General features: G+C 42.1%; 2 protein-coding genes and 1 long non-coding RNA gene across 5 annotated transcripts; 1 reads left to right on the forward strand and 2 right to left on the reverse strand.

Moving 5' to 3' along the window:
- Positions 1-1,341: 1,341 nt before the first annotated feature.
- On the reverse strand, positions 1,342-16,151 carry LOC147018430 (flavin reductase (NADPH)-like). Of its 2 annotated transcripts, XM_085898065.1 has the most exons (6): positions 15,913-16,151; positions 15,012-15,097; positions 14,584-14,729; positions 9,478-9,679; positions 8,428-8,595; positions 1,342-4,891 (listed from the first exon to the last, which is right to left on the reverse strand). In XM_085898065.1, the coding sequence occupies exons 1-6, from the start codon at positions 16,071-16,073 to the stop codon at positions 4,722-4,724; spliced, it is 933 nt and encodes a 310-aa protein (XP_085754191.1). In that variant the 5' UTR covers positions 16,074-16,151; the 3' UTR covers positions 1,342-4,721. The 2 variants fall into 2 exon arrangements, with proteins under 2 accessions (XP_085754191.1, XP_085754192.1); XM_085898066.1 differs by lacking the exon at positions 15,012-15,097 and having other exon boundaries at positions 15,913-16,056.
- Positions 9,692-23,180, forward strand: LOC147018431 (uncharacterized). Of its 2 annotated transcripts, none has more exons than XR_015062384.1 (3): positions 9,692-9,865; positions 22,008-22,185; positions 22,602-23,180. It is a non-coding gene; the product is annotated as an uncharacterized LOC147018431 (long non-coding RNA). The 2 variants fall into 2 exon arrangements; XR_015062383.1 differs by lacking the exon at positions 9,692-9,865 and adding an exon at positions 16,284-16,477.
- A 9,571-nt stretch (positions 23,181-32,751) lies between these two features.
- Positions 32,752-46,726, reverse strand: TMED6 (transmembrane p24 trafficking protein 6). The gene is made up of 4 exons (XM_085900039.1): positions 46,348-46,726; positions 43,965-44,091; positions 40,593-40,729; positions 32,752-33,081 (listed from the first exon to the last, which is right to left on the reverse strand). The coding sequence occupies exons 1-4, from the start codon at positions 46,540-46,542 to the stop codon at positions 32,848-32,850; spliced, it is 693 nt and encodes a 230-aa protein (XP_085756165.1). The 5' UTR covers positions 46,543-46,726; the 3' UTR covers positions 32,752-32,847.
- Between the last annotated feature and the right edge of the window lie 25,363 nt (positions 46,727-72,089).

Genomic DNA, 72,089 nt, shown 5'->3' on the forward strand with positions numbered 1-72,089 from the left:
TAAGTGATTTCCAACCACCGAAACTGATCGATCTGATGTCTGAACTCTACTCTGGTACTGAGAGTGCTGTGAAGTGTGGTGGTACCATCTCTGACTTATTTCCAGTTGTTACTGGAGTTCGTCAGGGATGTGTACTTGCCCCCACACTTTTCAGCACTTGTATGGACTGGATTTTTGGGAGGATGTCGGAGAGATCAAGTTGCGGTGCATCGTTTGGCAATGTCAAGATCTCAGACCTTGATTTTGCAGATGATGCAGTCATCTTTGCGGAGACTTTAGACATCCTCTTGGGGGCCCTCGAGGTGCTGAATGAGGAGTCGGAGCCGTTGGGATTACGGGTTTCTTGGGTCAAAACTAAGATCCAGGCTTTCGGTGACATCTTGGATGCTGCTGTCCTGTCTGTGTCTGTTTGTGGTGAGTATGTTGAGGTCGTGGATAGATTCACTTACCTTGGCAGTGATATTCATGTCTCCGCAGGTTGTGAGCCGGAGGTCAATAGACGTCTGGGTCGGGCCTGGGGAGTCATGGATTCATTGGATCATGGGGTGTGGCGCTGCCGGTACCTGTGCGGGAGAACGAAAGTCCGAGTCTTCAGGTCCTTGGTACTTCCAGTCTTGCTCTATGGGTGCGAGACTCGGACTTTGACCAAGGATCTGAGACGGAGACTTAATTCCTTTGGTACCAGGTCTCTTCGGAGAATCCTTGGCTATCGCTGGTCGGATTTTGTGTCCAACGAGCGGTTGCTGAGAGAGACTCGGATGAGATTTGTTACCTGCATAGTCCGTGAGCGTCAGCTGCAGCTGTATGGACATGTGGCTCGTTTTCCTGACGCTGATCCTGCTCACCAGATTCTCTCAGCGAGGGAGTCTCATGAGTGGAGGAGGCCAGTGGGCCGACCACGTGCCTCATGGTTGCAGCAGGTTGACCATCATCTCAAGGGGATTGGCCTGGCATCTGCCTGGGGGATGGCCAGACGGAGGCCCCTGGAGTACCGGCGGAAAGTGGACGCAGCGATGCGCTGTTCTGGCACATGCTCCCATACCTGACCTCACCAAATCCCCCCCCCCCCCACAAAAAAAATTGCTTGAGAAATTTTTTTTTGCATTTTTACATGTTTTAAGTGATTTCCAACCCCCCCCCAAAAAATATATATTTTTTTGCATTTCTACATGTTTTAAGTGATTTCCAACCCCCCCAAAAAATTTGTTAGAGAAAAAAAATTTTGCAACTTTTTTTTCAACAAAATTTCGATTTTTTTTTTTGCAGTTTTACATGTTTTAAGTGATTTCCAACCCCCCCCCCCCCAAAAAAAAAAAATGGAGAAAAGAACTATAACTCAGCCCTGTTGACATCATATTTAATGAATAAGATACAAGGTTCACGAGTGACCCAGCAGTATTGGCGGTGGAGGTTTTGCACTCTCCCGAGTGCTCCCCCTTTAGTTGGGGATGTAATGCAGGGAAAGATGAGAGAGGTGTGGGGTGTGGCAATTTTACAAGCAACTTACAAAGCAGACACAGTGCAGACTTGACACGAGATTAATAAAAGCAACAATCACAACAATGAAGATCATATACAGGCTTATCTTATGGACAGGCGCCAACACACTCAGACAAAATAAACCCAATGAAAGGCAAAGGACTTTTGCAGCCACGGAGGGAGGGAGTTGAGGTCACGTTTTTTGGTACTTGAGTGTTTTGGGGGAAGGGATGCTCCGTGGTGTGGCACCTGACAAAAGCTGTGCAGGTCGGTCCACAGCCGCACGTGTGGTCCACAGCAGCAGGAGCTTGAGTGGAGGAGGGTGGTGTCCAAAATGGCGAGAGTTGAGCAGTAGCAGGACCAGACAAGAGGTTTGGTCGAGGTCGTGTCAGTGGGGACCAGTCGGCTGGCCGTCGAGGTGAGACGTCAGCGGAGCCAAACAGCCGGAACACCTTCGCAACAACTCCTTCAATTCCCTTTTTCACTTCTCCTTCCAACGGCCTCCCATAACAACAACCTTCCCATCTAACGCCAACCTTCCCATTCAACTCAATACCTTCGCATCCAACAAGTCCGACAGACTTCCTTTCCATCCACCCCAACTCTGAGGATTGCTCCGTACTTTATAAATCACGGAGCTTGGGGAGGAGCCATGGTGAAACCGACGTCATTGTCCGATCCGAGCATCCTGATTGGACCAGCCCTTCTTGTGGTCCGCCTTTCTGGGCGATGTTTCGGCCAGACGCTAGTTTGGCCCACCCATGCCGCGAGTGTCTGGCTTTGGGAAGGTGGATGTCGATGCGGCTTCCATAGCGAACGTCAGGATTTTGCCTCTGAAAACGAGTCATTGGATAGAAGGTGGTACACTGTAGCTAGTGAAACGAGGTCAGCAAGCGAGACAATTTCACCTCAGAAAATAAAATAAAATAAAAGGGGAATAATGGTCTAATAACCTAACGAGAGCCCATCGCAACGCACTCCCTTGTCTTCCCACTAAACACAAGGAAGGGATGTATGCATATGGTTCCGAGAACCGTAACTATATATATATATATTTTTTTTTAACTATGCCGGGTGTTGGCTTAATGTTGAGGGTGGTGGGCTTGGGATCCTCGGCTCCTGAGTTCAAATCCCACTTTGCTGTTGAATTAATACCAGGTGGGGTTGACTCTGCCTGTCATCCTCCTGAGGTTGTCCAAATGAGTGCCAGCATGCTGGTGTCCTGTGTTGGAGTGGTGACCCATCCAGGATTGTGCCCAATAGCCAAGGAGACTGCTTAAGCAGCACCAACGTTCTGCACAGAGTGTGGTCCCAATGGATGGATGGATGGGTTTTAAACTGACCCTGTACATTGACAAACCTCAGATATGATCTTCCCATCAGTGTTAAGAAGTACCCACAGATAAGGTATCTCCCTTTGGGAAGTCTGCCTGATGCGGGTAATGACGACACCATCTTTCCAATAGTAGACGGCCATTATATAAATAACCAAGCCCATCATGTTCACACAAGGTAATAGTTCAAGGTTCAAAGTCCACTCACTGATGGGAATGATTGACGGTTGGGGTAGTATGCACCCATCCACAGTCCGGGCCTTGCACCGACCCGTCCATGTGGTTGGGAGTTTGCAGTACAGGCTGAAAATCTCAACTTTTTGGGGGACTTGAGAAAGTTCTCCAACTCTTTTGTTGTGCAGAGACATACCCCTTTCTCACTGGTACTTTTCCAAGCCTTCTTGGCTTCGCTTGGAACAGTGTTTCTCAAGTTGGGGGGTGGCAATATTTTGGTGGGGCATGAGGATTCAGAATTAATGAATCAATATATGATTGCTTTCATATTTTTGCACTTTCAAATCTTCAAAAGTTTGAAGCTGCGACTGATGCCTCATAACGAAAAACTGCTTCACCGCGCCCTTATTAGCCAATCCGCCGGTAAGGCGTGCCCTTGATCAATTCAATGCTGTTACATCACTGTGACTCGCTTTTCATCAATGGGAATTCCTTGTATGTAGTATATACTGTCGTGTCTCCAATCATGGTGGGGCGTACGATTTTCCATGGAAGAATCCTTGTCATTCCATTCCATGGAATGGAATGAGCCATTCCATGGAAGAATCCTTGTCTCGCACACACAATTCACCTTAACATGTCCGAATAAACATTGTTGTTGAGCATTCTGGCGCATGCTGGGGTGGATTATGTAATTTTGAAAGTCCCGTATTACGGTGGAACTACTTAAGAGGTGAAGGGTATGAAATCAAATTAGATAGCAGTGGGGAAATACAATATCTAGAGAGGTATTGCTCGTTCCGATGGCAGCTCATATGAAAACCCAATCGTGAACAAAGCTCGTCCTTCGCTACCTTCAAGATGGAATGAAACTTTGTAAGTGCATAAAGAGGTTATGTGCAAGGAATGATCATGCTTTCTTCCACTTCATTCAAAGTACATAACACCCTGAGATATCTCAATCAAAATATAACATCTAATTTTAGGAAAGGCATCATAAAGCTCTATCAATAAATGTAATGGCACTATGGGTATCAAAACTTCTGTTGCAAGATCCATGTGTTGCGTTTTGATGTGTGTGGAAGCATACGGGTTGGAAAAGGGTTGCATGCAAAAGGGAGGGAAGGGGTGCAGTGTTGTCAGGAAATCGGGTCAGATACGCAAGGTGTCAACAAGCAAGCGCTAGACGTATACTCATCAGGGTCATGTTCACGTTTCCGTGCATTTACACAGCTCTTTCCTAGTATTGTACACTGGGGGATTCAGAAACACAGCTGGGAGTCACTCATCCACACTGTTAAATGGTTACCCTGCTCAGCAAGCACAAGGCTGATCTTTGTGAAACTCGGGATGGCAGATGCTCCCTTGTGCATTTTTTTTTTAAACGAAGTCTGAAACTCATCAATTACCATCACCTTAATTTTCAAACAGAAATGATCAATAAAAAACAAACAAACACCTATGTATACAAGTGTGCCATTATTTATACGATTGTTTATCAACCAATGAAGATTAGGGAAGTATAAAAGCAGTGACGAGGCACACAGTGGTGATGGCAGTTGTGGAACAGACGAGGTGGTAGCACCAATAAGAAAAGGCACAAAAATAGTCTCCTCGTATACAATCCCAGTGGTGTGATAAAGGAATTGCCCATTATTTGCTGCACCAAAGACTACGCCACCATGTGACACAAGGGAACTTGGGTTGGAAACGGTGGCCAATTCGTTTCGATCCTCAAATCAGAGCAATAGCCACAGCTTTTTTGTCCCACTTATCTGTGCTTAGAACATTCAACATGAAACGGGCGACGTCTGCCCGACTGACATGAAAGCCAGATAATCCAATGTCACAGTTGTCTGGCAGCGTGACAGAAAAGGCATCCAATGTTGTTCGGAATTCCTTGTCTGCACGCACACATGCACAAACACATTTTTCACAACAATTGTAATCATTTAACTTGAACAGCAAAGACTCTTTGTAAGGCATTACATTAACATTATGTTATAAATTATACAAATTCCCTAACACCCTTCACTTCACTCCATTTGAATAACAAGCCTCAAAATCATTGGACAGCGAAAGGAAGAACGTCAGTGATTATTAGCCGATCGACCACCGAAGGCACTGAGGTTATGTTTTCACCTGTCTGTCTGTCTGTCTGTCAGTCAGTCTGTGAGCAAGATATCTCAAAAAGTTGTCGACTGATTCAGACGAAATTTGGTGGAGAGATTGGGTGTGTGACGAGGACGAATTGGTTAGATTTTGGTGAAGATCCAGACACTAGAATTAAAAAAAATCTCTCAAGTGATTCTTCACCATTGAGAGATTGATCGAAAAACGATATATTAAAAGATATTTCCAAAAGTTGTGGATGAGTTATGACAAAACTAGGTGGAGGAGTTGGTTAGGTGATAAGAACAAGCAGATTTGACTTAGGTTCAGGTCCAGATCTGGTCTATCAGTGGGATACAAAATGTAAACTGTTCAGCCTGATGGAGGTATGCGCACTACCGAGTGCCCGTTCTAGTTTTCTGACTGTCCTGAGCATGAGCTGTACTCCATATTTCATCAAGGTTTCGACCCTTTATGCTGAAAACCTCTAAACAGTGGGTCCACATAAGTATATCCACAACCTCAGTTGTGTCCATGTAGTTTTTTTTTTTTAATCTGGCAATGCACCTCACTATGAATAGTGTTTACCCAGAGTTGCTAACCTGCTTTGCGCACGCACGCTTGTTAATAACATGCAACTATAAGAGGGCATTCAAAAAGTTCGCAGATCGAGATACAATAGTCAAAGACATGCAAACTTTATTTATTTATTTTTCTTTCACGTATGTGTAGCTTCAATTTTCCACACAATACCAAGGCTCATGGAAGAGCGAGGTGACAGAGGGTAAAAAGGCAATGAACTGGTAGTGGGGCAGTGCAGCAACAGGTGGACACATGAAACATGAGAATGAATGAAAAGGAAAATAGGAGACAGAGGAGGGGAGGGAGCACAGTAAATTGTGTGTAAGAGTGTTGGATTAGATAGGGTTGGATTAGGTAGGGTTGGGCTGGCAGGACAGCCTGGAGGTACACACACACACACACACACACACACACACACACACACACACACACACACACACACACACACACACACACACACACACACACACCTCTGAGCTGTCTAAAACTGGGTTCAAATATTGGCCCAGAAATAAAGTCATCCTGGTTTTTCACAGGCAGGTGTTTTACAGAATAAAAAATACGAAATGTGAAGAAAGGGCTAACCAGTCACAAATATCAACATTGTATTCCCCAATTTCGACCTCAGAGTTCAGAGAAATGGAATCAGCAGCAGAAATAGGTGAAACAAAAACTTCTACAATGGCACTTGGTTGAGCGCATACCTCTGCCAGGCTGAACAGTTTACATGTTTTGTCCCACTGAGAGGCTGGATCTGCATCCGGACCTGCATCCAAATCTAATCAATGTGTCCTTGTCACACACACCCAACCTTTCCATCAAGTTTTTTTTTGTCGAATCTGTCTATCTTTTTGAGATATCGTCCTATATATTGTTTTTGGCCCCATCTCTCAATGGTGAAGACACTTAAAAAAATGTTTTTTTATAGTGTCAGGATCCGGATAGTCACCAAAATATAATCGCTTGGTCCTTGTTAAACAGCCAACGAGTCCACGAAGTTTTGTCGAAATACGTTCACAACTTTTTGAGATATCCTGTTCACAGACATACAGACAGGCAGAGGGGTGTAAACATAACCTCCATCCACCTTCGATTGCAGAGGTAACAATATTTACCAGACATAAAACATATTGACCAATTTTATTGATTAAATGCAAACAAATAAATGGGATACCTTCCAGGGTAGAGTTGTCACTAACAATTTAGCTGATCACTGGATGTGAATCACATTAACGCGTAACAGTGCATCATGTTACCAGTCATTGGACATTTCATGTCGAGCAGTCCTTGAGGAAAATCCAAGGTCACAAAATTCTGCAGATGTTTGTCCACAGTCTTCAAAAAAAACAAAAACAAAAAAAACCTCCCAAAAAACACCACAATCCTCGATTGTCAACAGATTGAACATTGAAGGAAATAATTCACAGAATATGTCCACACCAGGGAAACACAAGAGACTCCCTTTTCCCACAGCCTGGTGTAATGCCTCGCTTCAGGCGAAGACAAAATTGGTCCACCAAAAACGGCTCTTCAGGGAATCCTGAATAACCACCGGAAATTGACGAGGAGTTCAACATGCTTGTCTCACTTAGGTCAACCCATTGGCACAGTGAGCTATTACCAAGTCCTTCCCAGTCAAGGTTCGATATCCTCCTTATTAAGATATTTCCTCTTATATACTAATCAGCTCATACCTTTTGGAAAAGCCACCATTTTGCAGAAAAATAAATAAAGACATCATGTGACCTTTTACTCACCTGGCTACAGTCACGAATTATATTTAGGTTCATGACTCACAAATTATATTTAGGTTCTTGATTGGCTGACCAATCTTGATAGGTCAGCCAATCAAGATTATCCTAACTGTAAACATGACAAGTTTAGTGAAACTCTGGGAGGAGAACAACAAGAAGGATGTGTATATAAACACAAGGCGATTCATCAATGTGTGCGCCGTCCCTGGGATGGATATTAAACTGTTGTGCCATCTACTGGCATTAGGTGGTGGATGTTTAAAAAAAAAAAATCCCATGATGTCCTTCACAAAGAGTAGACAAGCTATCGCCGGCACCTTGGCCAAATTACAAATTCCTAACCAAACCTACAGGAGCACTGCATCAGTGGCACAGCTGTGCCCCCAGCCAATGCTGCATATGATAAAAGTATGGTTAATGAGAGTTGAAAAGATTGTGGGTATGGACGGAGGATGATGAGATGGTGTTGCATCACCTGCTTGGAGTCCAAGATGGAACAGTGCGATTGAACAGTGTCAGGACGGTGGTTCCACAAACGGGAGAAAAAAACGACCAAAAAGCATGTGCTAAGCCTGGAATTGGGGAGTTTAACCAGGAGGAGGTTAGTGAAAGAACGAGTGTGGCCTGGAGGAGGTTAGTGAAAGAACGAGTGTGGCCTGGAGGAGATGAAAAAGGTCAGAGGGCTGAAGGAGCAGAGGGAGCTAGAGCAGAGAAGAGGCGGTATAAAAAGAACAAGAACACAAAGAGGTCACGGCCTGCCTGCGATGTGCAAGCAACAGACATTGTGTGTCGGCCTGAACACAGGAGATTCTAATGTTAAGGGCTTTAGATTCCACTCATTTTAGGAAACTTTTCCATAATAATAGTAATGATATACAGTTTACTTAATTATGAGGAGGGGGAGGGGAAGCTAGCCATCAGCATGGCAAATGCCAAAAAGCAGGACAGTTCACACACAGCGAATAAAGAACAAGAAGTAAAGCGAGAGAGACCTGTGCAAGAGCCGTTGACCAGACCAGGTGGTCGAACAATAGTGTAGTTTATGTCGCCACAATCGTTGGTGAGGAAGTGCTCCATCTCTTGCATGTTTAACAGAACACTTTTAATCATGGGTAGCAGAACCCAACGAATGGTCCAAGGACACTGTGGAGAAGCTTCGCCTGGAAAACAAACCGTCATCGTTAACCCCATATGTTCTGAGCACATCTTGGAGAGAATTACAGTACTTGGAAGGGAAACAAAACTTTCCCAAAGTTTAGACTTCAAGTTTCGGCCTTTCCTTCCATCAAAAGGAAACATGATCACCACCTTGTCCAAAAAATGTGAACCTTCCATAAAAATAACAACATGATCAATACCTCATCTGAGTCAAACAGGCCAGGGAAACAATACACATAATCAAGATACAGTGCTTGCAGCATAAGCTTGTATCCGCAGAACTATGCTCCTTCATATCCACAACTGCATTCAGCCATAAAAAAAAAACACAACAACATGTATTCCAAGTGCAGCAAAGAAAAAAAAGGGGGGGGGGGAGGAACAAACTTTGTGAAAATATATTTTCAAAACGTAGAAACTGCCATGCAGCAGAAGATGCAAGAATTTCCCTATACTAGTACAAGTACACAACACATTTTTACCTTTCAGCAAACATTCATGGCAATGTTTTTGAGTTCATTCATTCACATCACAGTTATACTTCTATTAAACTAGGATTAATCAACTTGGATATTCTTTGCGTCATAGATTGGATGACGCTTGCATCATCAAACCTGCTGGTTATTGCATCGACTTTGTGCAAGGTTCTTGTCGCGATGCATGCATGCAAATTCACAGGACAATGCAGAATGTACAAACCGAGTCGAACCTCATTCAGAAGCTATAGGAGACCTCACACATCTACCCGAGTCATGGTGATAATACAGCATGTTAATAAGAGGCCTCATGACATGCATGAGGAGGAATAAAAACAATCAGAGGGAACATTGTGTCACATTGACAGACATGAACAGAAGAGAAGCATTTTAGCAAGACACATTTACCATTTGTGTACCATGAGGTCATGGTAACCAGGCGAGTAACGCCCACTTTTTGCATCGTATCCACGATTGCCTTCATAGAGTCCAAGTAGCCGGTGACTGGCGATAAAAAGCTGATGGAAAACCCAAGGCAGGAAATAATAGCGTCCTGCCCTTCCAGGTGACTAACCAGTTCTTCTGATGAAAATATGTTCACTTTCACAACCTGGTTAAAAAAAGGAAATAAAAGAATATATCATCATCACAATCTGGCTTTATCGAATCTTGTTTCTCATTGCAAGCTCACCATTTGTCAAGCCGGTATAGTTTATAGATAAGCGGGATCATCAACCTTACGCTTGGACAACAGCAAAACTTTCTAAAGATGCTGTGACAATTCTGACTTCCACAGGTGAGTGCAAATATAGTTTCTGTGCAATAGACATCGCTTCCATTGTGATAACCAGGAGACAAAACTGCCGCCATGCTGGGAGACAAAACAAGGTGTTTACAATGGGAAGTATATACGAGCTGGTGTGATTTCAAAGTGAACATGCCATGGTTTTGTGCGGTCTTAGAGTGCTCAAATCGTGCCAACAGAGAAAAGGATAGATAGTTTAATTGTGTCCCAGGAATTGTAACAAATTGAGGAACTCAAACTGAGGAATTAGCAAGAAAGTGGCAGGAAAATGGCCACCACCATTTCACACACCGACCTCGTTGATGACGGCAAGAAGGAAATTTGCGTGTAGCGACCATTTCATCAGTGGGAAGTATTTTCCCATGCTGGACTCAGTATATTAACTAATATATTTTAATATTGATCTGCACTTTGCTGCAAGAGAAACGTCCATCGTCGATTTCAAAAGCAAGTTACGATGCTGGTCGCTCATTACGATATACCATAGTTTAAGCCATAAATGTAATCAGCAATAACTAGAATCTACCATGGACTCTTGTACCTTATGCAATGCTAAACATAGCAGAATCTTTTCAATCTACTTTGTTCATTCAGGTTGTAAAGGTAAAATTTTATACAAGCCTTGAGAGGTTTTAGACCATGATGCTGTTTTATAACTTGGTTGGATTATTAATGTAGATAGTGCAATGAATGAATTACCTTCAATTGAAGGTAAATTAATTGTTATTACTTTCTATCTAGCACTTATAACATATTCATCACTTTTTTTCTTTGTACATATATATATATATATATATATATATATATATATATATATATATATATATATATATATATATATATATATATATGTTTCTTTTTTATATTTTCATCTGACTTTTTACATAATCATCTAATTTCATTTCGTCGTTTTGTACCAATTCTTCATTTTATATTCTGTTCAAGATACTTTGGCAAGATATTCTGTTCAAGATACATTCAAGTAAGAAACAACAACAAAAATCATAAGAACAACAAAAACTACAGAGTTCATCAAACGCAATACCCCACGCAGTGTTACTTAAATTTTAATAAAATAATTATTTTAACCATTGTTTAAAAAAAAAAACATTCGAAAGTTTAAGTGCTATGGAAGCTGGCCAGAAGCAGTCCCGAACACCACACTTATATATACACCACCAATTGAACCTTTATTTAAATTGAAGTATATAGTACTTCGAAACTGGAGGTTCTTGGAAGTATTGTATAAGAAGGCAATATTGTGTTCTCCAGTCTTCAAGTATATATATCAATTTAAATAAAATAAGGATTGTAAAAGTCATACAAATAAATTAATTCCAGGTTTTACCATCATTTCCCACAGTGTCTATTTCATCACCTTATCCAACATGTTACATTAGTTATGTGTGCCTATCGTTTGTGTCCATTATGACGTCCTTAAAAACAGTAAGTTTCCTGTTTGGAATGATTTTCAATTTTGTTTGACTGCCAGGCAGACAGGGTAAAAATATTATCTCACTCCTCTCTGTGCATGTGTGATCGGGACAAATTCAGAGCCAATATACGGTAAAACGGCAAACTTGTCTTTCTATTCACGTTTCAATTTGTGTTCGAAAATATAACATTCAATTTAAAACAAGTTGTTCCTCGATCACAAACTGTTAAGACAGAGAGACTGATGAATGGACTGACATTAACCAATTCCTTAACCCCACTTTTCGCTTCGCGTGCATGGGGCAAAACAAGGACTTAAAGATGACGACGATAACTTACCATTGCTGTTTATAAAACTTTTAGGTTGAAAAAGCTTTCACGGTAACTTCCTGCACCCATCCGGTTATAAATATAGTTGGAGGACTCCATAGATTTGAAAGCTTTCATTTGTTGCTTCGTCACGGAGGTTGTTGTCTATCTGGATATTCAATCCTGGGACACCACTTCATGCAAGCACAATAGTATATATATATATATATATATATATATATATATATATATATATATATATATATATATATATATATATATGTATACACATATGTATACATACATATATGACACCTCACATGCTCTTCCAGCTGAAGAAGCTGCATAAAGCAACCAAGAAGGCCTACACAATACAGGTTAAGCACTTTCTTTTTTATGGGGGAAAACAAGGACTAAAAGACATCTTTAGAGGTTTCTTATTTTTGAAAAAGGGCTTACCTTGCGTGGGCCTTCTTGGTTGCTTTATGCAGCTTTTTCGGCTAGAAGAGCATGGGAGTTGTCAATTTATTGATATAATCCCAGCCACCTGGGTTTAGTTGATTAGGTGAGAGCTGATTGGCTATTCCCTCCATTCACAGGTGAGAGATGTGGGTGGGTCTTTATGATGTATATATTGACTGCTTTTGACATTTGTATGTGGTGCATGCTTGGGAGCCTCATTGCTATGCATTGCTGTCTGCACTGATGATTTGCCAATAAGCAATGAAACTGGTTCAGCAACTGAGGGGTTGTGTAGCATTGGGATTCTCATGTGTGTACTATTTGTGAATGCCTTTGCAGCTGGGGAGGAACTCTGGGAAGGGCTTGAAATGGCAACAGCGCTTACCTTGTGTAGGCATTCTTGGCTGCTTTATGCAGCTTCTTTGGCTCAAACAGCATGTGAGGTGTCAATTTATTTATATAATCCTAGCCACCTGGGTGTAGTTGATGAGGTGAGAGCTGATTGGCTATTCCTTCCATTCACAGGTGAGATGTGGGTGGGTCTTTCTTTAATAAATATATATATATATATATAAATAATATATGACAAAAATGGCTGTTCGTTTGTGGTTTACACAGATTGGCTGTTTGAAACTAGGTGCAATGTGATTAGCTCCCATCTAGATTGAACAATGTATCGTATAGGCTTATTAAAAGCTGATATTCGAAATCTGATTTTATATTTGACAATCAAGACTCATGGCCTAAATAATTATGTTGAAATCTAGAGTTCAATCGGGGAAAAATGTGTATGCCCACACACTGTCATCATCATATTTCACTGGCAATGTACCTCGCTCCTTAAAGATTTCTGCTTACGGTTTTGAACTCCATCCCCGTCCTGTACCTTCACTCAATTATCTGCTGTTGGAAAGGTAATCATTGATTTACTTGGTCGAAAAAACCGTTGCCATGGTTACGTATTCCATTTGAAACACCGTGTGCGAATAAACTATTGGTGATGGAAAATTTCGAAAATTATTTTCACCACTCTTGCTTCTTCATCCTCCTCAACCCTCTTTCAATCCATCTCATTTCACATTTTTCTTCTTCTTCTTCCTCCTCCACAATCCAATTTTGATATTTCAATATACTACATACCCCAAATATCTTCTTTTCTTTTTTTTCCATTAGTGAAACTTGCATTTTTCATCATGCATACTCTTGAATTTCAATTAATATACGTGAATATTTTAGCCAAACTGATAATAAAATTGGACTTTTATCTGAAAATTACTTTCAAGATGCTTGTGTTCATCGAAGGGTTAATGTCGTGAGTGGTTCCTGGTGTCGTAAAATAAAATAAAAACATGGTGCTGTTGGAAAGCTACTAATCAATTTACTTGTGTGGAAGGCTAATAATTGATTGACTTGGAACAAAAAAATGTGTCCATTTAATCACAAGGGTGCCTGTTGAAAAAAACAAAATCACTTTCTGGGATTGAAGAAAAAGATGCGGGAATGGGAGCTTCATGTAGTGGTTCCAACGGTAACCTTTATTATTCTACAACAGCAGGACACCAAAGGAGAACACAACCACAGCTACAGCCACAACAATTCCATATATCCATCCATTGGGACCATACTCTGTGCAGAGCGTTGGTGCTGCCTAAGCAGTCTCCTTGACTATTGGGCACAATCCTCAACGGGTCGCCACTCCAACACAGCATACCAGCATGCTGGCACTCATTTTGCCGACCTCGGAAGGATGACAGACAGAGTTAACCCCACCTGGTATTAATTCAACAGCTGAGCGGGATTTGAACTCATGACTCTAGGATCCCAAGCCCGCCACCCTAACCATTAAGCCAACACCAGGCATAACAATAATTACGTGTTATAAAAGAGCCCTTTTCATGCGTTTTACTTCATTTTGCATCCTCTTTGACACTCACAGATAGCCATGCCATATGTTTGTGAAGTACAACATGTTGTCTTTTCATTAAACCAGTCAGCAAAGTGACAGGAGGCATGCCGAGTACTACCTATTGGAGACAGCCAGATAAACACCCTCTGTGAAAGAAGCCATATGGCGCTTTACCTGAAAATTCAAACCTTGGTTTGAATTGTATCAATACAAGAAAAAAAAAGAAAAAAAAACATATTTTACTAAAATATAAAAACATAGAGGGATGAAATCACAACAAACAACCAAACGAGGTATGAATGACACCACATTACGATGCCACAATATCACAACAATCCTCCTCTGGATTACCATCATGACATTTTACTTTCGTTGTGGGATTGTGAGGGAACGTACGAAGATTTAAGGGCCTTTCTCCCTTTAGTTGAGGCAGTTCAGACCAGGTAACCTACTGCAAGCAACATGCATTGAAAATATATTCTGTTTTATGTTGGTAAATGTCATCACAATCCCCTGTGTCATGGAGATGGGCAAATGAGGCAGATTAAAATCTCTTTATACATTCCTGTGACTTGGTGTCTCTCCGTGTTTACTGTACCTTGAGGTTGCTGTGGCTAATTTTCATTTTTTGCGGGTTCCTCACTATTGCCACCACCACGTGTCCATGCTGTAAAGCCTGTTGCACCACACATTGTCCTGTTTGTCCCGTGGCCCCCAGCACCGCTAGCTTCTTGGAAACCTTGCCTGTGCAACACCAACAAAAAAAAGGTGCAAACTCATTAATTAAATAACGGTCTGTGTGCCATGACCATTGTTTAAAAACAGTTAATTGGATAACATTCTGTTCACATGACAACTGTATATATACCCATTAAATAAAAATAAACAATGTGGGGTTCACATGACCATTGTGTAAACTCGCTAAATAAACATAGCTGCCATTTTATGCTTCCAAAGCTGCATCCTTTCTTTTTGCAAGGCATGAAAGGCTCACAAAGGAATATCACATTATATATATGTACACACAAGTCTGGAGACGGCGATGGTTCACGAGCAATGTACACGGTTCGCCTTTTTTATTTTTTGACCTTCGAGGGGACGCCACGGGCAAACTGGCGGGAATCGGGAAAAACATAAATAATGAAAGTTGTACTACTCGAAGAGCACTACTTGCATACCAACTTTCATTCGAAACAGTTGAAAACCCTAGGAGCTCGATGCCCAATTTATTGATTTTTTTGACATTTTCTAAGTTCATGACCTTGTGACGTTGACCTTGACACGAAAATGAAAAATCCAGCTCTGTGGGGCTATGCAGGTGCCATTGGGCTAACCAAATACTGAAACCCCTGCCAGATTCGACAAACCCCCTCGGAGAAGATGTAATTTGAAACCGGCTACTCCCAAAAACACGTTTTTTGGGCGTGGCTCCGCCCATAATGGGTGCAGCACGCCCATTCTAAGGAAAACACAACTAGATCATGATATAAACCTCCCACCAAAATTTTTATCAAGATCGGACCAAAACCCACGGAGCTATGCTCGGGACAGACAGACAGACAGACAGAATATAGTGGTCACTTACTGACTCGTGAACATGTGTGTGTGTGTGTGTATATATATATATATATATATATATATATATATATATGGTGTGTACCTATGTTGTATGCACCTGCGGTTTCGCAATAAGGTACCTTCGGGCACGTTTGAACTGAAGAATGACATTTCAATAAAGTGCTGATGAAACATCTCATTTAACCTGTTTGTGTGTTCCAATTTGAACGTAATGAAGCCAATCACATTAAGTGGTTGCGATACAATCAATTATACATCTCAGACCCTGGAAATTAAATAAATATATATCTATAAAAATAAATAATCAAATTGCATATGACGAGTTAAAAGTGGAGTGTGACCATCTCACCTGTGGCCATCGCGCTCAGAGCGAAAAAAAATAAACAAAAAAAAAAACTTGCGCGTCTCGTTCAGTTGGCACGTTGGGCACGTTGGGCACGGTCTCACGAACAAGGCAGCCTCACTCTTCTTCTTCTCTGGCTTTATCAATTTTCCTTTCCTCTTCCTCATTCCACCCTCCCTCTCGCCTTAATAGCTTCTTCTTCTTCTTCTTCTTCCTCAGTCTTTATCAATTTTCCTCTTCCTCATTCCATCCTCGCGTCTCAACATCTTCTTCTTCTTCTTCTTCTTCTTCTTCTTCTTCTTCTTCTTCTTCTTCTTCTTCTTCTTCTTCTTCTTCTTCTTCTTCACCGAGTTCTGCATTTTAATGTAAATGTTACACAAGCTTTTCCTCTCCTTGGTCTTATAAGTAACAAGTGTTAGTCAAGTTTCCCGTTAATACATATTACTATCATTGCTTTATCATCATGTTATTGCCTTGTGGATTAATTATTACCTTCGCTCGTGCCTCGTGGAGAGGGAATTGAATTTGATTTTGGTCCGTTCGGGTGTTTGTTTGTTTGTTCGTATAGAAGGTGAGTAGATGTATTAATAACACGAGACCCCTATATACCTTGAGACCCCTTAGAACCCTTAAGACCCCCAAAGACCCTTTAAAGCCTTTAGAACCCCAGACCCTTTAATACCCCGAAGACCCATTAATACCCTCTTGATCCCATAGGTCCTGTTACACCATTTAGAAACCTTAGATCCCCGAAGACCCTGCAGATCCTGTTAGATCCTTTAGAACCCTAATACTCTATATACCCCGTTATACATTTAGATCTTTCGACCTTTGCAACTTTTCAGACCTTTGACCTTTACAACTAGACCTTTTATTGAGTACATCCTTTCAGTTATTTTGAGACAAAAAATAAGTCCTGGCGATGGTCTGCAACCTCTGGTCGCTCTTGCTCGTTTTCATTGTTATTATAACAGTGTAATTACTATAATTACCTTTCGAATAAGGCTGGCAGGATGGCCTACATCCTCGAGATGCGCACACTCACCTCTAAGCTATGGGTATTGATATGTGGAACTGCTATAATATGTGCACACTCACCTCGAAGCTCTAAGATGTGGGTATTGTGGTGGGTATTGTGGGGGTGATGATTCATGGTGGAGGGGGGGGTTGTGAGATGGTGATGGGTATTGTAGGGGTGATGATTGATGGTGGAGGGGGGTGTGGGTATTGTGGGGGTGATGATTCATGGTGGAGGGGGATGTGGGTATTGTGGTGCGTATTGTGGGGGTGATGATTCATGGTGGAAGGGGGGGATGTGGGTATTGTGGTGGGTATTGTGGGGGTGATGATTCATGGTGGAGGGGGGTTGTGAGATGCTGATGGGTATTGTAGGGGTGATGATTGATGGTGGAGGGGGGATGTGGGTATTGTGGGGGTGATGATTCATGGTGGAAGGGGGGATGTGGGTATTGTGGGGGTGATGATTCATGGTGGAGGGGGTGGGTATTGTGGTGGGTATTGTGGGGGGATGATTCATGGTGGAGGCGAGAGGGGTTGTGAGATGGTGATGGGTATTGTGGGGGTGATGATTGATGGTGGAGGGGGGGATGTGGGTATTGTGGGGTTGATGATTCATGGTGGAGGGGGATGTGGGTATTGTGGTGCGTATTGTGGGGGTGATGATTCATGGTGGAAGGGGGGATGTGGGTATTGTGGTGGGTATTGTGGGGGTGATGATTCATGGTGGAGGGGGTTGTGAGATGGTGATGGGTATTGTAGGGGTGATGATTGATGGTGGAGGGGGGATGTGGGTATTGTGGGGGTGATGATTCATGGTGGAAGGGGGGGGTTGTGGGTATTGTGGGGGTGATGATTCATGGTGGAGGGGGGGGATGTGGGTATTGTGGTGGGTATTGTGGGGGTGATGATTGTGGTGGAATGATTATGAAGGGGGTAAGGGGACCCTGAAAGTAATTTAGCATCCTAAGTCAAATCCTCTCCGAGGAGTAGATACATACATACATACATACATACACACATACATACACGCATTCATACTTTCTCTCCACAATAAATAGATGGTGGTTCATTTGATTTGTAGACATTTGTGTTGTTAATAGATAATTATTTTCAGGTACTCATGTGGAAACTGCTGAGCAATGGCAACAGGTGTTTGATTCACCACTCAAATTGTTCGTGTACATGTTGCTGGTAGCTCGGTAGAGATGGTGCAGCAGTTTAAAGTGACGGCTGATTCTTTTGCTTAATCGTGGGGATGGCATCCTCTCTCAATCATGGCGGATAACCACAAGATCTCGCCATCTCTGTTGGTTCATAACAGTTCTCTGTAACATGTTCCAAGCATAAAACCGAACATTTAGGCCCGATCTAGGCCCAACATTTTCTAGGCCCGATCTAGGCCCAACATTTTCTAGGCCCGATCCACGCTTGGGTGTTTCGTACAAACCTCGTCCATTTCCTGGCAAACTTAGGGTCTTTCGACCATTGGTGGTCTTCTTCCAGGTGTGACGTCACGGATATTCTGAAGAAGAAGAGGATTTCGAATTTAATCGCAAATTTACCGACCTTACAATTCGGAAGTCGGAAAAGATGCATCATATCTATTTTGTCGGGTATCAATGGATAAATTAGCATTGAGGTTGTCTAAGCGTTTGGGTTCCCCTTCAAGATCCTATAAGGTCTGGAGTTTAAGCCTCTTTTAACCATTGAATAAACACCAGCTGGGTTGATTCAGCCTGTCATCCTTCTGAGGTTGGCGAAATGAGTACTATCTTACTGGTAACAGTGGGCAATGCATCAACGGCACAGCTGCACCTCCAGAAAATGATGTAACCAAGCAGCCACAAGCTGCATACGAATACATTTTTCAAAAGAAAGAAAAATAAATTGGGAATCAGAAGGAGGATCCCACTGCCAAGCATATCCTTGGACCCTACCATTGTGCATTTTGGGGAGGATTTTTGCATGTTTGTAGATCTTGAAGAATTAGGATGAAAAGTAGAAGTAACAATTAGAGAATGAAATGCACATTTCAATAATATTATGAGTATACATAACAGGGGTATGCCTCTGAACATTTCATTGGTTGTAGTTTCTGGTATCTTTAATTTATCATTGGCATCTCCCGCAATGAAGCTGAGTCTTTGGGCCTCTCACTCTCTTGCCACAGGCAAGTCGGTGGTCTTTCTGTCTTCTACCATCTCCTCTCCAGCCTCGCCCCCCCCCTGCTCTCTCTGCGATTTGTCCTCACCACATTTCCGCAGGGCGCTCAAGGTCCACCAACAACCCCCTTCTGGTAAAACTACCAAAATCACGAATCACTGCTCACCTTCACTCTTTCATTCCTCTTTTTTCCCGCCTTTGGAATAAACTCCCTCACTCTATTCAATCCCATTCTTCCCTCCAGGCCTTCAAAACAGCTGTTCACCACCTCCTCTTATCATCCCCCATCCAAATCCTCAATCTTTTCTACCCCCGATAATCCACCCAAGCCCACCTTCTTCAAATTCCCTGCTTTCCTTCCTGAAAGTCCCTGTAATGTCCATCTTGTATTCCCCATGTTCCCCACCCATCCCTCTCCCTTTCACAGATCTAATGTCTCTGTTCCCCACTGTTTTGTCCTTCCCACTCCCGTCCCTCTTGTCTCATGCCCCCCCCCCTTTGCTGTGCGTTGTGTGTTAGCTCTCACACGAGCCTCGACAAGGTATACAAATTTTTTTTTAAATCTGTCTATGTTGGCCATCTTTGGATTATTTGAGAACATAATGAAGCACATCTCTAAATCGCTTGTTCCACTTGCTGAGTGGAAAGGTGAGCGGCTTGCAAAGCGATTAATATGGAATGATTGGCTTGGCAAGCGATAGCAAGCCGCTTGGTAAAGGAGCACACCCAAGGCAAATTCTTGAAAATGAGAAAATGGCCGCGAGTTGACTCGTTCCATGTTGCGCCCTGAAAAAAAACTGGGTTTTGGTTGGTTATTACTTATTTTTGCTCACCGATGGTGGGTGGAGATTATGTTCTCACCCCTGTCAGTCTGTCTGTTTGTCAGAAACGATATCTCAAAAAGTTGTGGACAGATTTGGACGAAATTTGGTGGACACATGGGGTGTGTACCAAGGAAGAAATGATAAGATTTTGGTGAAGATCGGGATACTATAATTATTTTTTAAGTTTGCAGCGGTCCTTCTAAACTAGAACTGCAAGTGTCCTCGCCAAAAGTGATTCTTCACCATTGAGAGATGGGGCCAAAAACTATATGTAGCATGATATCTCAAAAAGTTGTGGACTAGTTATAAAACTAGTTGTATGAGTTGGGCCGGTGAAAAGAACAAGCCGATTCGATTTTTGTTAATGCCCGGATCCAGATCAGGCCTATCAGTGGAATACAAAATGTAAAATGTTCACCCTGGCGGAGGTATGTGCTCCACCGAGTGCTGCTATAGCTGTTATCTTGTTCTTCTCTTTGCCTCAACATGGGTGTGTTCCATTAGCAAACAGCTTGCTATCGCTTGCCAAGTCAGCTGCTCTGCATTGACTGCTTTGTAAGCTGCTCGCCAAGCTGTTTGGCAAGCAAATAAGATTAAGCATGATCTTGGGTACGTTCCGTTAGCAAGTCATTTGCTATCACTTTCTAAGCTAGCCAGAGAGCGGATCAGGCAATTAAGAGAGATGCTTCATTACGTCAGCAAAAATGGCTACTGTAGTCAGATTCAAAATTATACCACAACCAATGAAATGTTCAGACACATACCCCTGTTATGTATACTCAATATTATTGAAACGTGCATTTCACACTTTACTTTTTACTTCTACTTTTCATCCTAATTCTTCAATATCTACAAATAGGCAACCCCTCCCCAAAATGCACAGTTGTAAAGTCCATAGATAAACTTGGCAGGGGGCTTCTCCTTCTGATTCCACATTTATTTATCTTTATTTCCCTCTTCTTCATAGTGTGTAGCCACTGCTAACACAATGCATTTGTTTGGGGAAGTTGTCACAAGAGAATCGAATAAACCTGAAAACGAAGACCCAGACAAAAGTTTTGGACTTGTCATCGTTTTCTGTGTTAGCAGCAGATAGGTGATGAGAACAAGCGCCATTTGTGGGGCGGTACAAAGGATCATTTGCTGGAGTACCACAATTGCATTGAATACGTTGGAGGCCGCTATTTTGTTAAACAGTACAGAGCACTCCGTTCCGTCGGAGTGCTTGCTTGTGCGCTTTGAATCTAGCAAGCCACTTGGCAAGTGGTAGCAAGTTGCTTGCTAACGGACCCTACCCCAGGTAATGCAGTGTTTTTCTCAAGAATGTTACAAACCTCTGTTTTTTTTTTGCATTATGCTTTCCCTTGAGCCTTTGCTCATTATACAGGTATGGACACTTGGTAAATTGTTATGCTGTTGCGAGAAATACTTCTCTGCAACGATTTAATATACTGCGGTTGTTGTTTATGTATGCTTTATTGCTTCATATTTTCCTACTGCTTGTTTAATTTAATATCCTTCAATATCCTACTCTAGAATAAAAAGATATTCCTGACAAAATTGCTGTGACATTTACGTTCATTAGCCCGTCGGCATGGTACAGGTCACCAAGCACCTGTACGATAACAATTATATTGATTAGGCAAGTACACTGTCATATGCAATAATCTACTATAATAAAGAGAGGTTGTGTGGCTGTGGCTGTTTCCTACATTCATTCGTCATTTGGTCACGGCACTGACCAATTTGGTATGACCACTTTTTCCAGCATTGTTCTTCGTATCTATTGTTATTTTGTCTATCCGTGTGAGCAAGGAACGATCCATCTAGGATTCACGGTGGTGTAGTGTCTTGATCACACAATTTCCTCACCCCATGACTCATCAGATTCTTATTGATTGTTCATCAGTAGCTATTACAGTAGTGGTAGCTGTTCATCAGTAGTGGTAGCTGCTATTACAAATTATCTTTCTTTATGATATTGAGTATGAGATGTTGTGATCTATGCCTGGTATTTGCTTAATGGTTAGGGGGTGGGTTTGGGATGCTTGCATCCTGAGTTCAAATCATGCTTGGCTGTTGAATTCGTACCAGGTGGGGTTGACTCAGCCTGTCATCCTTCCGAGGTCAGCAAAACGAGTACCAGCTTGCTAGGACGATTGAGCCATTCAAGTATCCTGTGTTGGAGTGGTGACCTGTCCAGGATTGTGTCCAAGAGCCCAGGAGACTGCTTTGGCAGCACCGATGTGCTCAAACACATTGCCCACTGAAGGTGAGCTGAGAAGGGTACTCCCGTCCAAAGGGTGGGTATGACCACTAGTATAATAATAATAAAAATAGGACTGCATGTCCTGAAGCTCACCTGGATCAGGAACAACAGTCACTCAAACTCCCTGCAAACCCAATAAGACCCTGATTTTTTTTTTTTAATGCCACGAACAAACTTTGGTACATCACGGGTGATGAAGGCTGTGATCAAGTTTCATCGAAATTGTGCGTGTAGTTTTGGAGAAGAGAACAAATATCTATTTTGTAGGGGGGTCAGAAACCCTCCTGTAAACCCCCATAGTGAGCGCAGATTTTGATGTGGTCAATATACCTTCATTAAGCATCAGATATGAAGTTTGTGGCCAAGTTTCATTAAAATCGTGTGTTTCCTTCCTTCCTTCTTTCCTGGGCCGTCTTAAGGCATGGGTACGATGGGCAGTTTCCCAGGGGCCCCACGATTCTCTGGGCCCCGTGCTGCCATATTGTTCATGAGAGATCTCTTGGCAGTGGATAATTACTCGACCTCTCGCTGGAAAGGCCTGGGATTCAAATCCCTTTTAAAATTATATTTGCAATATAAATAATTTGTGCATAACTATCTGATATGTTATTTCTTATAATGTTGTTAATCTGCAATAATATTGTATTGTTATAATGTTGTTAATCAGACTTGCAGCTGTGGATTTTAATTGCCTAATTGGTGTGAGGTTGTGTGTTGGTGTTTGCATGGAAAATGACATACTGAAGACCATTGACTTCAAGCCAATTATAAATCAATTCTCTGCAAATAAATTTTGCAAACATTTGTGTTGATCACTAATAAATAATTAATACTGTACCATCTCTGTCTGTATGGTGTACCAATTAATTATCATTTATATGTTGAAATGTTTGTGATTTTCAAGGCTTATGTTATAGTGTTCAAAAGATTGCGTTGATTAATCCTCACTTTACAGCATGTTTTTTTTATGTTTAAACACTGATTCTGTTGAAAGTACCAATAAATCTATAGGCTTAATTTTATTGACCGTTTACATTTTTATTCCCGTGGGTGGGTGGGTGGGTAGGGGCCCCAGTGCATTGCTGAGCCCAGGGCCTACAATGCTGTTAAGACGGCTCTGCTTCTTTCCATATAAGTGCTGCTTCATCAGGATGAAGATGACCGCACTGCCTTTGTGTGAAGGTATGGAACAGCGCCGACACAACTAAATTGTGCAAATATATACAAGTGTGAGTAAAAATAAAGGCCAGATGTAATCTTATCCCACTCGCCCCCCACAACGTGGTTTTCAAGGCGTCGGGGGAGGAAGAAGTGGCAGGGTACTTCTCCAGGTGGGTCCAGTCCCTGCATGTGCAGGGAAAGAAGGATGAGGCATAAAAAATGGTTTGGTTCAAGCGATAATGACTGAAGTGTTTACAGACTGACTGACTGACTGAGTTAATAATATTGTTATGGTTTTGGGGGTAGATGGAGGAATTTAATCGGGAATTTAGCATTGAATGGAGTCGTTTGGTCCATGGATGTGTAGGAGGCATCTCAATGTAATTAAGTAGGGAAACTGTGAGCTTAAGTGCTTCGTGTCACCACATGGGGGGGGGGGGGTGGTGTCATGTTAATTACCTCGGGTTTAAAAATAAGCTTCCCCAGTATGTAATTGCCCCCCTGTGACTTATCCCTATGTCTTTATAACCAAAAGCACGATAAGAAACAAGCAAACGTGCCGAGCAGGCAGAAGCCCCGCCTCCAAGGGTGACGGCAGGCGAAGTCATGCCCCCAGAGGCTGATGATTGATGGATGTTATGTCAGAAACTCGCCAGGCAGGCAGAAGCCAGGAGGTCGAAGATTGATACGCGTGATCGAAGAAGAAGGGTTGGTCGCACATTTTGAGAGACGAGAGAGCGCACATGAGAGGAGGTGGGAGTTCAGGGTGAGTGCACTCATGAAGCAAGATGCTGGCCTTTGGCTCTTGGGTGAGTCGTGAGAAATGGACCCTGAGCCTCATGTATATCATACAGGGTTCATACACTTACATTAAAAGAAAATTCCAGGAGTTTTCCAGGAGTTTTCCAGGAGTTTTTGGCACAATTTTTAATAAAGTCAAAGTCATATTTTGATCAGTGTCAAAGATTCAGTAATTTTCATCATGAAACAGTTCATCCAGACAGTCAGCCTATACATCAAGAAATTGTTCATCCAAACATTAACATCAATAAATTGTTCATCCATTTGTTTATTCTTCGTATTTTGATTAAGACTTTTGTAGAAGAGAAGAACAGAACCATCTTCATCAGAATTTTTTTTCGTTAGATGATGCTTGAAGTACGGTGCAACACCGTAATTGCAACATGTCTGCACATTTTCGCTCACCACAGGAGAAATGTTTCGCAATTTCTGAATCTGGAAACATCTGCGCGAATAAGGACGAGACATCTGTACATGAATTAAAAGAGTTGTGGGAGTTCACAACTTTAAGAGTCCACAATACTTCCGATGTAAGGCAATCGTTACGGCTGACGAATGAGGTTCGTGGCGCAGTTGGGGGCTTCAGTTGCGTTGGAGTTGGAGCAGCTGTGCTCCCCTGCCCTTCATTTGCCTTCGATGATCCAGAGAAGAAATCTCGACTGGTGCAGCCACCAGCTGCCTTCTTTTGCTCCAGTAACTGCTTGTGTTTCGATCCTTTTCCGTGGCTCCGAATGGCAGGCTCGCCCATGTTCGAAATGTCGAAATTCTTCAGGCAAATATTACACTTTGCACTGTGTTTATCTGTGCCGCACTCCAACCGAGATACGTATTCCGGATGTTTGAGCCAGCGCTCGTTGAATATGCACTTCCCGGGGGGTGGGGCATAGTTCACGATCGCTGAAGTGTGTAAACAATCCAACTCACAAAACAGAAAGAAAGTGCGGGATAACTCGCACATGCGGTCGTAAAGGACCACTTTTTGGCGTTAATAAGATACAACATTAATGTCGTAAATTAATATTATTTACGACAATCTACAACGTTTAGAAAGTAGTCTCCCTTGGCACATTTGTACAAATTTGAACTACAAAGTAGTCTCCCTTGGCATATTTACAAGATGTTGAAAAGGTCATCGTCGGAAATCCAAAATATAATTTTTTTAAGGAGTTTTCAGGAGTTCAATTTGATTTTTAAGCATGTTCCAGGACGTTCCAGGATAAGAATTGAATTCCAGGAGTTTTAAGGACTTTCCAGGAGGTGTGCGAACCCTGGTCATAGCGGGTCAGTGAAGACTATCGACGCACGGAGCGGCTGCACTGCGTCTCTGAGCCTTGGTGTTGAGTGCCACTCGTGGAGTGCCTGACTTACGTTTGTCCTGCTATGAGAGAAGTGTCAGTGCCATTTTGCGCGTGTCTGCACGTACTGGTGGAAGTGCCTCGATTCCAAGTTCCACAAAGACCAGCTCTGGGCCAAGCTTAGTACAAGAATAGTTGAAAGGAAGGGTTTCCTTTTTATTTTGTTTTCCCTTTGTCTGTATTTGAGTCCGTGTGAAGAGGCGCCTCGACTTTAGCATTTATTTACTTCATGTTATTTTCATTACCTTTTGAATTATTGTCCTTTGTAAATATTTGTTTTTTTTTTTCATAAAATGTGGTAATTTGAAGAAACTGTATCCGTGTATTTGTAGTGGGGTTCGAGTATAACCCCCCCCCCCGCACTATGCTGTGCATCCATTCTTGCTGTGTTGACTGTGTTGCTCCTCTGTCCCCTCCTCCAATGTGCCCTTTTCCCGTGTATGCCCCATGCCCTTCGAGCACGCGTGAAAATCTTCGAGGATCAAAGTGTTAGCCTCCTGTTAAAAAGGAACCGCTTGGCCGTCCGGAGGCTGGTGGTGTTCGCCGCCCATCACCACATTTTGGGTCGGGGGATTAACCTGGTTCGGCCACCCTCATGGCAATCTTATGATTGGTAACATAATTAAACTATACACGATACATAATAGAGTAAATGTATGTGTGTTTGTATGTCCACTCTATACCCATTGGTTGGACAGCTGGCCTGATACCACCCACAATTGTAATCTGAAAAAAGTTATACATCCCCCTATTTTGTTAAGCCTAAGACTTTTTTGAAAGTATCATATTCACTATCGCCATGCCCTCCATATAAGTTTTCCATTCAGTGGAAAACAACCTAATCAACTGTTAAAAGGATTATCAAATATCGAAAGGTTGGAGTTGATAGGCATTGTGGGCCTTGTGAAGTTGACATGGTTGAGGCCTCTGATATCAGCTTTTCGGGCCAGTGCAATTGGAATTATCCAAGCTAAATTACCATGACGTATGATACATGCACATAAGCAGTATGCATGTTTTTGCTTCATGCACGTAACCCGGGTTATTTTCGATTTTTAGGAGCGATCGAGGCAGCGGTCTGTTGCCTAGACACAACCCAAATAAAAGGATGTCAGACGAACATGTTGCATGCTTGGAACAAGATCACCCATAGGATAGGTGCTCTGCTAGTAATAACAACGATAATTTGTATTAAGGTAATTTTTTGTATACAAAGTCAGAGCTCGTGGAAGAGCTAGAACACTGAACAGATCGTGACACAACAGAACAAAAGGAAGAGTAGAAAGAGGGGAAAAAATACCAACAGAAGAGTTAAAAGATAAATAGAGGGAGACTTGGCCAAATAAAGGATCTGGGGAGTAGTGAGTGATAGGGGAGGATGCACAGGGTAATTAATTGCCTTACAAATTTTATTAACATTGTAATTGCCTTTTATCATTTGTTATATCCGGGGTGGTAATAGACCCCGCTGGATCACAAGCCTGGACAAGTGCTTGGTGCTGGCTTGTGAAAAACTATGGTAGTTAGCCATCCTTTAAGTGTCCGCTTCAGCATACATGCGACTGTAACCGCTCTGGTGTGGTTGTGTCCTGTTGCCATCAATGCCACAGTACAAGACTCAAAACACCAAATAAAGGTGTGGTCACTCCCCAGCTCAGTTGCAAAGTTATATTTATTCACCCTGAAGGAAATAACTCCAGGATCTAAAGGTGGCGTAGAAGTGACACTGCCAGTCTCCACGTGACAGGTAAGCTGTTGTCATGTGTCTGTGGTGACATTTAAAAGACTAATGCTAATGCGGCTTTTTGGATGTTTACCTTTGATGTTTGTCATGATCATGGGAAAATCCTGGAGTTTCAATTTAGCATGAGCGGGTGGCCTTAACTCGTTCCTGTTTAAGGGGTTTTGTCCCAATATAAAATGGTTTATGTATATATATATATATATTTTTTTTTTAGATATAGTATTTATTCAAGCCTCTTATTTACTGTGCACTTAAATGTTACCCAGGGCCTGTAACATCTTCACAAGACCATTGAAATAGTTCATCGGTCTCAGCAATTCATAACTTCAATTGAGAATCTCATCTGACAGGCAAAACAGATCATCTTAAGGATGCTCGTGGGTGTGACCTGTAACTTGGCTGAAGTCCCAGATTTGTGGTTTACTCTTGATCAAAATGCATCACTTTCAGACTGACAAGCAACTGCAAGCTGAGAAAAATTGTTCACCTTGTGATGCAGCACCTTTCCTGCAAAACACTGCAAGGAAAGCTGATCTGAAGGCTCACAATTCTAAAAACAGTTTAATAGATTGGGTATAGTTAAAATGATGCTCGGTGGTCGAACCCATCACTCGACGCAAACAGAGAGAAGGATCACGACTCACAGGTCGAACCAAAGAATGGAATTTTTCACCCGAGGCACTGCGCCCAGTGATAGTTGTAGTCAATGATGGATTAAGAGGGTGGGGTGGTGGGGGAGGTCATCCGGGACCCAAGCAAAGAGGGGGCCCATACAGGTGCGACTGAGTGGGAAATACATTGGTGTCCAAACTATAATCAGAGAGCAATGCCCATATGTGACATTTATACCATGTGTAGCTCACTCACTCAACCTTGTAGGGAAAATTGCTGCCGAATGCAGCCCGGTGTTCTAAAGATTCTTTCACATTGTACAAAAGTTGTACACTTGTCTCTTTGCATCGACTCATTGCTGGCGACTATTTTGTGAAAAACTGAAGCCTTTAGGGCCGTCTGTTGTCAGACAGCATTCAGGTGCTCGATGGTCAGCAAGGTATGGAGCAGTGGCAGCCCTTCTCAAAGGTTACACTCCCATATGAGTACAGGCATTATATGACATGACCTCACACAAATTGAAACAGAAACTGTTTCAACTGGTTTAATCTCATAAATATGTCTTGTATAATATATCAAAAGTCCTAAGGAATCCAACTGGTGGAAACTATTGAAAAGTACTGAAATCGGTGATGGCATTTTTCTCCATGCCGCCCATGTTAAAATAATGGATTTTTGCATGTCTGCTTGTCTGATGTCCACACAAAGGGTTCAGTACAATCCACAATCTACCAGAAACTTTGTTTTACATGACTCATGATATTGGGTGCAGTACAGTGCATGTTCAAAAGGAAATTCACAACAAATTGAAGAGATTTGCATTGTAAAAACGCTCAAGTTGAAAGTTGCAAAATGTGCAATCAGTGAAATTAATGCGTGGTTATTTGGCACAGTTACTGTACTTTAAAAATGAATACTCATGTTTTTTTTTACATTATTGCAGTGCCATCACATCCTGAACAATGAGTGGCCCTCCACGAGGTGCCATTTGTAAGGACCCTGTAGAGGGGGGCGGACAGCCACCATCCCACTTACTGAAAAGGAGAGTGACGCCATCAACCAAGCAAGTAAATCCAGAAACGATGACATTCATACATCACCTGGGGAACTGGTTCATCAAGTCTGCTGCAAGAAATATACCAGCCAACAATAAATAGCGGAAGCACTAAAGGAGAAAGGACAAGAGCAAGTCGACAGGCATGTGCGACGATGCTCAGCTGATGAGAAGGAGTTCCATTATGACAGAGACTGTCTGTTCTGTGGGAGGTCAGCGCATGTTGGGACCAAGAGGAAGAGTTCTGATTGGACTGTATTCCCAGTGAGGACAGTTGAGTTCAAGGATACGCTCTTGAAATCTTGTAATGAAAGAGGAGATGCCTGGGCAGTCATAGTGAAAGCTAGTGTGTTGCATGTGCATGACCTGCATGCTGCAGATGCAGTGTATCACCAAGTGTGCAGCGTAAATTTCTGTACCAAGAAGCAAATGCCAGCAGCTCATCAGACCAGTAAAGGTAAATGACCCTCCCCCCCCCCCCCCAATCACTTTCTTTCCATCCCCAGTCTTTACCTACTACCTGAGGTAAGGAAAATAAAACTGGGTCGGCCACAAGACCAAGAAAGATTTAATGCCTTTCTGGAAGTTGCGAACTTTCTCGAAGAAAATGACAATGAACAGATCACGATCAATGATCTTGTTAGCCGGATGGGAAACAATCTCAAAGGCTCAGAATGTCAAGCATATGGCTCCACGCAAATGAAGTTCAAACTGAAGGAAGAGTTTGGTGACAGAATCATCCACACCGAGATTAATGGGTAGCCAAATGTGGTTACCTTCAGAAGCACAGCCAAAGCGATCCTCCAGAACTTTTGTGCTCACAGAAAAGCTGATCCTGAAACAGAGAAGAAGAAGATTATTGAAACTACTGCCAAACTTATCAAAAATGACATCAAATCAGTGGAAACATACCATGATGTATATCCTCACTCTGAATCACTGAAGTCTGAAGAGGATGCCATCAACTTTCTTCCAGAAAGCCTCAGGGTTCTACTGAAAGGGTTGCTTGGGGTAAAAAAAATGCCGGCATGAAAACTGCCTCCATCAGACAAGCAATCATCCACGCGATCCTTGGTTGTGATACTACATCCCGCCTGTATGGCATTGGTAAAGGAGCCACCCTCAAGGAATTCACAACCAGTGATGACCTCCGTGAGTAAGCTACAGTGTTTGACACACCGTCAGCTTCTGCAGCAGATGTTGTGGCAGCAGGAGAGAATGCTTTGGTCTGCCTGTACAATGGTAAGCCTGGGGAGGGACTCAACTCATTAGGACACAAGCAATTTTGTGAGAAGGTGGCGACTAGAACTTCTTATGTACAGCCACAGAGCCTACCACCTACCTCTGCAGCAGCAAAGTACCACAGTCTCCACGTGTACTACCAGGTGCAGCAGTGGAAGGGAACCATGGATGAACTCCTGCCGCCAGACTGGGGATGGAAAGAAAGTGATTGGGGGGGCTAATCCCTGTCCACCTGACTTACCACCAGCTCCCCAGGAACTCCTGCAGGTCATCATATGCAGCTGCAAGACAGGTTGCAGCAGCCTAAGGTGCACATGCAAGAAGCATGACATTGAGTGCTCTGTTGCATGTAGCAACTGCAAAGGATCAGGGTGTGCAAATTCATTTCAGACTGAATGTGATGATGATGATGATGATGATGAAACCAGTGGTTGAGTAACCAGACAACCTAAAATATTATGTTGCCTTATATAGTACTAGTATGTGCCCATACGTGCGTGCCTGTACGTGTGTGGCCGCATGTGCAAAAAAACAAACAAACAAAAAAACAAACATTTAAAACCGCTTGCCAGAAACAACCACACAGGCCAGGCCATTCGTTTGCTCACGCATGCCCGTATGTGCAAACCAAAAAAAAACAAAAAAAAACTTTCAAACAACTGCACAGGCCATTCCTTCACTGTCGTAAACGATGACTGGATTGGGGCATTGTGTTTAAGAAAATAGAGAAAGTACAGAAATCGAGAAAGAAAGAATACAGCAAGTTGATAAATCGAGAAAAAAAAATCGAGAAAGAATACAGTAATCGTCACTATCCGGAAGTCCGGAAGTTAAGTCCTCACTGTATGGAAGTTCGCATGCCGCAGTTACGATTATTCGCAATTTAGTTTTAATGGCTAATTATTCAATTAGCGCCAATGTATTTTGCCATTTCGCAATGTCATCGCAAGGAAAAACACAAAGAGAAGAGAAGAGAAAAAAAAGAAAAGAAATAGAACGTACGTGTGTGGCCGTACGTGCAAAAAAAATAAAAAAAAAAAAAACCCAATTTTTTTTTTCAAACAACTACACAGGCCGTTCCTTCGCTCTTGTAAACGACAATTGGATTGTGGCATTGTGTTTTTCTATAAATGCGCGTAAGAAATCGAGAAATTATTAGAATACAGTGTCATCACTATCCGGAAGTCAATACGTTGTAACCGGTAATGGGGAACGCGGCCGAGGATCTCTTCCCCAATGGCCACGCCTCCGCAGCAATGTGTCCTGTTATTGGTTGGTAAATAAATGGCCATAACTTGGGAAGCACTTGTCTGATTAATATCAAACACCTTGAAAAGGCACATACTCAGGTCCCCAGCAATATACTTGGCAAGTTTCAATTAGATTAGACCAGTGGTTGTCAAGAAACAGCGGACACACACACACACACACACACACACACACACACACACACACACACACACACACACACACACACACACACACACACACACACACACACACACACACACACACACTGCTGGAATTATAGATAGATAATAGCGCTGTTACTTGAAAATAATGTCTTCAGAAGCACATGACTTTTTATCGTTACACATTATTAGTTGTGTTGAACATCAGTGCATGCACTATTAAAGTATATACGTCAGGCCATAATAAATGGATTTAAATCATTTAGAGGTCTTATCTGAATGCACGGGTCATCTCGATAATAAAACCAGACCATCTTCCTATGGAAATATGTGTTTAGTATTACATATATAGTTAGAGCGTTGCTAAATATCCCATTATAAAGTAGCAAAAAGTGGTACCAGAGTACGATTAAGAAACATTTTGGAAAAATAAAAAATAATTTTTTTAAAAATAATTTTAATTTATTTAAAAAAAAAAATTTCCACCACTTGGATTCATTAGGACTTTTTATATGTTATAGAGGAAACATTTATGAGTAATGAACAGTTATCAGATTTTCTGTTGCAATTTGTGTGAGGTTCAGTCCTTATTTGTCATATAATGCCTGGACGATATCCAAAGTGGAACAAAAGTTGAGTGCCGAAATGAAGCTCAGTTGATCCTGAACAAATTGGGTGAACTGTATGCTCATTGTTATTTGGAACATATAGATACCAATGTGTCCTTCGCGAAGAGTAAGCGAACTATCGCCGGCACCCTGAACAAATTACAAATCCCTGCCCGAACTCGCACGGGGAACTGCATCAGTAGCACAGCTGCGCTCCCAGCAATGATGCAACCAGCTGCCATATAAGCTGCATTCGAAGTCGAGCAGACTTCTGAGAGGTAAACATTCATGCCAAATCAAATACCGACTCAACACGGCTTTGTGTTCCCATCTGGTTACTTCCCCTATGATTGTGTTACCTTGGGTTCAAATCCAAGGTACCATGTTGATTTGTTCACACTCTTATAATGTCCTTGGTATCCATGTAAAAGTGCGTTGATACCTCACCATGCCAACATCATATTGAAATACAAGCATTATATCTGGTAAAAAAAACCTTTCCACAGTACAAAAGAATACTGAGACTCCATTGTGAGACTTGATCTCAGGTGTAGCAATGAAAAGATTCCCACTTGTTCGAACCATTAATTTATTACTTCTGTTATCGAAGGCAATCGATGACAAGTTACATGTCGAAGCATCCAGCATGACCCAGCATGGCGATCATGGGCACACTTCAGCATCTTGGTCTCAACGATGGTGTAAGAGTTTTGGCCCGAAAGAGATGTCGAAGGGTGAACACCTGAATGATTCCAACCATAGTGATCAACACGGACTGAGCGATGGACCAGCACGTGATGTAGTTGAAGTTGGAAGACAGAAGGAAGAAATCTCGTCTGCCTTGGATTCTTGCGAAGTTGTAAAATCTTCCCACAACGAACATCCTTAATTCGAGTGTAGACATTCTTTCCTGGAGTACAATGGGGAATATACAGGATTTTTGCTTCTCTTCCTTTTTTGACATTTGTTTATGTAAACAATAATTAGTGACATTTCCTCGCCGGATGGTCACATTTTTCAAAGCAACAAAACTCGAGGACAACTGCTACTTTGGCAAATACACACCAGAGCTAAACCTTGCCACATGGCCACTGTCATGAATTTTCAAATATTTCAACGACTTCTTGGTGAATAAAAGTTATCAAGATGGCTGAGATAAATCAGACTCATTATTGAAGAGGTTTCCCATCAGAAAGTCCTCCAAACATCACGTGCATGCGTGTGATGATGTCATCTGTGTTTGAGGAAGGAAAGGCGAAGTCAGTGATAAACTGGCACCATCGTTGTACTTTTCAAGTTCGAAAGGAAACCGTGTGACAAACCTGTGAGTCCAACGAGTTAAGTTGAAATACACTGGTTTATAAACTTTGAGTTAAGCCTGGTGTTGGTTTAAACGGTTAAGGTGGCTCTGGCTTAAGATCTTAGGGTCTTGAGTTTGAACACCTGTCGGCTGTTAAATAAAACCAGGTGGGTTGACTCAGCCTGTCATCCTTCTGAGGTCAACAAAATGAGTACCAGCCTATTGGTAACATGAGCATCAACGGCACAGCCATGCTCCCAGCAATGATGCAACCAGCAGCTACAGGCTGCATATGAAGTAATAATAATAATAATAATAATAATAATCTCCTTTGAGTTGACAATGGAACTAGTGACGTCATATACGGTGAAGTGGTTGCTTTAATATTGTTCATTGGGATTCGCATGAAAGCAATTCTTTTTTATTTTCGAAATATCAAATGTTTTTGCTGCGGTCGCCCTTCCTCATCGAAATATGAACACACGTGACAAGTGAACACCTGGGCACGTGAATTATTTAGATTTTAGATTTTAGAAGAACTGCGAAAATTGAACCTCTGCTAGATGCTGAGAAGCAAGTGCATCACATCCACACAATCCTATTGAACACATCAAACATATTTGCCCCAGGTAGAATTGCCTTTTGCAAATATCCTTTCCAACAAGGTGCATGTTCTTGCATTTAACACACTCTGCTTTTGGCATTTGGGGTATTTTCTTCCTCCTTTGTGACCCCCGATTCAATTGGAGTGGGGAATCTTGCGTGCTCCTGTGACCTGGGGAGCTGTTCTGGTGGAAACCCTGCTCCTGGTAGGTCCTACCTAGCCAAGCATGTCAAAGTGTAGGAGCCAGACTGGAGTACTCGCATCTTTGGCCTCGGGGGGTGGGGGGGTGGTGAGATCTCTCAAAATCTCACCCAAATTGTTTCCTCTCCCACTCATATTCCTCACTGTGCTTCTAATGGAAGCTCCTTGCTCTCTTTTTGTGTTTCAACCCTGGTGACTGTGTGTTGCCGATGTCTTTCCTCCAATTGGTAACTCGGATCATTCCACCGTTTATGATTATGTCTCTTACTCCTCATTCTCAACTCCAGTGTATCATTTTCACTGCACTGTGGTTCAGTTTGGGAAAGCTGATTGGGATGGATTTCGTTCATTTCTTGTTGATGTGCCTTGGACCTCAGCTTTTTGTCCTGGTCCTGATATGGCTGCCACAAAAAAATATCCCAATTGATTAGCACTGGTACGGACATTTATATTCCCTCATATTTATCAAGTGAAGGTTCATTCCCACCCATGCTTCACTCTGGCTTGTGCATCAGCAATTGCTCATCACAAGCACTTTTTTCAAGCAGTACTATGTGCAAGGATGTCTGGAGTTCAAATGTCTGTTCCGCAAAGCAAGTAACCTCTGTCAAAGGGTTCTTGAGGATGCTAAGCAGCAATATACAGATTCTGCAGCCGATTCCATTGCGACTCAACGACTTGGCTCTTTTTGTGGATCAGAGACACTTTTGGTAGATTGCCAACGGTGTACTCAACCACAAAACACATCTTCTACACCTCTTCCCTTTCATGGATCTGATGTTGTTACTTCACCTCTGGATAAGGCTAACTTCTTTTAAAATCGCTTTGTTTCTAATTATACCCTTAATGATCAGATACACCCTCTTCCTCATTTTCCATCTCATACAGACTCTGATATTCCTGTTCCATTTATCACTCCTTAGAAGGTTGCCAGAATTAGTCACACTCGAGATGCCTCTAAAGCGGCTGGTCCTGATGGAGTCCCTGTGATTATATTGAAGATGTGTTGGCTGAATTATTACCAATTCTTGCCAAGCTATACAACCTGTGCTTGTCTGCTTCGGTGTTTCCTTCCACCTGGAAAGTGGCTTCTGTTGTCCCTGTTTTCAAGGATGCTGGTGAGCATTCTGAGCCAAGTAACTATTGCCCAATCAGCCTGCTTCCTGTAATAAGTAAGGTCTTTGAATGATTCATCAAACAACTTCTCAGCCACCTGGAGGAAAATTAACTTCTCAATGACTGCCAGAATAGCTTTCACCTTTCTCGCTCAACTGGTGATCTGTAATCCTTAATTATGGATCATTTCAACAGGGTATTGGAGCTCAAGGTTGAAGCTCGACTAGTTGCTTTGGATATCTTGAAGGCCTTCGACAAGGAATGGCACAAGGGTCTGCTCCACAAGCTTCAGTTGTATAATGTATCTGGAGTGATGCATTCAATCATTTTGGCTTTCCTTACAAATCGCAAGATGAAGGTGGTACTTGAGGGTCAATCTTCTCCTACTCGCTTCATCAATTCTGGTGTTCCACAGGGCTCTGTCCTTGGTCCCACTTTGTTCCTTTTTTATATCAATGATCTTCCTGATAATGTTCTGTTTCAGCTGGCCATGTATGCTGATGACTCCTTTCTTTACTGTACATCTGATGATTCACTCAATACTACTCATAATGATGTTGGTGTTTCAGTGGACAATGATTTTGAAAATGTGTTGAAGTTGGAGCATGATGGGCTGGTCACCTTCAAAGCAGATAAAAGTAAATTGTTGTCCATGTCTTGCTCCAGAAACTGGTCTTTCCCTTCTGTGCGTATTGGGTCTTCAACCTTACCGGAATCATCTGAACTTCGACTTCTTAGTCTGGACATCTCCTTTAATCTCCGTTTGGATAAATCCATTTCGAGTATTGCTAAGAGTGCTTCCAAGCGAGTTGATTGTCTTTATCGAGCGCAGAGGTTATTTATCTCCTGATGCTGTTTTGTACCCGTATAAGACAACTATACATCCCCTCATGGAGTATTGTTACCATATTTGGACTGGAGCCCCAGCCTGCTACTTATCTTTACTTGATAGACTCCAGAAATGCATAGTTAACCTGGTTGGTGTGTAGAAAGGTTCAACTCTTCAACTGCTCTCTTAGTTGCCATTTTTTGTTTGTTCTACATGTATTTTCATGGCAAATGTTGTGCTGGCCTTTATAACTTGCTTCCTCCTGTACGAGTATTTGAGGGCAAGACTCGGGTTACCATTTCTGCACATCCACACATGATAGCTGATCTAAAGTCTCAAACAAAATGCTCTGCAAATACAATAGTTTTTCTCCCTCTTGCTGCCTCACATTGGAATTCATATATATCATGTGTTTCCCATTATCCTTTGATCCACACAGCTTTAAGAGGTATATCAATTCCAACTTCATACATTTTTGAAGCTTCATCCTATTTTGCCAGACTTTTGTGGTTAAATTGTCTTTATTTATTTATATATTTTTGTCTTTTATATTGACCCTGGTGAGACATGACATTGCCACCACCAATGTTGTGAATGTGTTTAAGGACTTCAATGTCTGGATTTTGATATTTTGATTTTTCTTATTATTTTCCTCTTTATTAGGGGACCAAGCCTTACAGGCTGATTGGTACCCTATTGCTTTTGTTCAGATTATTCGGATTCTTCCCCCATTTTGCACTTTTAATCATCGCTTTTAAATTTGTTTTCTCTGCAACCACTTGAGCAATCAATGTAAAACTTTCAACAAAACTTTCAACATTTCAACCCATGGAGAATTTTTTATTGATAACTTTGATGTCATAGGTCATGCAGTATGGCAGCCATATTGGATTTAAGGAAAAACTTTGACAATCTTCTTCTCTGAAACCGCTGAAAGGAAAAATAATTTGAAATTACGAATGTCATTAACTCCCCATGGGGGAATAAAGGTTAATAATGAAGATGTCATTGGTGAAGTGGTTTGGTAGCCATAATTGGGCAACTCAAAATCCTTGTCCAAAAAATTTGAAACTTCACAAGTGTGATCGGTAACACAATTCGAGTTCAGTTTTAAAATTATCACATCATTGATAATGTGGTCTGGCAGCCATATTGGAATGAAAAAAAAAACCTTTAAAAACCTTCTCGAGAACCACTTAACAGGTTGATCCAAAACTTCATACATATTGTTGCAGTTCGGCAAAACCGCATGCCTCAAAGGCAATGGCACCCAACATACAGTGATCCCCAGGCAGTTATTTTGTTAGTCTTAGTGCAGTCAGACCTTCCCCTCATGTCTAATGGGTTAATGGGAGGAAGTGCATTGTGTGGGTTTAATAGCTTGGTCTAATAATTATATGTCTTCTTTTCAATCCTGATTTTCATCCAACCCTTTCCTTTGATCCACGATACAAATCGAAGCAGGCACCGTACCCAGGCAGCCACCTTATGAGAGACTCACCACCAACACTGTACAGGATGTCCATGGCACACCCTTTCATTTGAATCTGCATGCCGATTTACAACAGCGTCTCACCTTGCTCAACCTTCGATCACCAAAAGCTCACCACCTCGACCACCAACATCTCCGCACACGGGAAAAAATCATCACACACCTCCGCATCGATATGGTTCACCTCCAAGCAGAGGCATGCCACACGGCTCAGGCCGCGTGGTGCAGGGACGGGCCAAGCATGTTAACAGCACCAACTGTAGCTCGCACCAACATGACCCTCGTCCAGTCGCTAGAACACAGCCCTGGAGTTCAGTGCAAGCCTCCGGGCCGTGTCGTGCCGGATGTGCGAATGAGGCCACTTCTGGCCCCAGGAGCCTGGCAGGCCAGGCCCGGGACCCAATGGGAGGGCACGATTCGGATGACGGAGCGTCGCTTCAGGTCGTCACCCCACCCTTCGCCCGGGGCTTATAAAAGGAGGATCGCGAAGCCGTCCACCCTCTCTCTCTTTCTCCCTGCACTTCCTCGCCTGCCTGCCTCACCCCCTCATTCATCTCTCTGCTCCGCCATCTCTTCACTGCACCTCCTTATCTGCCTGTTGCTGCATCTACACTCGGGGTTGGTGTGTGACAGACGTTCTTCTGGACCAGTGTGGAGCACATGTTTCCACAAGCCCCAGCAAAGTAATTAAGTAGGCGTTAACGCGCCACCTCTTTAGGTGGGATCGCTCAAGCGGAGCGTCCCCCAAAGTGTACTGGGTTGTGTGGTTGACCGACTGCGCCAGGTATTGAGAGGCTGTTAGTTATTATCTGCTGTCCTTCCTTCTTGCTAACTAATCTTCATCGGGTTTGTATGTGTGTGTATGTGATGGCGCCTGTCATAGCATAACTTAAGATTGTGGAAGATATAATGGGATAAGTCTGCTCTGTGTCTACTTTTGTAAATTGCTTGCCCTTTGTTGCACCCCACAATTTTTTTGCTCTTCCTGCTGTACATAATATTAAACTCCGTTCACTGTGCCACATACCTTTCCTTGTTTAATTGTAAATAAATGCTTTTTATCCCACGCCGCATGGCGGAAGGGGGATATTGTTGTCACCCGGGTCGTCAGTCTGTCAGTCCGTCCGTCCGTCCGTCCGGCTGGCTGGGCGTCAACATTTATAGCTGTGTGTGCGATAACTCATAAACTGTTCCCCATATCGATTTGACATTGGGGTCACACATGTACCACCTGAAAAGGAAGAACCCTATTGATTTTGGGCGTGGCCGGATCGAAGATGGCTGACTGGGGCGGCCATCTTCAAAAAACTGTTTTTTGTAATAAATGGAAAACCGCTTATCTGATTTCAATTATTTTTGGTTACTACGTTCCTCACCCCTGGGGAACTTTTTCCAACATGGTTTCGGCCCGCACGGACATCCAATATGGCCGCCAAGCAGCCATGTTGAAAAAATCGGCCAAGCAGCCGATATAGGCTCTAATTTTTTCCTTTTCTGATGAAACTTGCTGGAAATGTAGGTAACGGAATGAAGTAGGTTGCTATTGATTTTCGGCCATGTCAAACATCAAATATGGCCGCCAGGCAGCCATCTTGAAAAATGACATTATCGTGAAATAGGCCCTAAATTTTTTTCTTTTTCAATGGCGGGGGATTCCCCATCTCTGATGGGTATGTTTATAGAAATGTTCCCAGCTCATTTTCGTCTTTTCCTTCATTGTTCCAGCATGGTCCATGTCCTAGCCCAGCCGGGACGTTATCCCCAATGATCTGCTTTCGAGCTGATATGTCCTTGGTCGTTATACTCGGCTGCATCTGATCCCATATGGTGATCCGGTTTGAACAAGGTGTACCGAGGTCGTGCCCCCGGTAATTATATCACGTGATCATTTTAGGTAACTGGTTCCCTTAGACGGAGGACCCTAAGTCACTTAGTTGAGCTATTGGCGTTCATGGTCGATTCGCGACCCACGGCATTACGGAGTTATCCGTGTGCCCCCGCCTGCAATTCCGGAGAGTCTGTTGGGAACCCTAGGTAGCTTATCCCCCCCCTCCCCCCTCGTGGTCTTCTCACCCTGACTCCAGATCCGCAAACGTAAGATCGACTACCTGTGGGGAATATTGGTGGAAAATTGGAACGTCATTGGTCACGTGGTCTGGCAGCCATGTTGGATTGAAGTTAAAACCTTTAAAAAAAAATGTCTTCTCTCAAACCGCTCAACCAATCAACGTGAAACTTAAGGAAATTATAAATTATCGACAACCCATGGGGATAAAAAGTTTAACAACTAAAACGTCATCGGTCACGTGGTCTGGTAGCCATATTGGATTGAATGAAAACCTTAAAAACATTCATTCTCCTGAAACACTTAACCAATTGATATGAAACCTCAAATATATGATTGACTAGCCAAGAGGAATAATGTTTGATAAGTATGACATCATCGACAACGTGGTCTGGCAGCCACATTGTAAAGAAAAAAATAAGGTCATATGTCACATTGTCTGACAGCCATATTTGATCAAAGCGAAAAACCTTCAACATTATTCTCTGAAAGCACTTCACCAATCAATGCAGGGAAGCTTGGGCCCTGACATAACTGCTCACAGTTTTGTAAGCATGTGTCTCGCTTTATTTTATTGGTTTTGCTTTAGCTTTATAAAAGTGCTGTAGTCTCTTACCTTGAGTGGCTTTATGCCTTGTTTGGGGTGATTTCCATAAAAAAACATTTTTCTTACTTGCTCCACCTTGCATCATATAAGACACTCTGCCTTTCAGAATATATCACACTATGCCTTTGGTCATTTGTCACATTCAGCCTTTCAGCTGTTATGTCTACAGTAAGTGTAAAGAGCTCTGAACTAATCAGCTCTCCTTACCTGTATGTCAGTCAGAGTGTCGTTAGCAGCAACATACTTCTCGGCAACCATGGTATTGCATGAAACCTCAATGTTCAAATAGACTTGCTTTTCCCCATAAGTGCCAGAAATGTTGCTTATGCAGAATTTGAAGTCTCCTGTGAAAGAGGAATTAAGGAAATAGATGAACCACAAACATTTATGTGTAATAAAAGCTGAGGTCATACAGGGAATTTGGAATTACATAAATTATGATATTAATTGGCAGTATGCCTGGTATTGGCTTAATAGCTCTGGTGTTGGGCTTGGGATCCGAGGATCCTGAGTTCAAATCACCATCGGCTGTTGAATTAATACCAGGTTGGGTTGACTCTGCCTGTCATTCTTCTGAGGTTGGCAAAATGAGTGCCAGCATGCTGGTATCCTGTGTCAGAGTGGTGACCCGTCCAGGAGGAGGAGGAGATTGGGACCATACTCTGTGCAGAGCATTGGTGCTGCTTAAGCAGTCTCCTTGGCTATTGGGCACAATCCCGGATGGGTCGCCACTCCGACACAGTGTACCAGCATGCTGGCACTCATTTTGCCAACCTCAGAAGGATGACAGGCCGAGTTAACACATTAGCTTGTTCTGACCCCGTTTTTTGTTCTAAATCATTATTGCAATGCAGAAACATGTGTTTTTCATCAAATAATGTGTTTCAACTTGTTCTAAGCAAAACCACATTTTTCACAAGGAACCTTATTCATGCAAAAATGGTCTTATTTGTCTAATACTGTACAAGCGTTTTATACTCGGAGGGGTATGATGTAAATTAAGGATAAATGCACCTTACTCTCGGCGATGTAGATAGGACAATTTTGTTCTCATCAAACAAACAAATCTTTGTTGAGATTTCGCGAAAAATGTTAAAATGTCTGTAATTATGCAAAGACCTTAAAATGATGTCAAGCTGAAAAAATTATGTTAACCCCGCAAACTTTCTCTTCCCATTATTGATGCAAATTTAAGCAAAGTTAACAGCTCGAACATTGACAGAAAAAACAAGAAAGAGTCTGAGAGTCATCCTCTGGAAACTCTGCGACGTGGTCTTTAAGATCAAAATGGGACCACAAGACCTTCCCTGGATCGTCAACCTCTATTGGCTGAACTGAATGGATACAGGCTGAACCTCCATTGTGGCAAGGAAATGCCACCCTGAGTAGTTCAAGCCGTGTGGGCATTAGAGTATCTGCAGGTGTGGGCTCTAACTGACATGTCAGACTCGGGATGGGGAAACAGAGAGGGGATGTAGTTTAGCTTCGCAACGTTGGAGTAAAAGGGACATCCTTAGTGTAAGGGACGATGGGAAAGCATGAGTTAGATAAAGGCATTGGTGAAATAGGTCTGTCATGCGGGTGTGGAACCCCGTGGAGAGAATGGTGTGTGAAAGTGCAGGAGAGTGTTTGGGCAAAGCCCATGTGAATGAGGTGTGAATTATGGTGTGAAGGTGTGAATGGGTATGGAAGTAAATCTTTGCTGAGGAAGATTCCGGGTTTTCCCAAGAATCAGAAAGGGGGATCCAGCTGTTTCAGAATGTGGATGTTAATTCTGTGTTGGTCCGAAACAAGTCCAGACACTTATTTTGGGGCATGAGGTTCATTAATTGACTGGGAGTGTGGCACACAGTGAGTAGGTTTAGAGGGGGGGGCATTCGGGCATTGGTGTGCATCAGGCTCGAAGTGGACCAGAGAAGACCCCTCCAGCATTCGGGCATTGGTGTGCATCAGGCTCGAAGTGGACCAGAGAGGGTTTTTTGCAGAGTGGGTTGAGCAGCTGGGAGGACTCACGCCACATGCCAGTGAGGGAACAGGTGTGACCAGAGAAGACCCCTCCAGCATTTGGCATGAAGTAGGGTAGCTTGTGTGGGTGACTCCCATCACCGTGAAATGCCACAAGAGAGAGTAGGCGAAGACATGCGAGAGACGAATCACACTGTCCAGTTATGATATTGTGTGGAAGTACGGAGGGAAAATTTGAGGGCCTGGCCCAATTTGCGAGAGCACCATCATATGGAGTTATGGATAAATTGGTGATATAGAAGCACACTATTGGTGTTTTTTTAAAAGTTAACAAGGAAATGATTTTGTTTGATCATGTTAGGACAAAATATGGATGCTTCTACTTTCACACCATTGATACGGGTCACTGCCAACACCTTTGGGACCACTCTCCACTGCCTGGTAAGTCAGATCCTTGCAAGCCGCTTCCCCATTCAGCTCTAGGTCACCATACATGTCCAAATTTCGAGGGATAGCTCAGATTAGAAGGATTTAGAGCAGATGGAGTTAGAGATTAGATAGAAGGATTAGCAGTGTAGTTAGTGTTAGAGTTAGGTTCGGTCCAAAGCCAGGCATCCTACCTGCAGCCACCACATGCTCCTGTCACCACCGATGATTATATCTTCTGCCGGCTCTTGCACATCCGCTGGCAATGCATCTGCCAGTAGCCATGCCATCTGCCCATATCCTACCACTTGGGTTGTTTTGCCAATCACTTGCTGTGTATTTTTGCTGTGGGCTATAAAGACCGAAGACCCTGCTAAAGGCCTTGTGGGCCATTGTGTAAAGGCCAAAGGAGCCGAGTTTTCTTCACTTATTGGAACACAAGGGCCGTCTGCGTTTTGTTTACAAGGCCGCTTTGGCTAAAGACTCACCACTGTTGAGTGGCCACATGGGCGATTTTTGCAATTTTTGTGAGCCTTCCATGAGATGAAGAACTCCAGTTGTGGGGAGGCCGTTTAGGCCAGGGGAGCGGCAGGTGCTGGAGAGGCCCTGTGGTCACTGAGGATACTTGTAGTGCCAGTACCCAGGGCCCTAATATGCAGCATTGGGGGAGGGTCTGATACCGGGGTAGGGGGTCGAGAAACTGTTGTTTCACAGCAGGATGATTCATCATTGTGTGTGCTATCTTTCAGATGGACTTTACACTGAGCATTAGAAATTACCCCCACCGCCCACCATTTCTTCACAAATCTTAAAAACAAATGCAAGTCGAGAACCCTCACCTCCTTTCACCCTCAAGTCCCCATACTAAATGCAAGTCTCGAACCCCCTCCCCTCTTGCTTACCTCCTGCGAAACACCCCCCCCCACTTTCCTCTCCCCCCTCCTCTTTCTCCCCCTTACTCATCATTATCATCATCATCATCATCATCCATTTATAGTAGAAGAAGTGAACAATAGACAAAAGGTAGCTTCCAATTATGCACTAACGAATCCATCAAATTTTGTAGATAAAGAAATGTAATGCATTTTCAATAGAAGTTGCTTTTCCCCTGTGTTATACAACGGTACTAATTTTTTAAAAATCTTTTTGCACAGAGTAACTAATTTGAAAGATCATTCGGAATCTGACCAGAGGCAGAAGCAGTGAAACTAATCTTCCCAAATGGTCGGTTAAGAACTATTCCCTCCCTGGTGCCAACAGGAGAAGTGACCCAGGCAGAAAGGCTGACGTCCTGAAATCCAGGAACCCGCTGTACCTGCAAAGGAAACGCCAAGCCATTTATACACTCTATGCTGAACAAAAGCAATACGTGCAACAATATTAACATGCAATCGTTTTACAATTTCCTGCCAAAAGTAAGTGATATGTGACCATGTCATAAAAAAGTCATCATTTGTGTTCCTGGCATGTTGTATATGCAGTACTTCGCAACTTCTTCGTGGTTCGGAGGACAAACAGGGTTGACTTCCCTTTTTTGTGTTGCTAAGTCACTGGAATCTGCAAATCAGATCACATTATTATTGACTGTCAATTGCTTTGTGTTTAAAAACAACAACAAAGAACTGAAAAGTTTTTTTGAGTATTTAAACTGTGGTAGTGTTTGTGCCTTCTGGTAGTTTTATTCAGGCTTTCTGCTTGTACCTTCAGTCCTTTTACCCATTTTGTCCACCTGTGGAATCGGCTCCTCTTGTGGCCAAAGGTACCGATCCAGCACCACCACCTCAAGTTGTATTCTATCTCATCTCCTCTTGTGGTCTTTTCTATACCTGACAACTCACCTTTCCTCCTCTCCCCACCCTCTCCCACACCGCCTCCTCCAATACAACCTACACATTTAATGCAGATTTTGTTTGTTTGTTTGTTCCACCTGTTCCAAATTGTCCACCAATAACTTTAAATTTCGCATTATCTTGCTCTTCCACAAGCCTCAATTTTGAATATTTTGTGTAAAAAAAAAAAAAACGGAATGGGATGACCAACTCAAAAGAGTGGTGATGTTGGACTTTCTAAAACTTGCACAGCACTTGTTGGCAAGCATCGGCCATGCAGCTATGTCCTGGCAGTGGGGAGGTTGGTTAGCCTGCTCTCTTATAGGATGTTGACGTTCCACCACCACTTGTTACTCTTCCTTTCTCTCTCTCTCTGCAAGATCGAGACTCATGGAACAGCAAAGGTGATGGAGGTCATGAACTGACAATAAGTAGGGCAATGGGGGCAACTCAGACACAATAAGCAAGGGAATTGATGAATTGAAAAAGGAGAGAGCGCTTTTGAGAAAACTTTCAACGCAAAATAGGACTTGGCCACTTGTGTTACAAATAAGCTTGAAGGTTAACTCTGAAATCTCATGATGCATAAATTAATTCCCTTCCTTGGAACTTCCATGTAGGACAAAGTCTTTAGGATCAAAGCCTGCACTCTGATTGCCATCATGTAATTGTTTGTCTGTGATCTATTCTTTTTCAATGCTGAACATCAAGCAAGGAAGCTTTTGTTTGGCTCGGCCAGGGTTCAAACCACCAACCATCCCAGACTCAGAGAGTATGCTCCAATTATTATGACACAGAGTCTGATGCTCTAAGCAATGTGTGGAGGTGGCCTGTAATCATTCACACCTTGGTCTGAAACGTGATAAAAGGTCTGTCTCATGTCAAAAGCCACTCTACTCGGAAGTCACTTATGCTGGTCTTGATAAAGCCGCCTCCAAACAAACTTCTCAGCCTGGAAAGGAAACTGTTCATGGGATATTGGGTGGTTTTCTCTGAGATGCTGCAAGAACCTCTCATTGATCATTTTTCAATGACTGTTTATTGTAAGCAATGGGGATCAGACAGAATAAATTAACTATCAGAGTGATTTAAAACTTTGAGGATGGCCAATGAAGTTGATGTGACTGCAAAACCTCGTCTTGGAAAATCTAGGTGTGCTTGATCGCTGCTGAGAGAGGGAAAGGGTTCTGCAAAGCGTCCTTGGTGAAATTTTTGAGACTCGGCATCTTAGGGTTGGTTGTCACATGAGACTAAATGTATAATGAATAACGTCTTGCTGGTGAAAGGTAGTGTCGATCTGTGACAGTGTAGAGTTCAAACAATGGACGAAATAAACAGGACATTGATCAAAGTGTGCTAACTGCCATGGGAAATGAGGACAAGCTGACATTTCGTGTGTTAACCCTTCATCAGAGCAAAATAGGGCTATCCATGAATTAGCCCAACTCAATAACTGTCTGTGTGAAAGGAAGACAATCTAGCCTATACCAAAACATTATAGGAGGTTGACATCTGGGCATGATGATGCGGGACAGTTCTTCTCGCTGAGTACATGGAAAGTCAGAACATGATATAGCACGTCATTAAGTTCACATAAACTGGTTGTAATTGGGAAATCCACATTCAAAACTAAAGGCACCACCAATTGCTCTTATCAGTAAGTCTCAGGACTTTGGGGACACAAAACAACCACAACCGCTACCAAACAAAATTCCTTACTAAACGTGCTGTGGCACACTGACCTGGTAGCTGAAGTGCAGGTCCCAGTTCTGTTCGACTTGTTGAAAGAAGCATTCCGTGGTTGCAGCAGGCAACAACAGAGAGAAATGGTACCTCGTCGGTTTCCCATGCCCTCCACCAATTTGTCCCGTGATTAGGCAAGCATGGCACAACATCAGTACCCAACCCAACCATGTTTTCATGGACATCTTGAGCATGAAAGAAATGGACTCTTTGCAACTCTCTTTTGTGTGGTGAACGTGTTGGGAAAAATATCAGATGTTCTTGCTCGCTATCACAGTTTTATGGCCTGAGAGTACATTTTTTTTTCCTGAGTTCATTTATTAGATGTGGGTACATGGGGCTCAAATGAACGACAAATTTGTCTGTATTATTAACATATCCTTGCAAATGCAAGAAAACTCTTTCTCAAAAGGACAAATCAAAATATTACCCAGAAAAAAATCCTCTTTAACAGGTTTTGTTATGCATTTTCTGCGGTAAGTTCAATGATAAAGCTCACTTGAGGGAGTAAAATCTGTCGAGTAAGTCGACGCTTAAAGTAGTACTGTGACGTACTATTTGAAGCTTCTTGTATATCGAACAGTTATGCCATGATCATTGCCATCAATAGAGCATTGGGAAGCAGAATACATCACTGGTGTTATCAGTAAAAGAGATGATCATTGAATTAAAACTTGTTTATGTACGAAGCAAATTAATGTAATTTAAAATTAGAAGGGCACTCGGTAGAGCACATACCTCCACCCTGTAATGCCTGATCCACGAGAGCATTATGGGCCCAATAAATTTTTGACATATTATGCTATACTGCATATCATTTTTGGCCCCATCTCTCAATGGTGAGCAATCACTTGAAAAATAAATATATATATATATATATATATATATATATATATATATATATATATATATATATATATCTCATTCACTAGTATTTATAGCTCATTCTAACCACTGACTCACTGTCTAACTCACTGACTGATTCATTGACTGACTGCTATTAAGGATCGGTACCTTGCTGGTGATGTAGGAGCTGAAATTTTGCGAGCCAATGGACATCGAAGCCGATACACCAGGAAAAATCACAGAACTGTCGGAGATTATCCATAAATGAAAATATAAATAAATGAAAAAAAAAGAAAATTCAAATACAGGTGAGTGACCCGAGAGAGTGACCTTCGTTTCGTTTCCTCAGCTTATAATGAGCCTGGTATTGGCTTAGTGGTTCGGGTGGCAGCTTGGGATCCTAGGGTCCTGAGTTCAAGCCCCGTTGGCCACTGAATTAAAATACACCAGGAGGTTGATTCAGCCTGTAATCCTTCCGAGGTCGGCAAAATGAGTACAAGTGTACTGGTAAGGGGGACACTGCATCAGCGGAATAGCCACGTCCAGAGAGAGAGAGAGAGAGAGAGAGAGAGAGAGAGAGAGAGAGAGAGAGAGAGAGAGAGAGAGAGAGAGAGAGAGAGAGAGAGAGAGAGAGAGAGAGAGAGAGAGAGAGAGAGAGAGAGAGACAGACAGACAGACAGAGAGATAGAGATAGAGATAGAGATAGAGATAGAGAGAGAGAGAGAGATAGAGATAGAGAGATATAGATAGAGAGATATAGATATAGATATAGATATATATATTATAATGATGTATCATATAATGCCTTCATCTGAAGTGTCATGGATTATGGTGTTTCATGTGGACCTTTGGACTCTTACTGCTCGTTTTCCATCTTGCACTGCTTGAGGCCATAATAGTGTAAAGTCCTTATAAATTCCGAGCTGGACTTGATAGGAGGCTGAGTGTCAGGGTTTGTTTCATGCTCACCACAGGTATTTTGGTGGTTTTGCAGGTTTTTACTGGTCTTGTTCCTCCTGCCCTTTCCTCCCTCCACCAACCTCCTGCCTCTCCAGTTCACACTTTTTTTTTTTTAACAACCAGAAACCCTTTCTTTGTTACCCTCCCCTAATCTAAGCTGAACAAACATCCATTCATTTATCCTCTTATACCTCGTATGTGGAACTGTCTTCCTGTGTCTATTGTCTCACATGCTCTTCCCTCTTGGATCTTCCACCCACCACCACCTCATAGTTCTATTTTTTTTAATTCAGAGGTCTCGGCTCTTGGTGGAGCTAAACGACAAAGAGCAGTCGGGTTACAGGTTATACCAAGGTGTATGAGGTTGTGGAGGAGCAAGGTTGAGGGAACATATACATGAGGAAAGGAAGAATAACACGAAAATGAGAAATAATTATGGCCCAAGGAAGAAAACAATATTTCTCTCTTTTCTACCTCTGAGTTATGCTATCCCCACTGAGACCCGATCACTCTTGCATCTGCAACTCCTCTTGTCATGCTGTGGTGCATTATTTATCGATTGTTTTTTTTTGTTTTCCAATTGGAATGATAATTTCAGATTGCCATGTTGTTTTGACATAATATATATAACCTTTGCTTTTATTAATAAGTTTGTTTATTGAGTATATAAATCAATGTGCAGATCTTCAACCAAATTAGCATGTTTGACAAGATCCTAAAACAATGGAAGCCTCAAAACTTTTGTTGAATTTTATTTCTGAGGAGTACATGTATAATGACAACCTGAATTGCCCAACAAGTCAAAATCATTGTGTATTAAAAAAAACATAGGACCACTGGACCTGAAGCTCATCTGAGCACTGGCCTAATGTTGTAGCCCAAATTTGGTGGCATTCTGACTGGTTCTGTTCTTGCATATGGCAGCTTGGCTGCCGGGTAGCTATCATTTTTTGGAAATGTGGCTGTGCTGCTGATGCTGTGCCCCGCTACCAGTACACTGGTACTCATTTCACTGACCTCAGAAGGATGACAGGCTGAGTCAACCCCACCTGGTGTTAATTCAGCAGCCAAAAGGGCTCAAACTAGCCACCCAAACCGAAGCCAGCCACCATAATAAACGGCAACAAATTTAAAACAGCATCTGCACACAAAACAATGTAAAGTATCAATTCCTTGCAATGCACAAATACACGTTAAAAAGTAGTATTACATGCTTGTTTACCTGCTACATGCAGTCTTGCTTGATAACAATCTCCATAATATGGTGATTCACAAGAAAGGGACATTGATGCAACTGCATCAAAACCATTCTACTTTGGACCGATATCTTGTTTTGGTCAGATGTTGAGGTGAGTACCATTTGCAACCTTCCTCATACCTATATATCCGCTGTAGTACTCCCATGGACTTTCTTAAACAAATGGTTGAATTAATTAGTACATCATGTTGTTGGAGTCGTTCAGCATTTGCATTGTAGTGATTGACTTGTGTCAGCAGGAGGCGCTGGAGCATCATATCAGGTACTTTTCCATGTGCAAAAGGCCACATGGTGGATAATCTTTTAAAACCTTCCACTTTATAAAGTTGTCTTTTTTTTTAAACTAAATTTTCCAATTTCTTTCTTTTTTTCATTTTGATTTACATTTTAAAAATTTGTTTTCTTATTTACTTTTTCTTTAAATGTACTCATTTTGCCTGATGACAAGATGAAAAGCTCCATAATATGGTGACTAAATGAAACACGGTTAGTATAGTGCCATGATTTGCATCATCATCATGCTTTTTCTGTGGTCTTTGTTATTTTAATAAAGTGTTTTTCGAGTTTTTAAGAAGTTAACGGAAAGATAAAAATATAAGTAAAGAAAGTTTGCATTCAAATAAGCTTGAATTACTGAAAAGGAGCATACATAATGTCAAGTATCAATTCCTTACAATGCACAAATGTACAGGGTGTTTCAACAGCCCAGAATCATCGGGATATTTATTTCACAATTTTATGATAATTGCTCAAATTGCGAGCCACTGACATGCATACACATATCGATTCTTGTGTGTAGGTTTCTTTGAACATTTCATAACATCGACACATCGATGATGCACTGTCGTTTCTGATTTCATTTTTTAGATTTCAAAATAGTATTTAGTCTCATGGTATAAGCCACTGATTTCAGGTTTCCCTGAATAAAGAAGTTAAGCGGTTTTAAATCTAGATTCCGTAGAGACTATTCTATTCGGACACGACCTATGCACCTCAAAGGCATCGTTTCATCCAAATATTTTGAGCTCTGTGCTCAGGGTGCTTGATATTGTTGTGGTTCTGTGAAGCTGACACTCCCCCAAAGCAATGGCACTCAACATATCACGGTCCCAAGACAGTTATTTCATTATTATTCATTCAGTTAGCCTTTCCATTATGTCTAGTGGGCATGTGGGACAATAAGTGTTGTGTTGGACTTTAAGCTCAGTCTTTAATTCCATTTGCGATTCTTTCATCTATTTTATTTCCCTTTATTTCACATACGACCTCTCCTTCATGCATGCATGCACTTCATAGACGGCCAGTGACGCTACCTAAGGAGCATCATGAACATATGCCACAGCAGCCCCATTCAAACTGCGTGCTATTCACCAACAGACATTTCACCTCAGACCCTCACCGTATTCACCACGACACAACAACTTTTGTACAAATCACAACACTTCCTAAAAATCCCCACAAGAACCTTCCTCTTCACCACAAACGCCTCCTCACTACAAATGCTCCAGCCTCCTCACCACAACTGCTTCAACCGCTCACAATTCTTCAACGTCCTTACCATGAACACCATAGTGCTTCCCCCCACCTCACTACAACCACTACAAAGTGCTGCAACCACCATTAGTTCTCCGGGCACTCACAACAGTCCTTTGGAATGCCAGGGAATGGGTGACATTTTGGATGCCTACGAGTCAGAACACATTGGTGTGTAGCTTGAAGTGCAACTATGCACTGGGACTCATTCAAGGACGTCTGGGTAGCCCTGGTGCGCCTCTAAATAAAGATGCTCGATTGGAGCCCAGTGCACATTCATGGTTGGAGAGCCCTCCCAAAAACCTGTGCTACATGTAAATCTCAGAGCTCTGTTGCGTGGCCAAGCTTAGGACATATGGGGCCATTTTTGGCTCTGGAGTCTGGTGGGGCAGGGCTACTTCTTCGGGTGGCATCTGCGCACCAATAATAATGCTCGGATATGCCTACAGGGCATTTTGATCCACTTTTTGGCTCCTCCTTCACTTGGGCTCCATAAAAGAGCTGCAGAGAGACACCGGGTGTCACTGAGCCATTGCCGAGTCGGCCACTGAGCCCGAGCCAAGCAAGGAGTCACTAAGACCGAGTCAAGCGAGCAGTCACCGAATCATTGCCGAGGAGTTGCCGGGTCATCACCGGGTCATCAGCACTCAGCTTCCACTGCGTTCTGCAGTCAATCCTCATTACCATTCACATTTACAGATTTTCTCACATGCCACGATAAGCTATCCTCTCACACGTTCTGTCTCTCCCATCTACTGTCTCATCTGCTGAAGATGCAAATTACTAATTACAGGCATACACTCCTTCACTCTTCCTCTTCGGCCTCACATTTGCAACTCACTTGCACCTCCCACCCACGCACCATATACACTCCCAGTTTTCTTCCCTCCTCCCCCCTCCTAAGCAACTGTGAAGCACAGGTCCGTCAGCCCTGCCACCAGGTATTGAAAGAGGTCGAAAATGCCTCAACTGCTTCTCATCTTTCTTGCTCTCTAATGTCCTCAGGTGTGTGTCTGATGGCACCTTTATTGTTAGTATAAGTTAAGAGTGTAGAAGTTATATATCGGTTTATCTCTGCCCAGTGTCTTCTCTTTGTATGCAACTGCATTTCTTTTGCCACACTCTATGAATCCTTGCTTTCCCTGTTGTACATTTTGCTGAATAAAACCTTGTGTTATTATTGCTGCACATATGTTTTCCTCGCCCTGACAAATATATTGCTTATGCTATAAATGTACCCAGCTCATTCCATCTTTTCCTTCATTGGTCCAGTGTAGTCTGCACATTAGTTAGCCGGGAAGTTCTGCCCCACTAATTTGCTCTTGTTAGCCAGCGCACACTTACTGTACAACTCGGCAGTAATCTGGGTGTAAACTGAGGGCACGAGACACCCCTTGGTTCAGCCGTCCACAGGTAAGTTATCACGTGAGGTAGTGTAACCCTGCCAAGATTGGTAGTGCCAATCGGCATCAGTGTTATGTAAACATTCCACATTACTGGATTAAGTCTTAAATACAGTATGATGCAAACATGACGCACAAGTGGATTATGAATATTTTTTTTTGTATACCTTGTCAAGGCTCGTATGAGAGCTAACACACAACACACAGCAAGGGGGGCATGAGACAAGTGGGGCGGGAGTGGGAAGGACAAAACAGTGGGGAACAGAGACATTAGGAGATCTGTGGAAGGGAGAGGGATGGGGTGGGGAACACAGGGTACACAAGATAGACATTACAGGGACTTTCAGGAAGGAAAGTAGGGAATTTGATGGAGGTTGGTTTGGCGTGGATTAACAGGGGTAGAAAAGATTGAGGATTTGGAAGGGGATGATAAGAGGTGGTGGAGAACAGCTGTTTTGAAGCCCTGGAGGCAAGAATGGGATTGAACAGAGTGAGGGAGTTTATTCCAAAGGTGGGGAAAAGAGGAATGAAAGAGTGAAGGTGAGCAGTGATTCGTGATTTTGGTAGTTTTACTAGAAGGGAGTTGTTGGCGGATCTTGAGCACCCTGCAGAAATATGGTGGGGACAAATCGCAGATGGAGTAGGGTGGGGGCGAGACTGGAGAGGAGATGGTAGAAGAGAGAAAGACCACCGACCAGCCTGCAGTGAGAGAGTAGGAAGTCCAAAGACTCAGCCTCATCGCGCGAGATACCAATGAACCGAAATGCCTTGGTTTCCACAGTGTGAAGCTGAGAAAGATGAGAGGCAGGACCACCAGCCCAGAGGGAGAGTAGTACTCCGTAAGGCTGTGGACGAAAGCTTTGTATGTGGTCAGGAGCTCAGGTCGGCCGAGGAAGGACTTTTCATGATGGAGGATTCCCAGTCGGCGACTGGCTTTCGAGACCAGGTTCAAAATGTGGCTTTTCCAGGAAAGATCATGGCAGATAGTGAGACCCAGAAGCTTGAATGAAAGGACTTCTTTCAGAGGATTGTTGAGAAAGTAGATGGATGGTGGGGGTGGGGGGGGGTTCCAAACGGTCCTTTCATAGAGACATAGTGAGAGAGTGAGATTTGTCAGGATTGAAAGACATATTCCACGTGTTGGACCAGTTTGTGATTTTACCCAGATCTGCAGAGAGCAAAGAAGCTGCTGCTTGTTGGTCTGAGGGATGACAGATGGTACAGCAGAGGGTGGACTCATCAGCAAAGAGATAAAGTGGATTTTCCAGAGAGTCGGAGAGATCATTGATGAAAAGCAGAAAAAGAACAGGGCCCAGAACGCTGCCTTTTGGAACTCCAGCCTGGACAGGAAGAGAGGATGAAAGAACTCCATTTAAGGCCAGACGTTGGCTGCGACAGGCGAGGAAGTCTACGAGCCATGAGTGGAGATGGCCTTGGATACCACAGGAAGAGAGTTTGGTGAGCAGGACAGAGTGCCAGTCCATGTCAAAAGCACGCGATATTGTTTCGAATCTGGAACCCATCACACACAACAGCCAGAGTCCTTATAGATCAGTTATATCGGTAAGTATGTGTTTTTAGTTAGGGTCCCATCCCTTCTTTAATGGGTAATTTAGTGTACGTGCACTGCGAAGTTGTTTTATAGTCAGGTCTTTAAATCTTTAGATCCGCCAAACCAACCACCCTGCCACTGAACTGGCGCTTTACAGCGCATCCCCATTCACAACTCCTCAACTGAACTAGCATTTTACAGCGCGTTCCCATTCACGGCTCCTCCACTGAACTAGCACTTTACAGCGCGTTCCCATTCACGGCTCCTCCACTGAACTAGCACTTTACAGTGCGTTCCCATTCACGGCTCCTCCACTGAACTAGCACTTTACAGCGCGTTCCCATTCACGGCTCCTGCACTGAACTAGCACTTTACAGCGCGTTCCCATTCACGGCTCCTCCACTGAACTAGCACTTTACAGTGCGTTCCCATTCACGGCTCCTCCACTGAACTAGCACTTTACAGCGCGTTCCCATTCACGGCTCCTCCACTGAACTAGCACTTTACAGTGCGTTCCCATTCACGGCTCCTCCACTGAACTAGCGCTTTACCACACCACCCCTTGCTGTCCAATCATTAGCGAACAGCGCGTCAACACACCTGATCCCTGCCCAACCAAACGCACACAGAGTGTCTGACACCGAGGCTCCGCCCCACTCAGGAAGCGGATTAAAAGACCAGGCTCCCTTTGGAGTGTGTTAGGGTTCGGGTTCGTGTTCATGGTCGCGTTGGCATCGGAGCCTGGTTGTGTGTTGGAGGCTGAGGAGAATCACTTGCTTCGCCTGCCTCGCCACCTCCTCGCTTGTTTTTGCCGATCGTGCTGGTGTCTGCCACTCCACTCATTGTGCCTTCGTCCTTGATGCCATGTGAAAGCTGCGGGTTTGAGTCCCGCCACTGAGCCAGATCGTCGAAGACCGCACGAGGCGGACAGGTCCAAGCACAGGCTCTGGTCTCCAGCTCACCTTTCCTCGAGCTGGAAGTCTTCAATAAAGACCCGACGGGGTCCATTTCTTTGGGTGTGTGTCTGTGTGTGGGCCCGTCTCTTAAGTAGAACTGTTAAGTGCTTTTGCTCACTGTATATTGCCTGCCTGATATTCGGATAACTCTGCTCTTACGTGCTTCCCGCCCCGATTATTATTGTAATAAATTTCCCTATTGTTGAATGTCCCAGCTCGTTCCTGTCATTTCTTTTATTGGCTTAGCACGGTGTGTGTTGAGGAATACTGCGAGTCAGTAAATTGTTCATTTGGACTGACGGGCCTCAGTAACCATCCGCTCAGGTTACACACGGTTCGGGCAGGGCAACGGCTCATCCCGCTCGAGGTCTGTCGATGGTGTTAATTGCCCAGTTGCTTTGCCGTGTGGGTAATTAGGTATATTGAAGTTTAGCAATTAACCCTACCCCACGCGGTCAAATTATTGGCGATTCATGGTCCTGTAAGGGACCCGTGCCTTTCGGACTTATCCGAGGGTCACGACCTAAATTCCGGTGTGTTCGGTGGAGCCGACTCTACTGCTCCCTCTAGTGTTCGTGCTCGCCACTGACACCCGGCCCCACAAGAATATGTCTCAGGATATGGCTCTGATTATCCCGACATCATCCATGACAGGGTGTTTTACACATAACATTACACATAACTGGATTAAGTATTAAATATTGTATAATGCAAACATTATGCACAACTGGATTATGTATTAAATATAGTACACTGCAAACATTATGCGAAACTGGATTATATATTAAATATAGTATTATGCAAACATGACGCACAACTGGATTATGTATTAAATATAGTCTTATGCAAACATTGCAATCACTGGATTATATATTGATTATTGTGTTGTGCAAACATTATGCATTATTGGATTATGTCTTAAATATCGTTTAATGCAAACATTATACATAACTGTATTATGTATTAAATACATTATTATGCTCACATTACAATCACTGGATTATGTATTAAATATAGTATTATGCAAACATTACACATAACTGGATTAAGTATTAAATATTGTAAAATGCAAACATTATGCACAATTGGATTATGTATTAAATATAGTACACTGCAAACATTATGCATAACTGGATTATATATTAAATATAGTATTATGCAAACATTGCACATACTGGATTATGTATTAAATATAGTATACTGCAAACATTATGCGTAACTGGATTATATATTAAATATAGTATTATGCAAACATTATACAGAACTGGATTATGTATTAAATATAGTATACTGCAAACATTATGCGTAACTGGATTATATATTAAATATAGTATTATGCAAACATTTTACACAATTGGATTATGTATTAAATATAGTATACTGCAAACATTATGCGTAACTGGATTATATATGAAATATAGTGTTATGCAAACATTGCACATAACTGGATTATGTATTAAATGTAGTATTATGCAAACATTGCAATAAATGGATTATGTATTAATGATAGTGTTGTGCAAACATTTTGCATTATTGGATTATGTATTAAATATAGTTTAAGGCAAACATAACACATAACTGGATTATGTATGAAATATTACCATTATGCATGGATCACAATAACGATATATTCTTCTTCCTCTTCCTCTTCTTCTTTCTCCTCTTTTTCTTCTCCTTCTTCTTCATCTTCTTCCTCTTCTTCTTCTTCCTCTTCTTCTTCTTCGTCTTCTTCCTCTTCGTCTTCTTCCTCATCTTTTTCTTCGTCTTCCTCCTCTTCTTCTTCTTCTTCTTCTTCTTCTTCTTCTTCTTCTTCTTCTTCTTCTTCTTCTTCTGCCTCTTCCTCTTCCTCCTCTTTTTCTTCCTCCTCTTCTACTTCTTCTTCCTCATCTTCTTTTTACTCTTCTTCCTCTTTCTCTTTTTCTTCCTTTTTTCTTCCTCCTCTTTTCTTCCTGCTATTCTTTTTCCTCTTCTTTTCCACTTCTTTTTCCTCCTCTTCTTCGTCTTCTTATTCTTCCTCCTCTTATTCTTCCTCCTCTTCCTCTTCTTCCCATTTTAATGTCCATCCGAGGGACACACACACACACACACACACACACACACACATACACACACAAACACACGATGAATCACCCTGCCTTGAAACACTGAGATGACAGTTTTTAGCTGGGTCAGGATTCAAACCCAGGTTCGAAAACTTAGAGGAGAGTGTCCGTACCCTCAGTTCATCCTATCAGCATCATATATAAACATTAATAATGGAATATAGGATTGAATACATCGATGCAAAAGAAAAAGCTTTAAAGTTATTAAATATACTGCAAACTTAATGTGACTTCTTGGGTGACCATATTTAGTGTCAAGCATTTAAACTTTAACGTGACCATTTACAGAGTAAAATATAATATAAACTCATAGTGTGGAGGGGGCAGGATACAGGTAGATACGTAATGTGAGCCATAAATTTTCCCCCAACTACTGTATGATAATTAGGCAGAGTAACAGAAAATTATGAGGTAGGTTAGCCATAGGCTTCATCAGAAATTGGTGAAAGTGTGCTTCAGATGTTATCCTTCTGCAATGCCTTATAACATTTAACATTCTCACAATTTTGACACCTGGAACTGCTAAATGTAATTTCAGAATGAAGAACGATTTTACACTGTCACAATGAGAAGGAAATTACACAGAATGGGAAATTGAGGATACTACTTACAAGCAAAAAGTCAATTTTGCACCTGTAATCATTTTCCGTTTGACTCTGGGGAGGATTAACTTATTCTCCTTCAAACAATGACTACTCTCTGTTTGTCTCTTTTTTTTCGATCCTTTATAATGTGGTTCAGAAGGCATCGCCCATGGTGAGACCAGTGAATGGCAGTGAATAACATATTTGGCACTGATATTGCAGGGTGGAGCGTGGAAGAATCATTTTGGTCAACCGCACTAATGTTGTTTCACGAGTGCCTACAGGGTTTTTGGGTGGTCGCGAGACTACCCTTATTCTCAGTTTTTTCCTCTGTTGGGTGGTCGCGAGAGTACACTTATTTTCACTTTTTATGTTTGTATGTTTGTTTGTTTGTATGTTTATTTGTTTGTATGTTTGTATGTTTGTTTGTATGTAATGGACAGCTCTGGAGGCCAGAGGAGTCAACCGATTTTGATAAAACTTGACAGGTAGGTTCATACCAGGATCTAGTTCTATGCTTTTGAGCACTGTTGCTATGGGCACCACCGTTGCCTAGCAACGGGACTTTGAAATTCTGAAAAATCCTAAAAAATTAATTTTTTTCTAAAATCAAAAATCAGCTTCGAGGATTTTATGCGCATTATAATCAACCTCCTTGTAAAAAATTTCAGCCTAATCCGTCAATAACTCTATGACGAGTATGCAATTATGTCGCGAGCACCCATGTTGCCTACCGGCTTGTATGTTTGTTTGTATGTAATGGACAGATATGGAGGCCAGAGGAGTCAACCGATTTTAATGAAACTTGACAGGTAGGTTCGTACCAGGATCTAGTTGTATGCTTTTGAGCACCGTTGCTATGGACACCAGCGTTGTCTAGCAACGGGACTTTGAAATCTTTGAAAAAGCCTAAAAAAATTATTTTTTGGAAAATCAAAAATTGCCTTGCAGGCTTTTATGAGCACTATAATCAAACTCTTTGTCAAAAAATTTCAGCCCGATCCGTCAAAAACTGTGTGACTAGTATGCAATTATGTAGCGACCACCCATGTCGCCTACTGGCTTGTTGGGTGGTCACGAGAGTACCCTTATTGGGTGGTCCCAAGAGTACCCTTATTTTCACTTTTTCCATCTGTCTGTACGTGTTTGTTTGTATGTCTGTTTGTAATGGACAGCTCTGGAGGCCAGAGGAGTCAACCGATTTCGATGAAACTTGACAGGTATGTTCTTACCAGGATCTAGTTCTATGCTTTTGAGCACCGTTGCGATGGGCACCACCGTTGCCAAACAACGGGACTCTGAAATTTTGAAAAATCCTAAAAATATTGTTTTTTCGAAAATCAAATATCGGCTTCCAGACTTTTATGCGCACTATAATAAATCTCTTTGTCAAAAATCTTCAGCCCGATCCGTCAAAAACTGTGTGACGACTATGCAATTATGTAGCGACCACCCATGTCGCCTGCCAGCTTGCACGTTTGTTTGTTTGTAATGGACAGCTCTGGAGGCCAGAGGAGTCAACCGATTTTGATGAAACTTGACAGTTAGGTTCATACCAGGATCTCGTTCTATTCTATTGAGCAACGTTGGTCGGGACACCACCATTGCCGAGCAACGGGGCTTTGAAATTTTAGAAAAATCCCCCAAAAATTTTTTTTTCGAAAATAAAAAATTGGCTTCCACACTTTTATGCGCACTATAATCAAACTCTTTGTCAAACATTTTCATCCCGATCCGTAAAAAAACTCTATGACTAGTATGCAATTATGTCGCGACCACCCATGTCGCCTCCGGCTTGTATGTGTGTTTGTATGTAATGGACAGCTCTGGAGGCCAGAGGAGTTAAACGATTTTGATGAAACTTGATAGGTCCGTTCATACTAGGATCTAGTTGTCTGCTCTTGAGCACCGTTGCTATGGACACCACCGCTGCCAAGCAACGGGACTTTGAAATTTTGAAAAAGCCTAAGAAATTAATTTTTTCGAAAATCAAAAATCGGCTTCCAGGCTTTTTATGCGAATGATAATCAACCTCTTTGTCAAAAATTTTCAGCCTGATCCATAAAAAAAACTGTTTGACTCGTATGCAATTATCTTGCGACCACCCATGTCGCCTACGGCTTGTTGGGTGGTCGCTGGAGTACCCTTATTTTCACTTTTTCTGTCTGTCTGTATGTTTGTATGCTTGTATGTTTGTATATTTATATGTAATGGACTGCTCTGGAGGCCAGAGGAGTCAACTGATTTTGCTGAAACTTGACAGGTATGTTCATACCAGTATTTAGTTCTCTCCTTTTGAACACCGTTGCTATGGACACCACCACGGCCGAGCAACGGGACTTTTGAAATTTTTGAAAAATCCGAAAAAATTAATTTCTTCAAAATTCTAAATTCGGCTTCGAGGCTTTTATGCGCACTATAATCAACCTCTTTGTCAAACAAATTCAGCCCGATCCGTCAAAAACTGTATGACTAGTATGCAATTTTGTAGAGACCAAGCATGTCGCCTACCAGCTTGTTGGGTGGTCGCTAGAGTACCCTGATTTTCACTTTTTCCGTCTGTCTGTATGTATGTTTGTATGTCTGTTTGTTTGTAATGGACAGCTCTGGAGGCCAGAGAAATCAAACAATTTCGATGAAACTTGACAGGTAGGTTCATACCAGGATCTAGATGTATGCCATTGAGCACCGTTGCTATGGACACCACCATTGCCCAGCAACGGGACTTTGAAATATTTGAAAAATCCTAAAAAACAAAATTTTTTCAAAAATCAAAAATCGGCTTCGAGGCTTTTATGCGCACTATAATCAACCTCTTTGTCAAAAAATTTCAGCCTGATCCGTCAAAAATTGTATGGCTAGTATGCAATTATGTAGCGACCACGAATGTCGCCTACCGGCTTGTTGGGTGGTCGCTGGAGTACCCTTATTTTCAATTTTTCCATCTGTCTGTATGTTTGTATGTCTGTAATGGACAGCTCTGGAGGTCAGAGGAGTCAAACGATTTTGATGGAACTTGACAGGTAGGTTCAAACCATGATCTAGTTGTACGATTTTGAGCACTGTTGCTCTGGACACCACCGTTGCCAAGCAAAGGGACATTGACATTTTTGAAAAATCCAAAAAAATATATTTTTCGAAAATCAAAAATCGGCTTCCAGGCTTTTATGCGAACTATAATCAATCTCTTTGTGAAAAATTTTCAGCCCGATCCATCAAAAACTATGACGAGTGTGCAATTATGTACGACCACCCAGGTCGCCTGCCTGCTTGTTGGGTGGTCGCAAGAGTACGCTTGTTTTCACTTTTTTCCGTCTGTCTGTATGTTTGTTGGGTGGTCGCTCGAGTACCCTTATTTTCACTTTTTCCATCTGTATGTATGTATGTTTGTGTGTCTGTTTGTATGTAATGGACAGCTCTGGAGGCCAAAGGAGTCAACCGATTTCGATGAAACTTGACAGGAAGGTTCATACCAGGATCTCGTTCTATGCTTTTGAGCACCGTTGCAATGCACACCACGTTGCCTAGCAACGGGACTTTGACAGTTTTGAAAAATCCAGAAAAATTTATTTTTTCGAAATTCAAAAATCGGCTTTCAGGCTTTTTATGCGAACTATAATCAAACTCTTTGTCAAAAATTTTCAGCCCGATCCGTCAAAAACTGTATGACTAGTATGCAATTATGTTGCGACCACCGATGTCGCCTACGGCTTATATGTCTGTTTGTCTGTAATGGACAGCTCTGGAGGCCAGAGGAGTCAACCAATTTAGATGAAACTTGACAGGGAGGTTCATACCTGGATCTACTTCTATGCTTTTGAGCACCGTTGCTATGGACACCAGCGTTTCTGAGCTACGGGACTTTGAAATTTTGAAAAAGCCTAAGAAATTAATTTTTTCGAAAATCAAAAATCGGCTTCCAGGCTTTTTATGCGAACTATAATCAAACTCTTTGTGAAAAATTTTCAGCATGATCCGTAAAAAACTGCATGACTAGTATGCAATTATGTAGCGACCACCCATGTCGCCTACTGGCTTGTTGGGTGGTCGCTGGAGTATCCTTATTTTCACTTTTTCCATCTGTCTGTATGTTGGTATGCTTGTATGTTTGTTTATTTGTATGTAATGGACAGATCTGGAGGCCAGATGAGTCGACCGATTTTGATAAAACTTGACTGGTAGCTCCCAACCAGGATCGAGTTATATGCTTTTGAGCACCGTTGCTATGGACACCACCTCGGCCTAGCAACGGGACTTTTGAAATTTTTGAAAACTCCGAAAAAGTAAATTTCTTCAAAAATCAAAATTCGGCTTCAAGGCTTTTATGCGCACTATAATAAACCTCTTTGTCAAAAATTTTCAGCCCGATCCGTTAAACACTGTATGACTAGTATGCAATTATGTAACGACCACCTATGCCGCCTACCGGCTTGTTGGGTGGTCGCTAGAGTACCGTTATTTTCACTTTTTCCATCTGTCTATATGTTTCTATGTTTGTATATTTGTATGTAATGGACAGCTCTGGAGGCCAGACGATTCAACCGATTTTGATGAAACTTGACAGGTAGGTTCAAACCAGGATCTAGTTGTACACTTTTGAGCACCGTTGCTACGGACGCCACCCTTACCCAGCAACGGGACTTGAAATCTTTGAAAAAGCCTAAAAAAATTCTTTTTTCGAAAATCAAAAATCGGTTTCCATGCTTTTATTCGCACTATAATCAACCTCTTTGTCAAAAATTTTCAGCCCGATCCGTCAAAAACTGTATGAGTAGTATGCAATTATGTAACGACAACCCATGTTGCCTACCGGCTTGTTGGGTGGTCGCTGGAGTACCCTTATTTTCACTTTTTCCGTCTGTCTGTATGTTTGTGTTTCTGTATGTAATGGACAGATCTGGAGGCTAGAGGATTCAAACGTTTTTGATGAAACTTGACATGTAGGGTCATACCAGTATCGAGTTCTATGCTATTGAGCACCGTTGATTTGGACACCACCGTTGCCTTGCAACGGGACTTTGAGATATTTGAGAAATCCTAAAAAAAAAAAAAAAAAAAAAAACGGCTTCCAGGCTTTTATGCGCAATATAATCAACTTCTTCGTCAAACATTTTCAGCCTGATCCGCAAAAAACTGTTTGACTAGTATGCAATTATGTTGCGACCATGCATGTCGCATAAAAGCTTGTTGGGTGGTCGCTGGAGTATCCTTATTTTCACTTTTCCTGTCTGTCTGTATGTTTGTATGTGTGTATGTAATGGACAGATCTGGAGGCCAGAGGAGTCAAACGATTTTGGTGAAACTTGACAGGTTGCTCCCAACCAGGATCGAGTTCTATGCTTTTGAGCACTGTTGATATAGACACCACCATTGCCTAGCAATGTGACTTTGACATTTTTGAAAAATCCTAAAAAAAAATTTTTTTTTCGAAAATCAAAAATCGGCTGAAAGGGTTTTATGCGAACTATCATCAACCTCTTTGTCAAAAATTTTCAGCCCGATCCGTCAAAAACTGTATGACGAGTATGCAATTATGTAGCGACCACCCATGTCGCCTGCATGCTTGTTGGGTTGTCGCTCGAGTTCCCTTATTTTCACTTTTTCCATCTGTATGTATGTATGTTTGTTTTGTCTGTATGTATGTATGTTTGTATGTCTGTTTGTTTGTAATGGACAGCTAGGGAGGCCAGAGGTTTCAACCGATTTCGATGAAACTTGACAGGAAGGTTCATACCAGGATCAAGTTGTATGCTTTTGAGCACCATTGCCTTGCAACGAGATTTTGAAATTTTTTTAAAAACCTAAAAAAAATATTTTTTGGAAAATCAAAAATCGGCTTTCAGGCTTTTATGCGCACCATAATGAACGTCTTTGTCAAAACATTTCAGCCCGATCCTTCAAAAACTGTATGAATAGTATGCAATTATGTTTCGACCACCCATGTTGCCTACGGCTTGTATGTCTGTTTGTCTGTAATGGACAGCTCTGGAGGAAAGAGGATTCAACCGATTTTGATGAAACTTGACAGGTAGGTTCACACCAGGATCTAGTTGTACACTTTTGAGCACCGTTGCTACGGACACCACCCTTGCCTTGCAACGGGACTTTGAAATTTTTGGAAAACTCTAAAAAAATTCTTTTTCGAAAATCAAAAATCGGCCTCCATGCTTTTATGCGCACTATAATCAACCTCTTTGTCAAAAATTTTCAGCCCGATCCGTCAAAAACTGTATGACTAGTATGCAATTATGTAGCGACAACCCATGTCGCCGACTGGCTTGTTGGGTGGTCGCAGGAGTACCCTAATTTTCACTTTTTCCGTCTGTCTTTATGTTTGTATTTCTGTTCCTAATGGACAGATCTGGAGGCCAGAGGAGTCAACTGATTCTGATGAAACTTGACAAGTAGGTTCATACCAGTATCTAGTTCTATGCTATTGAGCACCATTGCTTTGGACACCACCGTTGCCTTGCAACGGGACTTTGAAATATTTGAAAAATCCTAAAAAAAATAAAAATTTTCGAAAATCAAAAATCGGCTAAAAGGGTTTTATGCGAACTATCATCAACCACTTTGTGAAAAATTTTCAGCCCGATCCGTCAAAACTGTATGACGAGTATGCAATTATGTAGCGACCACCCATGTCGCCTGCCTGCTTGTTGGGTGGTCGCTCCAGTTCCCTTATTTTCACTTTTTCCATTTGTATGTATGTATGTTTGTATGTCTGTTTGTTTGTAATGGACAGCTAGGGAGGCCAGAGGTTTCAACCGATTTCGATGAAACTTGAGAGGAAGGTTCATACCAGGATCAAGTTGTATGCTTTTGAGCACCGTTGCCTTGAAATGGGATTTTGAAATTTTTTTAAAATCCTAAAAAAATTATTTTTTGGAAAATCAAAAATCGGCTTTCAGGCTTTTATGCGCACCATAATGAACGTCTTTGTCAAAACATTTCAGCCCGATCCTTCAAAAACTCTATGACGTATGCAATTATGTCGCGACCACCCATGTCGTCTACCGGCTTGTATGTCTGTTTGCATGTAATGGACAGCTCTGGAGGCCAGAGAAGTTAACCGATTTTGATGAAACTTAACCGGTAGGTTCATACCTTGATCTACTTATATGCTTTTGAGCAACGTTGCTCTGGACACCAGCGTTACCTAGCAACGGGACTTTGAAATTTCAGAAAAATCGTAAAAAATTAATTTTTTCGAAAATCAAAAATCGGCTTGCTGGCTTTTAAGCGCACGATAATCAACCCCTTTGGCAAACATTTTCAGCCCGATCCGTCAAAAACTGTATGAATACTATGCAATTATGTCGCGACCACCCATGTCTCCTGCCGGCTTGTATGTTTGTTTGTATGTAATAGACAGCTCTGGAGGCCAGAGGAGTCAACCGATTTTGATGAAACTTGACAGTGAGGTTCATGCCAGTATCTCGTTCTATTATTTTGAGCACCATTGCTCTCGACACTACCGTTGCCTAGCAACGGGACTTTGAAATTTTGAAAAATCCAAAAAAATACATTTTTTCGTAAATTAAAAATTGGCTTCCAGGCTTTTATGTGCACAATAATCAACCGCTTTGTCAAAAAATTTCAGCACGATACGGCAAAAACTGTATGCCTAGTATGCAATTATGTCGCGACCACCCATGTCGCCTCTCGGCTTGTCTGCATGTTTGTATGTAATGGACAGCTCTGGAGGCCAGAGGAGTCAACCGATTTTGATGAAACTTGACAGGTAAGTACATACCTGGATCTAGTTGTATGTTTTGAGCACCGTTGCTCTGGTCACCAGCGTTGCCGAGCTATGAGATTTTGAAATTTTTGAAAAATCCTAAATAAAATATTTTTTCGAAAATCAAAAATCGGCTTCCAGGATTTTATGCGCACCAGAAACAACCTCTTTGTCAAAAAATTTCAGCACGATCCGTCCAAAACTGTATGACTACTATGCAATTATGTCGCGACAACCCATGTCACCTTCCGGTTTGTACGTTTGTTTGAATGTAATGGACAGCTCTGGAGGACAGAGGAATCAACCGATTTTGATGAAACTTGAGAGGAAGGTTCATACCAGGATCTAGTTCTATGCTTTTGAGCATCGTTGCTATGGACACCACCGTTGCCTCGCAACTGGAATTTGAAATCTTTGAAAAAGCCTAAAAAATATACTTTTTGGAAAATCAAAAATCGGCTTCCAGGCTTTTATGTGCACTATAATCAAACACTTTGTCAAAAAATTTCAGCACGATCCGTCAAAAACTGTATGACTGGAATGCAATTATGTCGCGACAACCCATGTCGTCTACCGGCTTGGATGTCTGTTTATATGGAAGGGACAGCTCTGGAGGCCAGAGGAATCAACCGATTTTGATGAAACTTGAGAGGAAGGTTCATACCAGGATCTAGTTCTATGCTTTTGAGCATCGTTGCTATGGACACCACCGTTGCCTCGCAACGGGAGTTTGAAATCTTTGAAAAAGCCTAAAAAATATACTTTTTGGAAAATCAAAAATCGGCTTGCTGGCTTTTAGGTGCACGATAATCAACCTCTTTGGCAAACATTTTCAGCCCGATCCGTCAAAAACTGTATGAATACTATGCAATTATGTTGCGACCACCCATGTCGCCTACGGCTTGTATGTCTGTTTGTCTGTAATGGACAGCTCTGGAGGCCAGAGGAGTCAACCGATTTCGATGAAACTTGACAGGTAGGTTCATACCAGGATCTCGTTCAATGCTTTTGAGCACCGTTGCTATGGACACCATGTTGCCTTGCAACGGGACTTTGACAGTTTTGAAAAATCCAGAAAAATTTATTTTTTCGAAAATTAAAAATCGGCTTTCAGGCTTTTTATGCGAACTATAATCAAACTCTTTGTCAAAAAGTTTCAGCCTGATCCGCAAAAAACTGCTTGACTAGGAGGCAATTATGTTGTGACCACCCTTGTCACCTACCGACTTGTTGGGTGGTCGCTGGAGTGCCCTTATTTTCACTTTTTCCGTCTGTCTGTATGTTTGTATGCTTGTATGTTTGTGTATTTATATGTAATGGACTGCTCTGGAGGCCAGAGGATTCAAGCGATTTTGATGAAACATGATAGGTAGGTTCACACCAGGATCAAGTTCTATGCTTTTGAGCACCGTTGCTATGGACACCACCGTTGCCTAGCAACGGGACTTTGACAGTTTTGAAAAATCCCCAAAAAATTGTTTTTTCGAAAATCAAAAATCGGCTTCCAGGCTTATATGCGCACTATAATCATCCTCTTTGCCAAAAATTTTCAGCCCGATCCGTCAAAAACTGGATGACTAGTATGAAATTATGTAGCAACCACCCATGTCACCTACCGGCTTGTTGGGTGGTCACTGGACTTCCCTTATTTTCACTTTTTCCGTCTGTCTGTATGTTTGTATTTCTGTATGTAATGGACAGCTCTGGAGGTCAGAGGATTCAACTGATTTTGATGAAACTTGACAGGTAGGTTCATACCTGGATGTTGTTCTATGCTTTTGAGCACCGTTGCTATGGACACCACCTCTGCTGAGCAACGGGACTTTGAATTTTTTTTAAAATCCTAAAAAAATAATTTTGTTCAAAAATAAAAAATCGGCTTCCAGGCTTTTATGCGCACGATAATTATCAAACTCTTTGTCAAAAAATTTCAGCCTGATCCGGCAAAAACCATCTGACGAGTATGCAATTATGTTGCGACCACCCATGTCGCCTTCCGGCTTGTTGGGTGGTTGCTGGAGTATCCTTATTTTCACTTTTGCTATATGTCTGTATGTTTGTATTTCTGTATGTAATGGACAGCTCTGGAGGCCAGAGGAGTCAACTGATTTTGATGAAACTTGACAGGTAGGTTCATACCAGTATCAAGTTCTATGCTATTGAGCACAGTTGCTATGGGCACCACCGTTGCCTAGCAACAGGACTTTGAAATATTTGAAAAATCCTAAAAAGACATATTTTTTCGAAAATCAAAAATCGGCTTTCAGGCTTTTTATGCGAACTATAATCAACCTCTTTGTCAAAAATTTTCAGCCCGATCCGTCAAAAACTGTAGGACGAGTATGCAATTATGTAGCGACCACCCATGTCGCCTTGCCTGCTTGTTGGGTGGTCGCTCGAGTTCCCTTGTTTTCACTTTTTCCATCTGTATGTATGTATGTTTGTATGTCTGTTTGTTTGTAATGGACAGCTCTGGAGGCCAGAGGATTCAACCGATTTCGATGAAACTTGAGAGGTCGGTTCATACCAGGATCAAGTTGTATGCTTTTGAGCACCGTTGCCTAGCAACGGGATTTTGAAATTTTAAGAAAATCCGAAAAACATTATTTTTTGGAAAATCAAAAATCGGCTTTCAGGCTTTTATGCAAACTATAATCAACCTCTTTGTCAAAAATTTTCAGCCTGATCCGCAAAAAACTGTTTGACTCGTATGCAATTATGTAGCGACCACCCATGTCGCCTACGGGCTTGTATGTTTGTTTGTTTGTTTGTAATGGACAGCTCTGGAGGCCAGAGGAGTCAACCAATTTCGATGAAACTTGACAGGAAGGTTCATACCAGGATCTAGTTGTATGCTTTTGAGCAACGTTGCTATGGACACCACCGTTGCGTAGCAACGGGATTTTGAATTTTTTGAAAAAGCCTCAAAAAATTCTTTTTTCGAAAATCAAAAATCGGCTTCCAGGCTTTTATGCGCACTATAATAAAACTCTTTGTCAAATTTTTTTAGCCCGATCCGTCAAACACTGTTTGACGTCTGCAGTTATGTAGCGACCACCCATGTCTCCTACCGGCTTGTTGGGTGGTCGCTGGAGTACCCTTATTTTCACTTTTTCCGTTTGTCTCTATATTTGTATGTCTGTATGTAATGGACAGCTCTGGAGGCCAGAGGAATCAGACAATTTTGATGAAACTTGACAGGTAGGTTCATACCCGGATCTATTTCTATGCTTTTGAGCACCGTTGCTATGGACACCACCATGGCTTAGCAACGGGACTTTGAAATTTTTGAAAAATCCTAAAAAATATATTTTTTCGAAAATCAAAAATCGGCGTCCAGGATTTCATGCGAACTATAATCAACCTCTTTGTCAAAAATTTTCAGCACGATCCATCAAAAACTGTATGACTGGTGTGCAATTATGTTGCAACCACCCATGTCGCCTACTGGCTTGTTGGGTGGTCGCAAGAGTACCCTTATTTTCACTTTTTCCATCTGTCTGTATGTTTGTTGGGTGGTTGCAAAATTACCTTTATTTTCACTTTTTCCGTCTTTCTGTATGTATGTTTGTATGTCTGTTTGTTTGTAATGGACAGCTCTGGAGGCCAGAGGAGTCAACCGATTTCAATGAAACTTGACAGGAAGGTTCATACCAGGATCGAGTTGTATGCTTTTGAGCACCGTTGCTAAGGACACCACCGTTGCATAGCAACGGGATTTTGAAATTTTTGAAAAATCCTCAAAAAATTATTTTTTCGAAAATCAAAAATCAGCTTCCAGGCTTTTATGCGCACGATAATAAAACTCTTTGTCAAACAAGTACAGCCCGATCCGTCAATAACTCTATGACGAGTATGCAATTATGTAGCGACCACCCATGTCGCCTACCGGCTTGTATGTTTGTTTGTATGTAATGGACAGCTCTGGGGGCCAGAGGAGTCAACCGATTTTGATGAAACTTGACAGTGAGGTTCATACCAGGATCTCGTTCTATTATTTTGAGCACCATTGCTATGGACACCACCGTTGCCTAGCAACGGGACTTTGAAATTTTGAAAAATCCAAAAAAATATATTTTTTCAAAAATAAAAAAATCGGCTTCCAGGCTTTTATGCGCACTATAATCAACCGCTTTGTCAAAAAATTTCAGCACGATCCGTCAAAAACTGTATGACTAGTATGCAATTATGTAGTGGCCACACATGTCGCCTACCGTCTTGCCTGTATGTTTGTATGTAATGAACAGCTCTGGAGGCCAGACTTTCAACCGATTTTGATGAAACTTGACAGGTAGGTTCATCCCAGGATCAAGTTGAATGCTTTTGAGCACCGTTGCTCTGGACACCAGTGTTGCAGAGCAAAGGGACTTTGAAATTTGTGAAAAAGCCGAAAAAATTTATTTTTTGGAAAATCAAAAAGTAGGCTTCCACGATTTTATGCTCACTATAATCCAACTCATTGTCAAAATTTTTTAGCACGATCCGTCAAAAACTGTATGACTAGTATGCAATTATGTCGCGACCACCCATGTCGCCAACCGCCTTGTTGGGTGATCGCGAGAGTGCCATTATTTTCACTTTTTCCGTCTGTCTGTATGTTTGTATGTACTGGACAGCTCTGGAGGCCAGAGGAGTCAACTGATTTTGATGAAACTTGACAGGAAGGTTCATACCACGATCTATTTGTATGCTTTTGAGCACCGTTGCTATGGACGCCATCGTTGCCTCGCAAAGGGACTTTGACATTTTTGGAAAATCCTAAAAAAATTATTTTTTCGAAAATCAAAAATCGGCTTCCAACGTTTTATGCGCACTGTAATAAACCTCTTTGTCAAAAATTTTCAGCCCGATCCGTCAAAAACTGTATGAATAGTATGCAATGATGTCGCGACCACGCATGTCGCCTCTTGGCTTGTCTGTATGTTTGTATGTAATGGACAGCTCTGGAGCCCAGAGGAGTCAACCGATTTTGATGAAACTTGACAGGTAAGTACATACCTGGATCTAGTTGTATGTTTTGACCACCGTTGCTCTGGTCACCAGCATTGCCGAGCTACGGGATTTTGAATTTTTTGAAAAATCCTAAATAAAATATTTTTTCGAAAATCAAAAATCGGCTTCCAGGCTTTTTTGCGCACTATAATCAAACACTTTGTCAAAAAATTTCAGCACGATCCGTCAAAAACTGTATGACTGGAATGCAATTATGTTGCGACCACACGTCACCTACCGGCTTGTTGGGTGGTTGCTGGAGTACCCTTATTTTCACTTTTTCCATCTGTCTGTATGTATGTTTTGTTTGTATGTCGGTTTGTAATGGACAGCTCTGGAGGCCAGACGAGTCAACCGATTTTGATGAAACTTGACAGGTAGGTTCATAACAGGATCTAGTTCTATGCTTTTGAGCACCGTTGCTATGGACTCCACCGTTGCCAAGCAACGGGATTTTAAATTATTGAATAATCCGAAAAAAATTTTTTTTCAAAAATCAAAAATCGGCTTCCAGGATTTTATGCGCACCAGAAACAACCTCTTTGTCAAAAATTTTCAGCCCGATCCGTCAAACACTATGACTGGTATGCAATTATGTATCGATCACCCATGCCGCCTTCTGGCTTTTGGATGGTCGCTAGATTACCCTTATTTTCACTTTTTCCGTCTGTCTGTATGTTTGTTTGTTTGTTTATATGTCTGTATGTAATGGACAGATATGGAGGCCAGAGGAGTCAACCGATTTTGATGAAACTTGACAGATAGGTTCATACCAGGATCGATTTCTATGCTTTTGAGCACCGTTGCTATGGAAACCACCGCTGCCAAGCAAAAGGACTTTTAAATTTCTGAAAAATCGTAAAAAAATTATTTTTTAGAAAATCAAAAATCGGCTTCCAGGCTTTTATGCGCACTATAATCAACCTCTTTGTCAAAAATTTTCAGCCCGATCTGTCAAAAACTGTATGACTCGTATGCAATTATGTAACGACCACCCATGTCGCCTTCCGGCTTGTTGGGTGGTCGCTCGAGTACCCTTATTTTCACTTTTTCCGTCTGTCTGTACTTTTGAATGTTTGTATGCAATGGACAGCTCTGGATGCCAGAGGAGTCAACCAATTTTGATGAAACTTGACAGGTCGGTTCATACCAGGATCGAGTTGTATGCTTTTGAGCACCGTTGCTATGGACACCACCGTTGCCTTGCAACGGGACTTTTAAATTTATGAAAAATGTGAAGAAATTTTTTTTTTTCAAAATTCAAAAATCGGCTTCCAGGCTTTTATTTGCACTATAATAAACCTCTTTGTCAAAATTTTTTAGCCCGATCCGTCAAACTCTATGACTAGTATGCAATTATGTCGCGACCACCCATGTCGCCTATGGCTTGTATGTCTGGTTGCATGTAATGGACAGCTCTGGAGGCCAGAGGAGTCAACCAATTTTGATGAAACTTGACAGATAGGTTCATACCAGGATCGAGTTCTATGCTTTTGAGCACCGTTGCTATGGAAACCACCGTTGCCTTGCAAAGGGACTTTGAAATTTCTGAAACATCCTAAAAAATTTATTTTTTCGAAAATCAAAAATCGGCTTCCATGCTTTTATGCGCATTATAATAAACCTCTTTGTCAAAAATTTTCAGCTCGATTCGTCAAAAACTGTATGACTAGTATGCAATTATGTAGCGACCACCCATGTCACCTCCCGGCTTGTCTGTGTGTTTGTATGTAATGGACAGCTCTGGAGGCCAGAGGAGTCAACCGATTTTGATCAAACTTGACAGGTGGGTTCATACGAGGATCTAGTTGTTT

This window comes from Eptatretus burgeri, chromosome 10 (genome assembly GCF_056783735.1).
Source record: "Eptatretus burgeri isolate ZD-2024b chromosome 10, Ebu_testis_v1, whole genome shotgun sequence".
NCBI lineage: Eukaryota > Metazoa > Chordata > Myxini > Myxiniformes > Myxinidae > Eptatretus > Eptatretus burgeri.

Coding starts and splice junctions, on each gene's coding strand:
- LOC147018430 (XM_085898065.1), bottom strand. CDS start 16,073: ATGAGGAAGAGGAAAGGAAAATTGATAAAGCCAGAGAAGAAGAAGAGT. Junction 14,730..15,011: donor CCATCGCCGTCTCCAGACTT/GTGTGTACATAT, acceptor GGTGTTGCACAG/GCAAGGTTTCCAAGAAGCTA. Junction 9,680..14,583: donor TTAGCCACAGCAACCTCAAG/GTACAGTAAACA, acceptor TTTTTTAACCAG/GTTGTGAAAGTGAACATATT.
- TMED6 (XM_085900039.1), bottom strand. CDS start 46,542: ATGCTCAAGATGTCCATGAAAACATGGTTGGGTTGGGTACTGATGTTG. Junction 40,730..43,964: donor TTTCACTGCTTCTGCCTCTG/GTCAGATTCCGA, acceptor CCTCTTTCACAG/GAGACTTCAAATTCTGCATA. Junction 33,082..40,592: donor ACACTCTGACTGACATACAG/GTAAGGAGAGCT, acceptor ATTGTACTCCAG/GAAAGAATGTCTACACTCGA.